Here is a 72,089-nt window from a genome sequence, read left to right as displayed (position 1 = left end):
CTTTATGCCGCGTCGCCTGGCAGCCGAGCCGCTTCCCCCCAAGCCAAGCCGCTTCACCGCCTGCCCACAAGTACAAGCCATGCCGCCTAATTTACAAGCCAAGCCGCGTAAAGTACAAGCCGAGCCGCGACAGTTGCATTTTTTAAAAAATATCAAAATATATAAAAAAACATCAAAAAAATATCAAAAAACATCAAAAAATATAAAAAAAATCCAAAAATATCAAAATACTCTTTCTCTCCATATATTTAATAACTCGGTTGAATATTGTGAATAATGGAATTCATTTTTTATCTCTTTTCTCTTTATTTTTTATCAATTATTAATTTAATAATTTAATATTTTATTAAATTAAATAAACTAATATTTTAATAAATTATTTTCCGCCGCTATGTTAGATCCTTTGATTTGAAACTTTTATTATTATTAATTTGCATGTATCATTATGTTTTTTTAATTAATTTTTTTTTAACAATTACTTAAAAAATGCACAAGAAACTAAGAAATATCGTTTATATAATTTTTTAAATAACTAATCATGATTTATATCGGAAATTTGTATATATTTTTATCGATAAGAGTTGAATTAGAAATAATAAACATTATACTTAAATCAATATTATACAAAACGGGCTTATAAATTCTAAAAATATTACAATATTAAATCCTAAAACATAGAGTGACGATCATAGAACCATTTTTGAACAGATTGACGGAAAAATTCAATAAGTTGGGTTACTGGCAATTTACGATAGTCTTTAGACAAAGCGTTAATTGACTCTGCACTGTTAGATGTCATATAATGATATCGATTGCCGGGACAATGCGCTCTTGCCCACCGTCCAAACCCGATACTTATTAAAGTGTTCCGTATTCTAGGAACTGCAAGACATAGAGTGTGGAAAGACTCATCAAAATCAGACAACCGGTAAGATTTACAGGTCTTCCACCAGAGGCTCTCGTATTCCTTTTTTTTTATTCGACGGTAAACTTAAGTTCACCATTAAATGTCGACAGCAGAGACCATGATAAGCATGTGGAAACACGTTGCTTACAGCTAAATGTATTGAATTGGCCCTATCCGATATGATCGCCATATCTGGAATTTCACCAACACAACCTTTAAGCTTTGAGAGGAACCATGTCCAAGAAGCACCATCCTCTGATTTGCCTATTCCATAGGCAATTGGTAAAATCTGGTTATTTCCGTCCATGCCAACTGCTAAAAACAAGGTTCCTTTAAATTCACCCTTCAAATGGGCAGCGTCTATAATAATAACAGGTCTTAAATTACGCATAAAACTACGAACCTGAAAAAAAAAATCAGTGAATGACCATCATATTTTAAGATAAAAAAAATATTATTAAGGTCCATGCCGACTTACCGCTGCACCAATAGCCACAAATACCATTTCAAACCGACTCTCGTCGTCAACCCAAATGTGAGTCACGGTTCCCGGATTCGCCCGCTCCAAATTGTAACAATAGATTGGGAGTTCGGCAAAAGAATCTCTGCTTGTACCTTGCAAGAGTTCTAAAGCATGACATTTTCCACGCCATGCTTGCATGTAACTAATATCAATTCCTAAATTTTGTTTAAAATCGGACTTTATCTCGTTTCCGCGATAAATTCGACCACCGTCTTTTAATTGAGGCACTAAATAATGACCCACAACTTGGGGGTTTGCCTGACGAAAATGTGGGTGTGTGAGCGTCTTTGAACAAGTGTGTTTATCGTTAAAATATTTAACGTAAAATGCGCTATCACCAGCAAAGCTGTATGCCCTAAAACGCCACTCACAACCATCAACACAACATGACACTTCGTACCGTGATTTAGACGATCTATCAACTTTAAACTCAAATCGTTCTATCAAACATTTTTTACCCAATTCAAGTTTCATTTCCTCTTTGCTATTAAAAATGTGGCCTGGCTCAAACACAATAGAAGATATGCCTTGGGTATTACTCGGTAAATATAATTGGGTACAGTTTTCATTAATTTTTTTATCACTATCATCAAAAGATAAATTCAAATCAGGAACTTTGAAATTGTTTAAAAATGCGCAATCAGAAGACTCAACACCGGGTTCTTGAATGACATATAACTGAAATAATTCAAATGGTTTACTATTAGCCAAATTAAAGAAAAAAACAACATCATTATCATTCATTATATCTATCGGATCTGTAAACGAAGACATCCGGTAGGATATCCGAGTAATATTTTGAATATCACACATCTTTCGAATATAACTTAAAAAAGTGATGTAGGAAAAAGTAGTTTCAACTTCTAAACCACGTCTAGTAATACAATCGTGACCGGCAACATACTCGATGTTCCCGTTAACAACCTCCCACTTACCCCCGGCGTATATCACACACTTAACACCCATGAGTTATACTAAACGTGACCAAACAATGTATTACTACAAAGATAACGAGAAGACAAAACACAGATGTGTGTAAAAGACAAAAAACAGATGTATATTTATACATACGAAATTATAAATAAAAAAACATGTCTAGCGGCTTGGAATTGGAATGAAACGGCTTGACCAAGGTGAAACGGCTTGGCGGGAAGCTGAAGCGGCTCGTTTGCAGGGTGTAGCGGCTTGGAAGTTTGATGAAGCGGCTTGGAACAGGTTATAGCGGCTTGGAGGTGTAGCGGCTTGGAAGTCTGATGAAGCGGCTTGGAATGGGGTAAAGCGGCTCGGCTTTAACATGAAGCGGCTCGGCGAGGCAGTCCTCATAGCGGCATAAATCAGGTGTTCTGCGAAGCGGCTTGGCTTGGGGGGGAAGCGGCTCGGCTGCCAGGCGACGCGGCATAAAGCCGGTTCAGGCTTCAGGGACACGTGTCGGCTAGCTGGTGGTTGGATTGAAGGTGCATAAATATGGGAGTTCACTTTGATGGGAGGGTGCATTATGCCCGGTCAAATGGCTATTTTGGAAAATGGCTTGGTCAAACGGCCACTTTGGTAATTTTCCCAATAATAAACGTAGGGTAATGATTAATACTAACCACAGAGAATGAGGAATTAAGGATTACGAAGTAATCAGGTCGCCGTCGCTTAGATGATAAGCCCTAGGGTTTGAGAGTTTTCTTTTGTAACCGTTTATGTGCACCTCCTAAATTAATATAATCACGTACAAGGGTTGGGCCTATGTTGGGCTTGGCGAATCAGATGGGCCAGCGAATCTAATCTATTTCGTCAAGGTTAGGCTTGGCGAAACACACTTGTGTTTTGTCGAGTCATTATTGGCGCATCACAACCCTGATTCGTCGAGTTGGTTTGATGGTGAATAAGTCTAAGCGTTTTATATCAATCCATGTTATATATATACAACAACAACAAATCGCATAAGTGCACAATCGCATCACGTTTCATTAAACATAACATGTACAGTTACAGGTCAACAAGTCAAACAGTCAAAGTCAATGGTCAAAGTCAACGTGCATTCAAAGCCGAAAGGTCGAGTTGTCACACAACCTACCGATGATCCAGTCAGCGATCCTCGAGAGGAAGGGATTAACCCTTCTTGACGAGATCAGTGAGTTAACCCTGCCCGGTTATCCATTGTTTCATCAACTATGTTCGCTAGTTTTCATCAGTTCCTTGGATCAACAGTAGATGATTCAATCTTTGACCAAGCCCGTAGGCTTGTTAGCATCCAAATATCTCCTGAAGCACCTACCCCGGTGAATGTTGAACATGAGCCATCTTCGTTCTCTTTCAGTACCCCTTCAAACCCAGTGACTCAAATCAAGGAAAACGGTAATATACCCATGTCAAACATTGTTATTTTTTTAATTTTTTTTTGTTATGGCCGTCCATAAACCCTAGATGGTGAACATGGGTAAACAGATCTTTTACTCGCGAAACTTGTCATGTTTTTTGTGTCATCTGTGTTGTAACCCCCCCCCCCCTCCCCCCTAGATAACTTAGGTTAATAGTTCTACTCGCTAATGTTGATGTGTGTTTTTGTACTGCTGGAGTTTGCTTTTTCAGATTGTTTTTAAGGTTTGCATTTTGTCAACCATTCTGTCTTAGTTCAGCTTCTCCAAACTAAATTTAAATTATGTATTTTGCCTTTTTTTTGTCTCTGAGTTTACATTTTAAAACTATACCTTGTTGTGTTTGCAATTGGAATGCAATTTGAATGCATTTTTGTCACTTTTTAGTTGATACAAAGCTACTTGTCATTCTAAAGTTATAATGATCTGTATGTTTTTTTGGGTTTTTTTTTGACATGTAGAGCGTAGCCAGCAATGCGAAGAGGAATGCCCTTCGTTGTTCACCCCCAACGGCACGCATTACTGGATGCCGTATTGCTCACCCCACCTTAGGCCACAACTGACTGCCGTGTTCTAGAAATGGCATGACGTAGTTGAGATGTATGATAAGTATGCTAAGAAGTTCGGGTTTTCGATTAGGATCGGTTCCGTTAAGAGGAAGCATGGAGCCATCACGCATCGTTACCTTTTGTGCGTGAACCATGGAAAACCCCAACTGAAAAGGAAGTTTGACGCGTTGGATGACACTTCTTTAAAGATTAGGCAGTCCACGTTCCGTGTTTGCGATTGCAAAGCTTGTATCCGTGTCAAGTTTCTTCAGCCCTTGCAAACATGGGTGTTGTACCACTTTGAAGAGCATCACAATCATCCGATGGTTCCCTGCTATAATAGAGATATCACAAAAAAGGACGGAGACTAGACTTCATCCACCGTGTTAGTCTTAACAAGGTGGGACCATCGGTGGCCCACAAACTGCAAGTAAGTTTGAAGGGCGGTCATCACAATGTTAAGGGCACGGCAGGAGATTACAAGAATTTTTCGCGGAGTCTTCGCATGTTTATCGGCGACAGGGATGCGCAACTAGTCATTGACAAGATGGCATTTGCCTAATTACACTTTCAAATACAACGTGGAGAATGGGGAGCTACGCCACATGTTCTAGGCGGACGACATTTCTAAGCTAAACTACCAAGCATTTGGTGATGTTATTGCGTTCGTCGCCACATACCGAACAAACACGTAACTATAATCGCGTTTATTATAGTATTTCAGCATTTTATCGCCGCTGCATTTTTTTTAATTTTGTTAAAAAATCTGTTTTGTTTTTTATGGTTTTAAGTGGTAAAAAAAAAATTAAAAAATGACCCGTAAATTTATGCGTATGATATAGGTACAATCTTATTTTCGTCCCCTTTATCGGAGTGGACAACAACAAAAGGTGCGTGACATTTTGAGCGGGGCTTTTGTTTTGCGAGACCATAGAGGCTTACACTTGGTTGCTTACGGCATTCCTTGAAGTGCACCACAATCATCCTACTCTTGTCTTAACTGACCAAGACCCGGCTATGGGCAAGCTGTCAGTGTTGTTTTCCCGGGTTCACTTCATCGACTGTGCATGTGTCACATAACGAAGAAGCTGCCCTCAAAGGTATTTTCTCTCTTCCGAAAACGTGACATCTATCCAAGTATGCGTTGTAATTGTTCCCCCTTGCCTAACTCATAAATGCCTTTGCATATTCTCTGTGTGGAACATTTACATCAGCTTGTTTTCGAACGTTTATTTTTTTCATAGACTTGAAGGTTGTTTTTATATTCAGATTGCAGGTGATGTCGAAGACAACACCGAAGTCAGAGCAGCCTTGCATAAACTTGTGTGGAACATTTACATAAAACCTGAAACATTCGAGCGTAGGTGGGCGAAGCTTTTAGAAAAGTACGGCCTAGAAAATCACGATTGGCTGAGAGATATGTTCAACATTAAGGAGATGTGGGTTCCAGCATACTTCAGATAAATCTCGATGTCATGCCTCATGAAAACTACTTCCCGCTGCGAGAGTTCTAACGCTATGTTCAAGGTTAATTCTTCCTGGGTGAATACGTTAGTCCAGTTTCTGTTGTGTTACGATGCAACTGTCGAATCACAGGCATACAATCAGAGGGTTGCCGACCGTGTACACAAATTGAAAAGGGGTCTGGAAATAGAGAAGCAATGCGCAATGTTGTATTCCCCCTAGCTTTCTCGTGGTCCGTAAGGAGATATACAAGGGAATGACGTTCTGCTACATCACAACAGTTGAAGAAGATGATGCCATCAAGACCTACACTGTAACCCACCTGGATAAGCTGACCGAAGTCGTGAACAATTTTACGGTAATGTACCTACTTTTTATTAATTTATTCTGCTTTCCTTCTTTTTTAAATGCGCATGGGTTTTGATCCCCCTCCCCCCCCCCCCCCCCCCATGCAAGTGAAAGCTGACGCAAGGGAGGAGTCCACAACATGTTCTGATAACTTGTGGACCCGTATTGGATATCTGTGCCGTCACATATTCTGTGTTTTTAGTCACACGCAGGTGGATGAAGTACCGACGAAGTACATGGTCATTCGTTGGGGCCGTCATGTGCTTCCAAAATCAGTTTTCTGTGTTGAACACAGGTTTGGGGTCGATCTGTCCCCCCTCGTAGTGAGTAGGAACAAGCTGGTTGAATGTTTCACCACGGCACTGGATGAGATGTTGGGCGACTGATGGAGGTTTTTTTTGGAGAAACCCTAGGCACTAAAGAAAGAAATCATAGATGATTGTCAGGCCAGAGTGACTGTGGACAGGACGGACACCGAAGACATAGCTAGTATGTTGGGAGGTGTCGTCGAAGTTGACGTTTCTTGCTCGAACCCCCGAGGCGTGCCTAATAAAGGATGTGGGACCAACAAGTGTCTCATTGGACCAGGAGAGAAGGCTGTCCAGAATAAAAAGAAGCACCCCTGACTCTGCAACACTTGCTACCAGTATGTAACTGGTCACGACTCGCGAAACTGTCCGCAAAAGTAGAAGCAAGCAGAACCTTAGTGCGGGGTTGATCTGTGTTGGGGGTCGTGGGTTGTTTTTTGTGAGTGCATATGTCTATCGCTTCCGTCAATCACGTATCATAGCAAACAGATGAGACAAGACAAGGTTAAGAAGTGTTTAAACATTTACAAGCTAATCCGCACGAACCCATGCATGCTTGGTCCGCACGGATGGACATGCATGTTAATCCGCACGAATGTGAGTGAAACTAGGGTTTGTGGCATTTGTTGATCCGCGCAATCCAGTTCTGCACCTAGCTAGTCCATCCGCATATAGTTGTTGATTCGCGCATAATGTTCATCCGTGATTATATGTTTGGTGCGGATCAAGGGTCTCTATATATAGAAGTGTTACGTCTTGTTCATTGGTACAACTTTGGACTTTGAGTAGAGAAGCTCTATCCAATTGATTTCTTGGTTGTGTACTTTCAAATCGTTAATAGAAATCAGTTTATAATTACTTGTTCTTGTTCAATCCACTCTCGTATTTGGATTCCGCACAAGATACGAGATCTACGCAATCAACGGAGCATTCAAGTACATCGGAATCGATCCTAACACGCACTCTCAAGTGGTATCAAAGCGGGAGATTGATTGCAAGGACTGAAGATACAAGATTCAAGCCTTTCAGATTCAAATCAGAGCAAATTTCATCATATTCTTCTCATTCCTCTTCTACTCATTCTTTTCAAGTTTAAAACGCAAATTCACGACGTTTCGATGGTTAAAAACGGCTAATTTTTAAACATGTTATGCGAAATCAGTTTTTAAACAATCCTTGAAAGTTTTAGATCTAAATTCAAACAAAATTTGCTGAAAAACTTGATAAACATGGCTGGTAGTTACGTGTAAGTGTACGCACGGATCGGTAGAGCTTTTTTGCACGGATCCAGTTTCATTCATTCGTGCAGATCTAATTGTAGTTTGCAGATTTGTGTATTTTTTGAATTCAAGTCAGTTCGCACGGTTCAACAATCCTCATCAGCGCGAACCAACATCTCTTGTTTGCAAGAATCAAGAATCTAGGGTTATGGAAGTCAATTCGCACGAATCAAGACGCACGGACCTACACATTCCACGTTCGCACGAATCAAGTCTTCTTGTTGTTTGAATTTCAAAGTTGTTTAATATTTTGTTGATTGTTTGCAGGTTATTCTCTAATCTCTCAAATCATGGAAGAGGAATTCTACAATGAGTTTTACAATGCTTTCACGTCCGAAACAACATCCACGCCAAAAATTGCATCGAATGTTATCTCCGAAAGTTTAAATATCGAAAATGCATACGGAACCTATCAGAAACCGCCTAAAGTAATGAACATAGAAGATTATAATAGGTGGAAAGATAGATTCGAGATTTGGATCAAAGCTTATGCTTATGATAGTTGGTTTTGGTTAAATTTTGGATACGAAAAACCAAAAAAATGATAAGGGTGAATTAATACCAACTAGAGAATATGATGAGAAGATTACACTGTTGCAACAATATGTTAGGGATGATATACTCTCGTTGCTCCAGCATGACAAAACCTCAAAATCGATGTGGGAAGCGCTACAAGCTAATGCTGCAGGTGGAAAGGAAATCAAGAAAAATAAAGTATCTTTGCTAAGGAAAGAGTTCGACCTGTTCAGCTGCATCAAGGGTGAGAATGTTCGACAGATGATTGAACATTTCTGTCATCTAAAGCTTGAGCTTGAAAGGTTCGAGATATCAGAAAAGACAAAAAATAAATCATCAACAAACTTATTGACACGTTACCACATGAAAATGATTGGCAAACGTATGTTATGATTATGAAAAATGATGCAAATTTGATGAAATAACCTAAGACACGTTGATTGAAAAACTCAAAGGTTATGAGCTGGAACTTTAAAAGAAAAATAAAACGACCAATTCAAGTTATTAGCAGAATGTAAATCTATAGTATCGTGGAAGCATGCTGAACAATCAACCTTCAAAGATTGGTACTGCTTTTAGTGCTGAAAGTTCAAATAATTTACCAAAAGGCAGTTCATCAAATTATGATTCTGGTTATCATTCATCCTTTGTATCAAATCAATCCAATCCAAATGTGGTTCAATGCAACATTGCCTTGAATCTGAATAACTCTTAGAGCATGAACGCTGACTCAGCCAAACAACATATGGTATTCTTAGCATCTATTCTGGAATCCTACGAAAGTCTAGTGGCGGGTAAAATTGGACACCCGAACATGACCAAGGAAGACTACAATCAGATCGATCCAAAAAAGATGGAGCTTATTAATATCAGATGGTGTATGGCGAGTGTAATCAGGAGAGCACAAAGGTTTATGGAGATTACCAGTAGATCATGTCTTGGAGGTCTTGAAACAAAATTAGGATTTGATAAATCAAAGGTCACTTGTTTCAAGTGCAAGCAAAAAGGACACTTCAAGAGAGAGTGTTTAAACCGGGAGGTGGATGAAAACGTGAACCCATTCCATGATGATTACTACAAGAAAGCAATCTACCATCGCAACCATGAACAACCACCAAAGATGAATCAAAAACAAATCAGTCAAGGTTCGTCGAAAGAAAGAAAACAAGCTTTGGTGGTAACTCAAGAAGACGAGGGCTTCAATTGGAATAAATATATTCCAAAGGAGAAAAGTGCGTTGGTTGTTGAGATTAAATGGACTCGACCGAAGAGCGCGTGAGAGATTGGATGAAGTGTGCGTAACTTTCAGAGAGGCAAAAAGAGGCCAAGAGATGGGATACCGAGAGAGAATACTTCTTAGATCCTCAAGGGAATCCGGCAGTTGATCCAAAAAATGTAGACTTTGATGCACTGGTGGCAGCTATTCCTACTACAGGAGGGTACTACTCAAAGATCAAAGAAGATAAAAATTATCTTGAGAAAGTGGAGAAGCGCATTAAGAAGGTGCTTAATGCGAGTTTAGAAGAAATGAAAGAAAAGAAGAAGAAAGAGGAAGAAAAACTTGAAGAAAATGTTGAAAAGATGGTTGAGAAGCTCAAGAAAATGGCAGAAGAAGCCATTGATGAAAGACAAAATAAGATTGAAGAGAATCTGAAGAAGACGGCAGAAGTAGATGTGATGACAGAAAAACCTGAGGTAAAAACTCAAACTGAATCTTCTGAATTGTCAAACAAAGTTAAATCAATGGATAAAAATGATCAAGTAAATGAAAAATTAGGTGATAAAAAATGAGGTGCAGTGCAGGAAATGCATGGAAACATGCAGTGCCTAATTTGAGAAGGATGAAAACTTAAGATCCAGAGATATTGAATTTACTAAAATAGAAAAGGTTTTTCAAAGAAAAATGTAAAGAAATGTTTGAAAATGAAAAGATTTTGAAAGAAAAAATAGATAAGCTGACACAAAACTGCAAAGGTTATGAAAAAGAAAATGAAGTTTTAAAACAAAAGTGTTCTGCAAGTTGCAACGAATGTTTACAAAAAGATAATATTATTCGAGAGTTGCAAAAAGAATATGATGGGATGAAATATTCTTATCATAGATCAAAAGAAGCATATGAAACTTTGAAAAGTCAAACACAACATCTTCAAGATAAAGTTTCAAAATATACTGATGCAACAAGACTTCTTGAAGCAAAATATAAAGGAAAACAACTGGTTTTAAATCAGTATATTGATGAAGTTGCTGCGCTTAAACGTAAAATGGCTGAAATAGAAAAAGACAATAATAAACTACATAGTTATCATGCTTCTTCATATATTCTTGAACGTATTTTCAACATTAAACCGGATGATATTGATTCTTAAAAGAACAAAAAAGGAATAGGTTCAGAATATCATCAGGCTCCACCACCATTTGAGAAAAATTATACTTTCTATGATGATGAGACGGTGGCAAAAGCTTTCGACATGGTTGATCAATTGCCTGAAAACATTGATGTGACTTACTACAAATCTGATGATGTTGGTGATTCAAAGGTGGTAAGTAAGGTAGTTGAAAGCATTTTGAAAGAAGATTCTACCAAAAATGAGAATACTGAATCACAGGTTGAAGATGAGGAGAGTTTTCATAAAAATTATCTAAAGAATTCAAAATCTGAGATAAATGCGAATGATGATCCAATAATTTTGGCATATTATATGGTTGGATCGGACAAATTATTCTCAGATATTGAGTTTCTGATTTAAAATGTGATTTCGGAAAAGACTGAAAAAGTTTTTAAATTGGTAGAAATCGAAAAATATGGTAAATTTGCCGGTAAAGCGAGCAAGAAATCTTTTTATACCAAACCTAGTTACAAAAGAAAACGCAAAGGTTGGGTTGAGTTATAAAAAGTAACAAAATCAAAAGAAAAGAGCTGAAAAGTCAAATCTTCAAAAAAAAAGACGAACTTTGTTCACGGAACAAGTTTAGAAGAAGAGAAAGAAATCCGATTTAGTCGACCGACTAATGAAGAATTCTATACTCAGAAAAGGAAACAACAACAGGCCAAAGATGTTTCAAAGAAAACATGCTTTAAATGTCAACAAATTGGACATGTTGGTCGCAAATGTCCAAATCTCAAGCATGTTGTTGAAAAGAATAAACAGAAATCTGATGATATGAAACAGAAGTCATCCAAGGTTGAACCAAAACAAACTTGGAAACCAAAAACACCCAAATTTGAATCAAAACAGATTTGGAAACAAAAAGTTGATATGTCAAAATGAAATCAAATTTGGAAACCTAAAAGTGATTTGTCAAAACAAAACATTCAAAATGATCCAAGATTTTATAAAAAAGAATGTTAGGACAAATTTGGGTGGTAAAGAAACACTTCTGTGATTGAGAAAAGGAAAGTCGAGTCAACTAAGAGAGTTGATATCAAGAATGAAAAAGTTTTTTGTAAAAAATGACAAAGATTTTCCGAAATTGAACGAATCTTATTGCATCACAATACCTAAGGTCAAACAGGCCTGGGTTGCATTGTTCAAGTAACTGACTTGATTGAATCTGCAGGTGTTCTAGAGTAACATGAAGATTGGAGCAGCCTGGCACAGGAGGAGGAATCCTATGGTTGAAAACCGGAAGTTTTTGGTTTGTTAATAATAATAATAAATAAATAAAACATAAATAAAAAACAAAAGGAAAAATATAAAAACAGAAAAATGAAAAAATGTTGGTTTTTAAATTGTTAAAATCAAAAGTTCTGAAAAAATGTTGAAGGAATACGCCGAAACCCTCACGGCTGAACAAACATGATAAAACAAGTTTGAAAAACATTTGGTTCAAAATGTTTAAATATCAATGTGTTGTATATCATAGGGTGCTTTATTTTACACAGAGAATGTGAAGTAGAAAACGGATGGCGAGATGAAGCTATCTACATCGGTTTGTCAAATTTTCTTCAAAATGTTTTGGATTGTACGGGGAGTAAAAATTTTGAAAATACAAAAACTTTTGAAAATTTGAAAAAGTCAAAAACATGAAAAAAGGTCAAAAGAGTTTTGTGTAAAAATAGGAAATGATAGTACATCAGTAGACTATCACGACATGCTAAAGAATTGGAAAGTCAAAATGTGATAAATGGTCTCACTGATGATATGCTAGTAGGTTTTTACACATTTAGTAAATTGATTTCGAGATGTAAACCTAAAATCAATAACTTTCTTATCTCGTGGGGAATATCTCTCGGATATATGGACTTAGTACTCTGAAATTTCGTTTAAGAGGTTGCCTGATTCTGAGATACTAGGTCTTTATACTTATTGATATCTGGGGTATTATACCCGGTCTTTTGATTTTGCGTCAGCAATGGACTAGACCTCGTATAATGCTTTTGCGCTTAAAACTTTCCCTCTGCATAAAAATTGAGAAAATATCAAAAGATATATATCAAGTGCGGTTGTAAAGAAGATTCCTAAGTGGAACACACCTTAATCCGAGCCTTCATCTCTTTGACTGAATGAAAGTTCTAACCTGAGCTCTCAAGGCCTCGCACTAACCCAGAGACATATATCATTTTGGTATATTCACCTGTAAGACGTAATCTAGGGAATCTTGATACGTGAGTGTTGGACCCAGTATGGCCTTAACAACTTCTTTTTACGTAATATGGCAAGTGATTTCAGTATATGTGAAAAAAGATGTGCGGAAATGGAAATCAGACTTTCAAGAAACAAGACCTATAGAATTATCAAGTTTATATCACTTTGAAACAAATTAGTTTAACAAGGTGATTGTAAGATTATTATCTAATACAAATGAATCTTGAATTCTGTGGGTGAGAAGAGCAGTGGAGTTTGGGTGTTTGTATGTGAATACTAAGCTTCAAACTCAATTATCTTCTGCCTCTCGAGCCTTCTATTTATAGACGGCGGTGTACATGAATAAACAATTGTTTATTCATGCAATAAGTCCTGCATAAAGTAGCAATTTGACATATTCATTGAATCCATCGTTCAAGTTGCATTTGTAATCATGATAATCAATAATGTCATGCTTCGGTCATTGGTGGCAGGATAGAGTTGTGATTTTAGACAAGTGGGGTCTTCATCAGAATTTCTGATAAACCACTTCATCATAAATTCTGGTGAACAAATCATCAGAAAGTCTGATGATCAGAATCGTCAGAAACTGATGATATTTCATCAGAAATATCATCAGATCCATCAGAAATGACCTTCTCTGATAATCCAAATCAACTCTTGATCAACTTGTGATTCTTTGAAGTAGAGGCTTTGCATTTCAGTTGTCCTATCTGATCTTCTTCTTCTTGTTGTGATCTTCAGGACTGTTACCTTCTTCAGAGATCCAGTTGATTGAGATTTTCTTCAATACTTACAAATAAAGTTTCCTAACAGTGAGTATATTCTGAGGTAGGACACGCGAATAAGATAAGTTCTTAAAACACTAATCTCGTATCTTGAATCAATTGAACTTTGTGTGAAAATTTAAATGGATAAGTATACTACTAATTTAAGTGAATCGTTTAGAACTTAAAGTTTATATAGATCAACGGTGCTAGTGATGTGTCAGAAACTGATATATCCTCTAATACAAACTCAACAAAATATGTCTGTATATATTTCTTTATTGCATTTCATTACAGAAAAATTACAAAAATATTTTCGGAGAGTTTTAGCATAAACTTTGTAAAATACAAAAAAAAAAGATTTTGTTTCACTTTATGTTTCGACGATCGATGTTGGAAAGCTGAGTTTCAAAATCTAAGTATGTTGAACATATCTCAGAAAAATAAACAAGTTCATTAATTTGAAACTTGAGGTTTTTAAATATAAAATCCAAAAATAGTTTGTGAAATCTCCAAGATCATTAATTTGGACTTGGTTGATAATTAGATGAATCAAGGTCATTAAGTTGAACTTGATTATCTGTGAAGGGCTGTGATAATTGGATGCTTAATTGTCAGATATATAGTTATTTGATAGCGGGAGTTGAGCCAGGTGGTTTGGTCCTGGGTTTACAAATTCTTGGATCTTAATGTCAAATGAATCTTGTTGAGTGCTAGGTTCCTGATCCTGAAAATGAAAATAGTTTTTATGAATGTTTTGAATTGTAAAATTTTCAGAGAGCAAGGTTGTAATCCTGGAAGTTCAAAGCAAGGGGGAGCTTGCGGAGAGAAAGAGTCGGATGAAAGGGGGAGCAGATAAATGAGGACGTAAGGAGGAGTCTGTGGTGCTGAATTCGTCAAAGCTTCCTGAAGACTCAGAGTTGATGAAAACTAGCTACAAGATTGACTGCAGCAATGTCCAAGGCCCAAGGGGGAGTCTGTAAGTGCATATGTCTATCGCTTCCGTCAATCATGTATCGTAGCAAACAGATGAGACAAGACAAGGTTAATAAGTATTTAAACATTTACAAGCTAATCCGCACGAACCCACGCATGCCTGGTCCGCACGGATGGACATGCATGTTGATCCGCACGAATGTGCGTGAAACTAGGATTTGTGGCATTTGTTGATCTGCGCAATCCAGGTTCGCACCTATTGCCCAATGGGGAACAACACCAGCAAGTGGGGAGTACCACCCAATAAGGGAACGACACGTCAAGAAAGGAAAACTAAAAATTCGCCACTTTAAAAGTGATTGTTAACTGTCACACTGACGTACCCCTGCAAAAGTGACTGCTACACTCCTGATGCGACAACCACTTCAACCTGCAGTGCTATAGTGACAGGCGTTGCCATCAGTCTCACCAACCACGAACACATGTGCCTAGCAGGAAACTTCACTTAGAAGATACATTGCTCACTATTTCCATGCGCCGATTTGGCGTCTTCTGTACGCCATTTTCCTACGCCGTTTTGCTCACTTCCTTATACCATTTCCATGCGTCATTCTGGCTCACTTCCGTACGCCATGTTCATGCGCCATTTTGGCTCAGTTTCGTATGCCATTTTCATGCGCCGTTCTGGCTCACTTTTGTACGCCATTTTCATGCGCCGTTCTGACTCACTTTTGTACGCCATTTTCATGCGCCGTTCTGGCTCACTTCCATAGGCCATGAATATACGCCGTTTTGGCTCATTCTCGTATGCCGTTCACATATGCTGACCCGAATCACTTGAACATGCACCTTTCAAATATAAGAGTGCCTTATGAGTCCAAAGTCACTCCCAGGCGATAAACTCATCTAGAAGCAACACTGGACTGGGGGGGGGGGGACTTGAAGAGGTATGGTCCCAAACTACGCGCGAGCACGCATTAGTGGGACCACACCACTCCAAAGACACGATTTTACCACACAGGACGATCTAGAAGGTTCTAGAAGAATACACCCGGCGATAGAAAAGATGCTCTTTGCAGACATGAAAGGATGGCAGGTGGCACCAATCGTAAGGCGCCAACACCTGCCACAAGATCCTCGCAGGGCAGCAAGAGACAGGCCAACAGCTGGTACAAAAGGACGCTGAGCTGGAACGAATGTCCATACGCCACGTGACCTCTGGTACAATGTCACGGCCCCCGTACCTGGTTTGACCCGGTCCAAGAGCCGCGGGACAGAAAATCCTGTGGTATTTATGTTTACAGCGGAAGTCTTAACAGGATCGTTTTAATTTTGAAAAATGCCCGAGTATTATTTATTTACACTTTCGGGATACACCCCGTAAATATCATAATTTCTTTATTTTACAAACATGTTTATTTATTTATTTGAGCCACCACTTCAAGCTTGATAGTGCTCCGTAGCACGTGTATTTAATTCAGTAGGTCACCTGAAACATGTTGTAAAAAGGTTTTGTCAGCGGGGAAATACTGAGTGAATCATTCATTTTGATAAAATGACACATAGTTATAAATTACAGCATAAGAGCGATTACTATGGCAGTATCTTAATTAATATCTGGCCTTGCCACCCATGTGACGATGGTCATACCACTATTGGGTCCAGTCACCCAATTAGTGACGTTTTGTCACTGTTAGGTCTTATTAGCCTAACCCCTGTTAGGGCTTATTGCCTAACTGTGAGAATTAGTAATGTGCACAATACCCCACTAGCCAGCGGTTAAGATAACCACGACTTAATCCCTGTAATTATAACATTTTGAAAATGATTTGGAGTATTGTAAAACAGTTGATAAAAAGAGAATGACTCACATTGCAGATTTAGCGGGCAAGGTTTAAGCCTACTGATTAGCCTTGATTAAACCTAATTTGATAATAATGCACACACAACGGGTTAGTAACTTAATACAGCAGTTACGTCAATTCACGAGATTAAACCCTCATAAAGATTAACAAGTGCAATACTTAACAATTCAATCGGATTCACAACGAATAACAGAGCATAGTCCGAATTCGAACAGCACTCAAATATTCAAGTCGAAATCACGACGAATAATCAAAGTAGAAGCTCAATTTGAGCAGCACTCGGACAATCGTTGGATAGTTATAATCGATCGGATGTTGAATCGTAATAGCGATCGAGTTATTACCCTGATTGCGGCAGCACTTCGTGACTCGTGTGTGTTTAATTGTACTACTACTGCTCTAATTCGACGTTCACATGGAATTTGTGCGTCATTTCAACTTCCTCAGGCAAGTCCCAAGGTCCTCTATTTATACCCGAAAAATAGCCTCGCTTACGGACCGTATGCCATTTCCCTTACAGTCCGTAAGGGAAACAGTCTAAATTAAGGCGGCTAAGTTCGGGACTAGGCTTGCTGACTTGAACAATTCCACCAATTAGAGTTAAACAACGAGTTTTGAGGATAATTATTCAACTAGGTTTTGCCCCTCTTGAGTTTTAGGGGCCCTGATCCTGATTCCGATTGTTCTGAAAATTTTAGGGTTTATGCCAAATCACTTGGGTGTCTCAATTAGGGTTTCCTTAATAGATAATTATTATCCTAATTATGGATTTTAGTAAGAGTTGTTACATCCTCCCCACCTTAAGAAAAATCTCGTCCTCGAGATTTACTGGAATAAATGAGGTATTTTCGCTTCATTTCTGATTCCATTTCTCAGATATATTCTGGTCCTCTCTTCGAATTCCATTTGACCTTGACCAGCACTAGTCGTTTGTGTTTGAGAAACTTAACTTTTCTATCTTCAATCTGTAGTGGTTTCTCTACGAATTTAAGCTTTTTGTTTTACCTCTATATCTTGAAGAGGTACTACCTGGGATTCGTTGGATAAACATTTCTTGTGATTGGATACATGAAATACATCATGTACTCCAGCTAGCTCTTCTGGTAGTTGTAGACGATAGGCTACTGGTCCTATATGTTGAATTATCGGAATGGCCCAATGTACCTTGGACTCAGTTTTCCTTTCTTACCGAATCGTACTACTCCTTTCCAAGGAGAAATTTTCAGAAAGTACTTTATCTCCGACTTGGAATTCTAATGGCTCGCGGAGATTGTCTGCCTAGTTTTTCTGGGTAACTTGGTAACAAAATCCATTGTTATGCGTCCCCATTTCTATACAGGGATCTTTTAATTTTTGTAGTAATGCTAAAGGTTTCTGGTTTTTGGCCTTAAATTGTGAACAGGTGAAACACTTAGATACATATTCAACTACATCTTTTTTTTTCATTTCTATCTATCAGGAATTGTTTCTTAAATCTTGGTATATCTTATTGTTTTCAGGGGCATGGTATACCTAGATTTATGGGTTTCCTTTAAAATCTTATTCCTGGTACCCAACTTCTTTTCTTGTGGAATTTCCAAATTCCATCACTTCCTTGTTCCAATTCTTTTGTTCGTCCTTTCATTCCTTCAGCATCATCCTTGATTGCTGTTGTTTGAACATTCTTTAATTATTCTTATTAAATTTAACTGTAGATTTATCCTAAGAGCACGGACTCGTTTTTGCTTTTCATGATACTTACGACTTAAGGCATCCGCAACTACATTTACCCTTCTCTCGTGATATTGAATATCACAATCGTAATTGCTTAGGATTTCCATCCACCTCCTTTACCTCATATTTAACTCTTTTTGCCCAAATATGTACTTTAAGCTTTTAGGATCTGTAGAGACTGTAAACTTATTTCCGTACATATAATGTCTCCAAGTCTTAAGGGCAAAAATTACTGCTCCTAATGCTAAGTCATGAGTCGTATAGTTTTCCTTATGCTTTTTCAATCACCTTAAGGCATATGCAATTACCTTTGCGTTGCATTAGCACTTATCCTAATCCTACTTCTACTTCAAAATTTTCCGTTCCTTCTGGAAGTGCTAATATTAGAACATTGGTAAATTTCTGCTTTAAAATCCTAAAGGCTTCTTCTTGTCTAGATCCCTACTTAAACTTAACTGTTTTACATGTTAGCTTAGTTAAGGGTACGGCTATCTTAGAAAAATCTTTAATAAAACACCTATAATATCCAGCTAACCCTAGATAACTCCTAACTTCGGTTACTGATTGCGGGGTCTTCCATTTGGTGATTGCTTAAATTTTGGAGAAATTTACGTGAATACTTTTGTGATTCACTATGTGTCCTAAGGATTGCACTTCTTGAAACCAAAATTCATATTTTGAGAATTTTGGCATGCAGTTTTTTCTTAACAAGGTTAAGAGTGCATGCAAATGCTTACAATAGTCCTCCTGATTTTGAATAAATAAGTATATCGTTGATGAAACAATTACGAATTTATCCAAATATGGTTTACACATTCTATTCATCAGGTCCATAAATGCAGTGGGGGTCTTTAAAACTCGTAATGTCCATACCTAGTCCTGAAAGCAGTTTTAGATATGTCTTCTTCCGGTACCTTCAGTTGGTGATATCCAGATCTTAAGTTTATCTTAGAAAAATACCTAGCTCCTTGCAATTGATCAAAAAGGTCATCAACCCTAGGTAATGGGTATCGATTCCTAATTGTAACTTTATTTAATTCCCTATAATCGATACACATTCTTATTTATCCGTCCTTCTTCTTTACAAATAATACTGGAGATCCCCACGGGGAGGAACTTGATCGTATAAATCCTTTAATTGTTTCTTTAATTCAAACGTTTCAGTAAGTGCTAATCGATAAGGTGCCTTAGCTATCGGTACAGTTCCTGGAATTAGATAAATTCTAAATTTTATTTCTCTATTGGGTGATAATCATGGTAGGTCCTTGGGGGAAAATATCAGGATATTCCGATACAATCGGAATGTCTTCTATTTTCTTTTCAACAATTATCGATACCATATATGCTATTCCTTGTTTCCTTGAATAATTGGTCAACTTCATTACTGAAATAAAATTTCAGTGACTTTTGTGGTTTATCTCCGGTTATTATTACTAATTCTCTTGCAGTTGTATGGATTTCTAGGGGACTTTTATTATAGAGAATTCAAGCATGGTTGGCTATTAACTAATCTATTCCTAATATAACATCGAACCCGGCTAAATTTATTAGTAACAAGTTTTGCAGAAAATTTATATCCTAATTCTATCTTTGCTTCTAGCAAAATCTTATTTATTCTAACGGAATTCCCATCTGCTGTTTCAATCGTAAAAGTCTGCCTAAGGTTGGTTAAGGGTAATTTTAAGGGCTTGGCAGAATGAAGTATTTATAAAACTTTTGGTTTGCACCAGAGTTTAAATAATACTTGCATAAACGTAACTATGATGTCAGGAATTAGTTCAGCTTCCTGAGTGGTTAATTGAAATGCTCTTGCGTTTTTCTTGGTAGTCCCTTCTGCAGGTTTCGTCTTTTCGTTTGCTGGGTTGCCTAAGTTCGGACAGTTTGTTCTGAAATGTCCGGTTTCTCCACAATTGTAGCAGGTTATTGCCTTCTTTTTCCTGCAATCCTCTTCTCGATGTCCTGGAATTTTGCAGTAATTGCAGCATCCTTTACATTTCCCAAAATGCTATCCCTTGCAGGTATTGCAAAATGGGATAGTGGAAAATCGTCTGGTTCCTCTTTTGCTACTATTACCCACATGAAATTCTTGGGAAATTTTCTGGGCTAACTCCTTCTTCCTATTTTCTTCTCGAGTGCGTACCAGTCCGTCAGTTAGAGTGTTGGCTAACTCTACCGCATCGTCAATCGTGCGGGGTCTCGCAGCTTTGACAATGTCACGAATCTCACTAATCAAACCCCAGATATAGCGAGAGATAAGTACTGGTTCTGGCGAAGCCAGAGTAGGTACAATTCTGGCATACTCAAAGAATTTTGAAGTATACCCTCGACAATCTACATCCACCATTCGGGACTTAAAACTTATTTGCCATTTTCTCTTTCTCATATTCGGGACAGAATTTTCTTTCTATTAATTGCTTAAATTCTTCCCAACTCAGGGCATAGGCCACGTCACTTCCTTTAGCTTGTAACACTGTATTCCACCATTCTAACGCTTCTTCTTTGAAAAAGTGCGAAGCGTACATAACCTCATCTTCCTCCACACATTTACTTATTCTGATCACTGCCTCGGTTTTATCTAACCAACGCAGTGCCGCAGTTGCCCCTTCATTGCCTGCGAACTCTACAGGTTTACAGGCAAGGAACTCCTTGTAAGTGCAACCAAGCGTTGCAGCTTTCCTTTTCTTAGGGAGCGGAGCTTGTTGTGGTTCCTCATCATGATTAACATGATCATTGCCTCCGTTTACGCTATTACTGAAGTTATCTTCAGAAATACGTTTGCTAGGAACGATTTGCTGTGGTTCTACCGGATTTTTAACAGCAGCAATGATTGCTGGAATAGCATTGGCTATCCCTTGAGCAATTATTGTTGGAATAGTGTTGGCTATCCCTTGAGCAACGATATTTTCTATATCCTGTCTAGTCATATATTGATCCCCTGATTGTTGCTCAGATTGATTAACCTCGTTAACTGGTTCATTATTAGCGTTTTCCATCGGATAACTAATTTTATAGATAAATAATTAGTATACTGGAAGTAATCCAATGTTACTTTTAATTGCACATAATTACGTAAACAAACCAAAATTTTTATTATACCATGCTTCTATATACAACCGTTTTATTATTTATTTTACACATACTGATTTTACTCTTACTATTACACATCCAAAATTTCATAAATCCCCTATCCTTTTGTCAGATGATATTCTAGTAACGGTGTTCCCTCTAATCGTATTTCCAGGAGATCTGTTTCCCAATCTCTTGGATCCTATTACCAACATTCCTTAGTTCTTAGTCAAAGTGGCGGAGTCTAGCTATATTCTTGTTACTCATTGGTGGATTTGGTTCTGGATCGAACTGAGGAAAAAGCTTATAGGGATTGTTTTGTAACTGTATTTCATTAGTCAACCATTCGTCTATTTCGAAAGGTCGCGAGTGGATTGAAGGGTTTGGAATAGCTGGTTCTACATTAATTGGTAGTTGTGTTTCATTAACAGACTTGATAGTATTATAATCTATCAACATAAAATCTAACTCTTCCTGAGATGGTAATCCCTCAATTTGCCTAGAGCTTTCCCCAATTTCTATTTTCTTAGGCGTGGGTTTTTCGAAAGGTACAGCGTTGAATTCTATAGGTTCCTCTATGTCTGGTATATATCTATTGAAATCTCTGGAAACTTCTATTCTTACTGGATAGAGATTTAAATTCTGAAGGGCATCAGACAAGTCACTCATGTTGTTTAGCAACATACACACAATTACTAAGTCAGAATTTATAACAAATTTGGTAGAAAACTTTGAAATACTATTTCCAACTGTTTAACTACCGAAACAACTGAAATTTAAAACACCCTAGGTTTTATTTATAAATTTATTTATTTACTGAATAAGGCTTCTAGACTGTGGATAATAAAGGTATTAAAATTTTGGTCTAATTTATTTAAAAATTTGCATTAATTGCTATGTTGGCTAGCATATAAAGATCTGCCCATCCTATACCTAATTAATCAGATAATAAAACATATATTCATAGAATGACAGTTAGAAAATTTAAATACATACTTAATAGGCTTAGATCAGTGGCTCTGATACCACCTTTTTCTGTCACGGCCCCCGTACCTGGTTTGACCCGGTCCAGGAGCCGCGGGACAGAAAATCCTGTGGTATTTATGTTTACAGCGGAAGTCTTAACAGGATCGTTTTAATTTTGAAAAATGCCCGAGTATTATTTATTTACACTTTCGGGATACACCCCGTAAATATCATAATTTCATTATTTTACAAACATGTTTATTTATTTATTTGAGCCACCACTTCAAGCTTGGTAGTGCTCCGTAGCACGTGTACTTAATTCAGTAGGTCACCTGAAACATGTTGTAAAAAGGTTTTGTCAGCGGGGAAATACTGAGTGAATCATTCATTTTGATAAAATGACACATAGTTATAAATTACAGCATAAGAGCGATTACTATGGCAGTATCTTAATTAATATATGGCCTTGCCACCCGTGTGACGATGGTCATACCACTATTGGGTCCAGTCACCCAATTAGTGACGTTTTGTCACTGTTAGGTCTTATTAGCCTAACCCCTGTTAGGGCTTATTGCCTACCTGTGAGAAATTAGTAATGTGCACAATACCCCACTAGCCAGCGGTTAAGATAACCACGACTTAATCCCTGTAATTATAACATTTTGAAAATGATTTGGAGTATTGTAAAACAGTTGATAAAAAGAGAATGACTCACATTGCAGATTTAGCGGGCAAGGTTTAAGCCTACTGATTAGCCTTGATTAAACCTAATTTGATAATAATGCACACACAACGGGTTAGTAACTTAATACAGCAGTTACGTCAATTCACGAGATTAAACCCTCACAACGATTAACAAGTGCAATACTTAACAATTCAATCGGATTCACAACGAATAACAGAGCATAGTCCGAATTCGAACAGCACTCAAATATTCAAGTCGAAATCACGACGAATAATCAAAGTAGAAGCTCAATTTGAGCAGCACTCGGACAATCGTTGGATAGTTATAATCGATCGGATGTTGAATCGTAATAGCGATCGAGTTATTACCCTGATTGCGGCAGCACTTCGTGACCCGTGTGTGTTTAATTGTACTACTACTGCTCTAATTCGACGTTCACAGGGAATTTGTGCGTCGTTTCAACTTCCTCGGGCAAGTCCCAAGGTCCTCTATTTATACCCGAAAAATAGCCTCGCTTACGGACCGTATGCCATTTCCCTTACGGTCCGTAAGGGAAACAGTCTAAATATAAGGCGGCTAAGTTCGGGACTAGGCTTGCTGACTTGAACAATTCCACCAATTAGAGTTAAACAACGAGTTTTGAGGATAATTATTCAACTAGGTTTTGCCCCCCTTGAGTTTTAGGGGCCCTGATCCTGATTTCGATTGTTCTGAAAATTTTAGGGTTTATGCCAAATCACTTGGGTGTCTCAATTAGGGTTTCCTTAATAGATAATTATTATCCTAATTATGGATTTTAGTAAGAGTTGTTACATACAAGACCAGACCTGGTCAAGTCAGTAGGGACAGAATGGATATTCTTCCTGGTCGGACAACTAGCAAACACCCAGTTGCCGTCTCTTCTCCTTCACAAATCTCCGGATATAAATAGAAAGCTCGACCTCCATGTTGAGGGATCCGTTTTATTACTCTCTCACTCTATACACACACTTATATCCTCGAAACGATTACTTATTCTCACGTCGTATGGTGGATACAAGGAGAACCTCCGATATCTCCTCCTTGTAACGAGTTCACCGATGTTGTTCATTTTGCAGGATCGATAGGAATCCAGGCTCATCGTCGAGTGAAGAATAGAGATTGACTGTTTACACGAGAGATTGCCTATTATACACGAGACGAACCGGCTGAGTAGCTTAGTGTTTCTTCAAATGGGGTTGTAAATTGTAATACTTATTCAAAATGAATAAAAGATGAGAAGTGAAATGAAATATATAAATTGTATTTTTTACTAGTTTTAAATCTTCAAAATCATATATTACTAGTTTATGTTATTGTACTTTTTATCACACGGCGCCTCTCAATGAAAACAAAAAGGCTATCGATGATGCATAGCCGATAGCGTTGTAAACCTTCATGGATGCTTAACAACTTTAGAGCATTCATATCCCTTCTTTCAAATTATGTCAAATTATGTGAGACGGTTTTTATTTTATAAAAAGTAGTTGTAAATAGAGAAGAGAGAAAATATTACTGTTCATCTATAAATTTGTTAGGATATTATCCACCCTTTATAATCTTTTAATATATTTTGAAAGTGGTTGTGAGTGGAAGAGAGAGAAAATGTAATGATAAAGATATTAAAAAATATTATTTAATTGAAAAGGAAAAAGAAAAGATAGTGATTTTTAGTGTAATATATGGTAAAAAAATAGGGGGTTGGATGTGAATGCTCTTAGAGCATTTAAATTAATTTTTTTATCCTCGTTTCTATGATTACACCAAAAAAAATAACTATTTTTTTCTTTTCAATTAATGATATTTTTATACTCTTATTATTATATTTTCTCACTTCTCCACTCACAGCCACTTTCAAAAAGATATTTACAAAATTATAGTGTTGAAAAGTGTTTCGGTATATTTACAAATAAACAGTTTCAATTTTTCTCTCCCGCACTCATAATCATTTCTTATATAATATATGTAACTCAATCAAAAATATATAGGGGAATCATTATGAATGCTCTTATACCCACACATGAGTGTGTTAAGAGGGTCTGTATCATCTGAACAAGTATCACACGTAAGTTAAATACTTTTTTAAAGGCGAACTTTTTCTCGTTTACATGCATCATCCGCTTTCTAGAAGATCTTGTTTACTTGCTTTCATGAGAATTGTTTACTTGCTTTCATGAGAAACGTGTGATGATCTTGTTTCGTTATGCCAATCATTAGGGGAGTGGGGTGGTCACTAGTGATAGAATTTCATCACTTACAAGCATCCAATCAATTCCTGCCATGTCATCAGCCACTATTCTATCACTCACAAGCATTTTGTAGTGGCGGTGGTCACTAGTGATAGAATTCCATCACTCACAAATTTTTTTAATTTTCATTTTAAAATTAGAAATTAACAATAAAACACTAAATTATAAATTTCATTAAAATTAAAAAATAAATTACGTAGCAAAATAAAAAACAACTAAACATTGGAAAAAAAACTTAAATTAAACGGGTGGCATCTCCCAACCCCACATTTCGCAAATCTCGCGCTTTTGTTAAATTACAACCGACTTCAATGGTTCGTCGAGATGGGCGTGCGGCTCACACAAGATTTTTAAATCATTTTGTCTTTCTACCGTTTTCAAGTGTCCCACGTATGCCTGCTCGCGTTCAACTTTTACGGACATAATTTTTTCTTTTCTTTGTTTGGCCTCGTTGTATTGCGCCAATTCCGCCTCTTCGATTCTGAAGATCGACTCCGCCACCGCTTCCTTTCCTTTGCTTGACGATTCACCACTTTTCTTGCGGCGTGGCCTTGTAGGTGTATCTTCTTTAACGGGGTCGTCAACAGGTTGATCGGGTTCGTCAAGGGGGTCGTCGTTTAAATTCATTTGGGACAAGTTATCCGACGCGGAAGTCGTGTAGTTCCCCGAATCGGAGGTCTTTGATCTTTTCGGACCTCCTCTTTTTTTTGGAGCCGTAGGCCCAACCACGTCGACCAAATCAACCGGGACCCATTTCGGGTGACGCCTCGCAACCTCCCATGCCGTCACGTGTGGAAAACTCCTCTTTTTGTAGAGTTGGCAATACTCTTCGGTGGCTTGTTGCATGATTGTCGCCTCGCTCGCTCCACTTTGTGTATTGCGGTTCTACAAAAAATATAAAAACTTATGTATTTTTTTTTAAAACATTTTGTTTTCTGTTTTTTATAAAAAATTACTGTTTTCTGTTTTTTTAACAAAAACTGTTTTCTGTTTTTTTTTTTAACTGTTTCTGTTTTTTAAAAATAAAACAGTTTCTGTTTTTAAAAAAATAACAGTTTTCTGATTTTTTTTAAAAAAAACTGTTTTCTGGTTTTTTAAAATAAAACATTTTCTGTTTTTTAAAAAAATAACAGTTTTCTGATTTTTTAAAAAAACTGTTTTCTGGTTTTTAAAAATAAAACAGTTTCTGTTTTAAAAAAAAAAAAAAAACAGTTTTCTGATTTTTTTAAAAAAACTGTTTTCTGTTTTTTAAAATAAAACAGTTTCTGTTTTTTTTTAAATAACAGTTTTCTGTATTTTTTTTAAATAATAGTTTTTTTAAAGATTTAAACTTTATAAAAAAAACATACCTTTTGAATGAAACAACCGTTGAACTTACTAATTTTCCTGTTCAAATCCGTCCATTTCTACGTCATTTGGTCCATGTTTCGTTCCTTTGCACCGGGAAGTTGGCTAAAATGATTAATAACCCGCCTCCAAAACATATCCTTTCTTTGCTCGTTGGAATGTTTCTTGTTCTCGGAGATGTGCAAGTACGCCTTCACCAAGGCCACCTCCTCGCTCGTCCAATGTTTTCAAACGGTTGGGACAATTTCTTGAACGTCGTCATTTTCTTCTTCTTCCTCTTCTTCTTTTTCTTCTTCTTCTTCTTGAACGTAATCATCATTTTCATCGTCGTCGAGACTTGGTTGTGGTTCACGATACGCATTTGCAAATTGACGGATGAGGGTGTTATCTTCTAGTAGTGGGTTGAGTTGGTGGGGTTGGGTTTGAAAGTGTTGAAACGATTGGGGTTGAAATTGGTGAGGTTGAAACGGTGGAACGAACGGTTGGTTTTGATACGTTTGAGATTGAAAGGGTGGATATTGTTGGGGTTGAAAGGGTAGATATTGTTGGGTTTGAAAATGTGGGACTTGCTCTGGTTCGTCTTGCAACCTAAAGCGCGTCGGCTCGCCAAGATTCGCTCGAACCTTGGGTCTTACAGGATTTTTCTTCGTACCCGAACCTCTTTTTTTCGAACCCGCACCTCTCTTGCTTGAACCTTCCATGTGTGTTGTAAAATTATTTAGATTGAGATGTAAAATTTTGGAGTTGAATGGAGAATTTTTGAGTTGAATTGGAGAGTTTTTTTTATTTATTTGAGTGGGGGAATGATTTATATAAAAAAACCTCTCAAAAAATTAAACCCCAAACGGTAATAATTGTGCCAAACGGTCAAAAAATCAAACGATCATCTCATTCTCCATGCGTGATGGTTTCCACGCGTTGAATTGTTCAAGCGTTACATAATGTGGTGGCGGCGGTGTACAAACGATTTCCACGTGTGATGGGGTGGCCATCACGGACCACCCCCAGTTAAGTCAAAATGCAACATTAGAATTTGCCGATATAAATGTGAAGCTATTTAAGTGTGGTCCGATAAGATAATTTCTTTTGTGTGTTTGTGCATCCCTAGTTAAAACACAAGACAAGATCCCCCAGATTTAAGCATTTTCTTCGGGCTATTTGAAAAGGACTATCACATAGCATCCGCAACACATGAGGTTCGTAACACCTCTATGCCCCAATAAACCAACGGCTTCTCTCCTCCCCCTCTCATTGACAACCCTTTCCTCTACCACATATCGTCCATGTACATAGACAGCGCCCTCTTCACTCCATTCCATGCATGCCCTTTCTCTTCGTCCATGTACATGGTCAATCAGGTTACGTCATTGGTTGCCACAGGCTTTGGCGCAGTGGTATAGGGAAAACCCTCTAGGTGTTTAAATAGGATGAGATCATGGGTTCAATACCCGGGGAGTGTAACATTTAGCCATTGGTAGGTTAATGTTTTGATCATTGGTTGTTGATAATATAAAAATGATTTTCAAAAGGATTATATGTTGACGTCGAGGGCAAACGGTTGAAAACATGAATTTGCATGTATAATGTAAGTGATTGATTGACTCGACTCGACTATGGAATTTCACATTTATTCCAAGTATATTTAACAAAAAATAAGTAACACTTTTAAACGCCAAGGTTTAAAACTTTATCCAACAATATATCATCATAGTTTTATCATTCCTCTTTATATACAGTTTTTAAATTCCAGTAATTATAACTCAACATTCCCAAAAAAAAAAAAAAATCTTTTAACAAAAATCTAGGATAAATACACAAATACCTTAAAACTCTCAACCTTTTGGTTGTAGAGCACACCACTTTACCTTCAGGATGTCCCACTACGACACTTATGACTTACCCAACAGATGAAAAGAAAACTTACTAATTCGAATTTTTCAATTTAAAATCCGTAATAGAAGTCGATAACAAAGGTTAAATATACAACCCTAGGTCCTTCAAGAGGTTATGACTGGTAAGCACCTTATTCCTCTGTAGGAGAGGTCTTAGGTCTGAATCTTGTTTCCGCTGGCTTCCTACCATAACCTCTTGAAGCCCGCCTGCGCTATCCCATTGATTGGCAGGATATTGACGGGTCACGGGTCTCATGAGCTTTCCAGTAACCCTTAACACAAATTATAACCATCGGAAAAACAATCATATTGCAAACCAAAAACATTGACTTTAAACCACAATCATAAAAGTTATATGAAGAAAACCTTTGGCTTAAAAATTCTGTAAAAAAAATAACCTCATACATGTTCCAGTCTAAGATATTGCTATGAAATATATACAATCGATCATTCATTCATTTAAAAACCGAATAATTTCCATTCCAAGTACACATATCAAGATCAGTAGTACCTCTATTATCAGCTGCAATCGTATATCCTACGCTTGTTAATCTTTATAGATTAGCTGCTACCCTCAACATACTTGTACAGTGTCTTTGAATTAATCACCCTGGAAAACAGATGAAAGTGTCATCAGAAGTTAAATTTAGAAAAACATACTAAAAGGAAACAGCCACAACATGTCAAAAGTGTAAATAAATAACTTGATATCCGTACGTGTTATTTATAGTGGAAAGAAAACATAAACAAACAAAGAGTGTTTCAAGTCAACCAGGCCAGCCCGTTATGCCATCTTTATATATCATCAATAATGTTTGGATGTCTTACATAATTGAGAAAACGGTGTCTTTGATTGTTGTCGTTGTCGCCTACCATTAGTCAGATTGCTGTCACTGAAACTGCCTTTTTCCACATCATCAATGTGAGGAAAGTCATTGGTCCAGGAATTCAAAGGAATGAGATGACTATCGTCTTTCGGACCTCTTCTTCTATCCTCGTGTCGTTTTACATTTTCCGATATCTCATGAAAAGTTCTGTTTATCTTTGCTAGTCCCCTTTCTACTGGCTCTACAACATGAGAAACTGTATACTTCATGTCGTCCACAATCTGCATCACAAGTATTATTAAGTGTCGACTCGGGTTAACCGGCTCAAATTACTGGTAATGGATCAAGAACTGACAATTTCACCACTTCCAAAGACGACATCACGAACACTCTGATGTAACCTGGGACGGTGTGGTCTGTCCTCATGTCGAGCAAGATTTAGTCTAGGTGTTTTCTCACAGTCTCGAACCTCTTCCGGATCGGGTGGAGCTCCTAATGATGCATAGTCGGTCATCACAGACACGTCACGTACACATCGCTCTCCACGTTTGTAAGGTACTGCTGGAAAAACATATAGGTGAACCACAGCAGCCACACTCATCTGCTTGACAACAAATTCAACTTTGAGTTTGTTGCTAACAAGCCCTTCAACATTATTCTATATTACACAATGTTGACCCTAGACTTTAAGCAATCAAAATGCACCTCAATACAGATGATATAATCTTGTATACGGGTTTTTAGCTCCTGGGCCAAAGATCCTTTCAGTGCACCCATAGAGAAAAGGAAGGCTACAGCAACACCTTGCCACCAAGTCAGGAATACGATTGACTTAAAAGTCAAGAACTTGGCCAACGGTTTGATCGGTGCTAGCTTATCCTTGGTTACCGAATAAAACTGCACCAGGCAATATAAAGCCCACGTCTGGCTGAAGTTAAGAACAACTGCCAAGTATGGGTACCTGCATACACGCATCTCATTACCGAAAGTAACCAAGCCTTATGCTATACCAGTTGCGAAAAAGGTGATAAAGAGAACACCAAATACATATATAGACACACACACACACATACATTGTTCAATACATAATCAATTTTAAGTAGAAAACCATGGGAACCGCATAAGCACTTGTACGTAATGCTTTGAAGAGAAAGAGAGGCAGCTAGGCGGTTACATAGCCACCTTATGTATCACTGTTAAAGCAATATGTACAAGTGTTTATGCGGTTCTCGCAGTTCTCTACTTGAAATTGATTCTGTCGTGAACGACCCTACCTACACACACACACACACCTCTTAGCACTGCAGAAAGAGTGAAACAACTTGCAAACACAATCTTTTCGCCATTTGGTCTACATGGCACACAATATGATTTTTTTAATGAAAGTTGTAATTAGGTTTGGGGGTGGGTTTTGAAAGCGATCATATAATAATAATCTATAAACAGAATCACATAATCAGCTGTACTTAACAGATGTTATGAATGTTTGACAAATCTGCTTAAGAATTAACAGAATGACAAAAGCTTCATGTACGATAGAAATATCTTACGCATATCCCCATTCGAATTTCCCTTCCCCATAAACACCAAGAACTTGAAAAATCATTGCTAACGGCGCACAGACCAGCTTCAGTATCATCTGAAATAAAGAAGTTTTGATCAGATTGAGATATGGATCAATGAGGAAGCATATTATAAAAAAATATATAGAAAGTAATTCATACATATTGCACAATGCCAATTTTTACAGCCTGGTAAAATTCAGGACCAAGATACCATTCCCTAAGGAAGCAACTGAGTGGGAAAGGGTGTTCGACGATTCCGTAAGTGTATGATTCTTCTATTAGAGGTATGCTGTGGCTAATAACACTATTACTTTCCATGAACTCAATAGTACTATCCTCTCCACCTTCAATAACCATATACTTATTTAAAATCCAGAAAAGATAATAATAATAAGCAAGAATGCTACAGAGAAATGCATATATGTTTAATGGCCAACTAAGTAGTTAGAGGAAAATACGATTTTTGTAATAAAGATATTTAAATTGAGTAAACTTAGATACGCTAGATGATCTACTTTATCATACAAAAAAGACATGATTGGGAATTTCGGATCAAAAACATTAATAATCCTAAACAGAACACCAACATCCTCATGAGGGTCTTTTAGGAACATACCTAGGCAGGCTATAAGATATCTCCCAAAGCAATATAAGGCAAAAGCTTCATACCAGTCCCTGATTATTTCATAGTTGAATGCAGCATCTGCATCCAATAGTGACAAAAACTGCACAATTTGGATAAGTGAAAGTTAGGCATGATTACATACAAAATCAGCTGCAAACAAATTCAAAAGGAATAAACATAACGGAAAATAGTTTGTAAGCCGAATCAAAGTATTAAAAGAGTAACCATCAACCACAATTAAAAGACAAACAAAGATAAGCTCATGGATAGAAGAACCTTAATTATTTCTTAGTATAAAGTACGTCTGAAGTCGAAACAAAGTAACATGTCATATAAACTTCTTCATAATGGGTCAAATTTATCTCTTGTGATTCTAATGTTACATTCGTAAATCACTGATTCATGCCATATGTTGCACTGAACAATGTGATGACAGGTTTTTTAATACAATGAAAGAAGATCATTTTCTCTTTAGATTAATCATATAGGATCATTATACATAACTCATTCCACTAAGATTCCTCAAGCTCTCACTGACCAAAATACAGAAAAATGAAATAGAATAATATCAATCACATGAATTCCAATCAAATAGAAATCATTAGCGCACTCATTCATATTACTCAATAGCAGAAGGTAGATTTTGGAAAGATAATGACCCGTCCCATCCTTTGCTTTATTATGTTACCATAAATATCACAAGCAGGCTTTTAGTTATAAAATATTAATGTTTACTTATAACTTCTGTAAATGAAATCAAACAGCACATGCCAGCATATATCGATATAAGAATTTTATTCCTTTACACGAGCACCTTGGTTTTAAAAAGCAAGAGGCGCACAAAAGCAACGAGGTCTAAAACTAAGGCGTGAAGCGCAAAACACAAAAGCAGTGGGCTTGAGGTGCTGAGGCCTGCGTCTCACACCTAGGCGCGCCTCAGGGGTGCTTTTTAAAACCCATACAAGAACTGCAACGAAAACAGAAAATACAGCATGAGATCCCCTTACCGACTCCAATGAATAAACAGGAACCATCAGAACGAGCCCAATCAAGAACTTCTGTTCCTGCAAACAAATTAATTCTCACAACCATCAGTTACAGACGATAACAAACAGCAAGATCATTTTAACGTGACTAGCATGATAAAAAGAAAAAAAAAAAAAATTATTACTGGATGTAAGTGATTGCAAGTTGTCATCATTTTGGACAAAGTAAAAACTACCAATGTAAAAGACAAAACTCAAAATTTGTAGGGATATATGTAATATCAAACCTCAGGTTGATTGTAAGCAGCTAAATGCTCAAAGATAAGATATGTGGAAAGAAAAAGAGCAACAAGTACACAAATGCTTGCGCTGAATATTGTCCCGGTGAAAAGCGATGAATGTACACCACCAAGGTTGCTTGACCAAATTGACCACGGTCCGCTTGAGGACTCTGCCAAAGTCAGAATAAGAGATAGAAAAAGTAATACTCTCTTCCATCTAACCAGAAACATCTGTTCAATGTCACAACTGTTTCAATGAAGCATTAACAAATATAGTAGACCAGGTATTGTAATATTGGATTGAGTACAATTATGCTGAACTTTAATCTTGTATAATACATTAATCAAGAACACATCAAAACTGTAATAACTAGCAGGTCCACTTCATGTTTTTAAGGACTTCAACCAATCTTTGTTAACCAATAAGATGAGGAACCAGCAACACCAAGACAAGGAAACCTGAAAAGATTTCACATTTGTTAAAACTTAAAACACTGATGACAACTAAGGTTCGGTCATGTAGGAATTTGCAATACTAGGTAAGTTATGCAAAAATGAGATTAACCTGTTCAATTTTTTCTTATCAAGATTTATTGCTTTCTTAAGAGCAGGATTCAAGGGAAACAGAAACATGGTTTCATGTCAAAACTACAAAATTAAAAAACTTTTAATCATAATAGACAAAGACGCCCCAAGCACACGCCTAAACGTCTTGCAGCCATCAAGGCGCTCCGGCCAGATTCTACTTATTCCGGCCAAAACAGGTCTGAGCAACTAAAACTGGTCTGAAACATCCAAAGATGGCCTGAAACCAGCCTACAACATGTCTAAAAACCCTAACTATGGCCTTGCGCCTTGAGTGCACCTTCTTAGACATAGATTTGATTCATTCTTCAACAAAAACTATCCGTTAATCTGTTTCACTCCCAACATTCAACACATGACCACATTTTACATCACCGAATAGAAAACTCCTCAATCTACAATCCAAGCAAAAACATAAAAAAAAAAAAAAACAAAACAAAAGAAAACAGAATCCAATTCATAACAACCATTCTAACAAATACAAATCCTTCAAAACACATATGATTAATTTTCACCAACAAACAATCTCTAAACGACAACAAATATCTACCACAATGAACGTAAACCAACTGCATTACAAATTAATAAACAAAACCCTACATATTGACGATTTTACTCACACGTAACAACTCTCGATGGTTGCGCAAACGGCGAAAGTTATGCAGTAAACGGAGAGGAATCTAGCCGGAAAATGGGGAAAGTTTATGACGGAATAATAATAATATTTGCAGAGAGAGAGAAAGCTCCGATTACGATTTGTTGCCTTGGCAGTTGGGAAAGAGAAGGAGGGTTGGTGGGGCTTTGCAATATCTAATGGGATTCTCGGGTCACAGGGGTTGTCTCATTTTTATTTGATTGGTTTCTTATGTTGATGACGTGGATACGTATGTGTCTTTGGAGAGTGTCATTAGTGGATAATTTTTTAAGGCTAGTGGTTATGGTGAGGGTCATCTCCAAGGGGATGGGTTGTCACGTAACGTTATTCGAAGTGAAGATGAGCCTAAAGGGGATGGACGAAAGGGTTGGAAGATGTGAGCTCACACTATTTATAAAAACGATTAAAAAATATTAAATTGATTTGATTTGAAAGAGAGATGAGAGAGAAAAATGCAAGAGAGAGAAGAAGCAGGGCCGGCGAGATCGTCGTCCAGCCGACGGAGATGACGCGACGGAGGGAAGGGGGCGGTGTGGGGGTGCGGCGCCGGGGCTCGCCGGGGCAGGGCCGGCCCCCATACCCACTAGTCTAAGAAAATAGCCTTTTACCGGTTAAAATATAAAAAAATAGCCATTTGACACCCAATAAAATGGGATTTTACGAATTCGCAGGCGGCTCAAGCCGTTTCAGCACATTGTTGCATACATCAACTGCAAAATCACTCACCTTTTGCCACGTGGCAAAAAAAAATTTGGAACTGTGCACCATCTTCTCCATGCTCCTTTTCTTGAAAGCTTCGGTATTAGGATTTTAGGCCGGAGGGTATGGAGGGCGCCATGGGTTGTCCGTCACCATGGTAACGAGGAAGAAGTTGTGTTCAGGTGGGGCCCACATGCATTTCATCCAATAAAATATTTTTTTTATTTGTTTAATAGGGGGCGTTATCCCACACCATCTGACTGACGTGGCGCTGATGTGTCCTGATAAAGCCCCTAGGGGCTTCATCGCACACCCCATAGCCTTAGAACACAATTTCTTTAAGAAAATAGACATATCTCTATAAAATCGACATTACCTCTCTGTGCACTTCAAAAGCCACTCAACCATCTATGTCTTCCTTTACATATCTCTATTTCCGGTAGTCATTTTACCATTTCCGATCAGCCCCTCTTATAGCACCAAATACAAAACCAAGCCACCTTGGTTCTACTCGAAACCCAGCAATCGTAGTCAACCCTTAGAAGCATAGCAAGAACTGTCACCCGTCGCGGTAGATGTTTCCAGCGCCATCTATTGCCGCATGCCATAGACACCACCAAGCACAGACAATTTCGTAGGTAGCCCGCAACCCTCCCAAATCTGTATAAATTACATGTACCGATTGATTCTAGTTGAATTCGGCTTGTTTCATTTCGTTTGTGTGCTTAAATATTCAAACCATGAAAGAAACTAAACCAGTGGTGCTTGTAAGGTCCTTAACTAAAATTTTAAAGATGATGCAACTAGGGCTGTAAACGAACCGAACGTTCAGCGAACAGTTCATGAACCGTTCGGCGGGAAATTCGTTTATGTTCGTTCATTTAATAAACGAACGAACATGAACAAGAAATTCCATTCGATTAGTTAAATGAACGAACATGAACAACGGTCTCGTTCGTTCAATTGTGTTCGTGAACGTTCGGTAAGGTGTTCATGAACATTTGTTCATTTGCGTTCGTTTATGTTCGTGTTTTAACTAAAAATTTTTATACTTTCATACATTTTATCTATACTTTTTATACTATTAAACTTTTATTTATATCATTACCCTAACAATTAAACTAGGAAACCCTTTTTCACCTTGTTTATGCACCATTTCCATTTCTTTTCTCATTATTTACATTGACAAATATGATCTACCTCCATTCCACAATAAGGGATTCAAGTTCTAGTGCTACTCTCTGGGCCATCCACCTTTATCCTTCATCGCCATCGCCAAATTTATTTCTATTCGCTTGTGTTCGTGAACCGTTCATGAACACGCTCATTTCCTTAATGAACGAACACGAACATAAAATCTCGTTCGGTAAGTGTTCATGAACCGTTCGTGAACACATTTATTTCCTTAACGAACGAACACGAACAAGGTCTCGTTCGTGTTCGTTCGGTTCGTTTACAGCCCTAGATGCAACTGTTATTGTACCAAAAATAATAATTAGAACAAGTCATCATTTTTTTTTTTTTTTTTGCAAAGGACATGGTCATGTCCTTGCATGCATTGACTTTGTACCAAAAATAATTAAAAGCTTGAGAAAAAGTTGTATGATAATCTCTCTACAAAGGAAAAAAATAATAATTGTACGGTATCAATTTTTTTTTTCACGTGACAAAAGGTGAGTGGTTGCTAAGGAAAGTTCGAGATTTTTAACTTGAGCCGTGTCGGAATTCGTGAAATCTCATTTTATGAGGTGTCAAATGGCTATTTTTGATATTTTGACTAGTCAAAAGCTATTTTGGATATTTCGCCTAATTTTTTTTTTGAAAACGTATTAAATTAAATGGATATACGAGTTAAGTTCATGTACAAACAGTCTTATCATACAAAACGTACGAAAGACATGAAAAAACAAAAAAACGCTGCGCCATTTTTGTAATTATTTGCTCGTAGGGTAATTATCAAAATTACCCTACAAATAATCTTGTAGGGTAATTTTGTAAAATGCTCTATAAGTAAATAATTACGAAAAATGTCACCGCGTTTTTTTTAACTTTTCACCCTATTCGGATGTTTTATATGATAAGGGTATTTGTATTTGATCTTTTGTCTATAAATGTTATCAAAGAAGATAAATTTAACCTTTAAAATATATAGTTAATTACGTTTTTCGTCCTTTAGGTTTGTCAAAAATCGCTACTTCAATCTATTGGTTTAAAAATTGCCAAAACAGTCCCTGTGGTTTCACTTTCGTAACTATTATAGTCCACCCACACTAACACCATCCAATTATTCTGTTAGTTTCTTTGAAATGACCATAATGCCCCTGTTATTAAAATAAAGAGTAAACTTCCGTTTTGCTCCCTGTGGTTTGGTCGTTTTAATGGTTATGCCCCAATCCTTTATAAATAGCCATTTTATGTGACAACCGGCAAAATTTCATGATAATTCCATACAACTTAATCGCAAATTATACAATTTAATTGCGTTCTTTTGACTTAATTTATAAATAATTGAGTCGTACAAAGTCTAGCAGTGATAGGACATGTTAAAACATTACAATTCATATTACCGATTCGCTGTGTCGCGAAAACAAACAACTATGTCCTAAAATGTTGGTAGCAAAATGCTGAAAACACTATTCACCTGAACACACTATTCATGCTAGCAAGTTCTGAAAACTGGCCGAAACGATCAACGAACGATATGAAAGCATATCGTCATGGAATTATGGCTAAAAACCCTAATTAGGGGTATAAATTTGCTAATATACTATAACTTTCTGGGAAATGCCCAAAATAATAAATTGTCCGATCCGAATTATAAATTACCAAATACAAGTTGTTCGCTACCAAAAATTCAGCATTTCTAATATCCGCAAGGCTTATAAATAATGCATGTTGCTTTAAACAAGCTTGATAGTATATTTATTAAACCCATCGCTTCCGGTATTACGATGCACCTTTCGTATTTTAACCGAAAATGAACCGACAATCGAACTAGTGGTGTTTTTACCATCCAAAACTAATACCAACTAGTCTAGTAAACTAGTTAATATCACTTAGCATCATAAACCATTAATTACACCCTAATTTACCTAGTAAACATAATTACCAAAATAACTACACTTAACATTATATGTATATATATATGTGTGTGTGTAAAGTTTATATAAAAAATTTACATTTTACCCTCCCCCACCTCCATATTTTCGGTCAACAAAGGGGCCCACAAGCCCTCCCTATATGGTACGATATGATGGTGAAAATGTGAGAGCATGGCCTAGAAGATTTGTGTTTGACAAATGAGAGATCTTACAAATTATAAAAGAAATCACCGCCATACTTCCTTATCACTTTCTCAAATTCAAAACACCACAACCCCTCACCACTCTTTCTCTACTCACGGCTCACACACACTCACCTCATCTTCACTTTTCTTCAACTTAAAACCACTAAATTCAAGTGTTCATGGCCTGTTGGATCTAGTGGACCCCACAAAAGAACAGATGATTGGAAAGCCAAAATAGTCTACAACCTCTTATTACAAATAACGGTGCTTTGAAGATCTGCTCCTCCCAAAGGCAAAGACTCAACATCTACTTCTCCAAAGTCTACCAAAGCCAAAGGTCTGCTAAAGAGAACCTCTAATGATGAAGACAAAGTCTGTTGAACCAAAGGTCTGATCATCCTATGCTAAGAAGACTAAAGTCTGATGAAGCTAAGGTCTACTGTAGATCAAAAGATGATGAAGTCCAAAAGAGGATCTTCAACAGATGATGATCAACAGAGTTTACTTGTATTATTAATGTAACAGTGCTTAGGCTCTAGTAGATGTTAGGAGTTTGTTAGGCTGTTAGATGTCGTTGTCTAGGTGACGTCAACTTAGATGCTTCAGATGTTTCATTTATACTATAAATAGAATAGTGCCTGTACTGTTCTATTTATCAGTTTCACCTTGACATTTTTGTACGAACAAACAAGGAGTGATCAGGCTGAGAGGGAGTTGTATTCTTCATGCATATGTAAACTTGTGATTACAAATTTATAAAAGCATGTTGATGAAAGCAATATCTTCATTGTTGTGATTGAAAAGTTAATTATTCCGCTCAATCATCTCCTCCGGTGGACTACCATCACCACCACCACCTCCGGACCCCGTGAAGACCTTGACCTTGACTCAACCGAGGTCACCTGATTTAACACAGGCAACTTCTCTGGTTCATCATGTCCGATCATCTTCAGAAGATTCTAGACTTCCCAAAAACGGGAATACGTTGCCTGAATCCGGAGATCACAGTCTGGAGTCATGTGGGCAGTCATCGGATGTTTGCAGGATTAATGAGAAGTCAACAGTGGGTCATCAGAGAACGGTTTCAACTTCCATCATGCATTCCGATACAAGTTTATCACAAGAGCTATCTCATGAAGCAAACAGTTTGTCTGAAACACATGTGGCAACATCCTCCAGCAGTGATGTTTCAAGAGAGGCGGCATCTGACCCCCAGCCTGCCTCGATTTCCACAACTACTCCGGCAACCCTGCTAATCTCACCTCGGTTTGAGACCCGACCTCGAAATCCGCTATGGTGCAGGCCATCGGAACGATACGGACTGAAAATAGTCTCGTCTCCAACCGCTGAAATGAAGTCGGCGGAGGTGGTGGTGGTGATGGTAGTCCACCGGAGGAGATGGTGTGTAGAAAACCCTAGCCGCGAATTCTGGCGACGAAGGCTAGGGTTCCGGTGGGAATCGATGGTGGTTGTAAAGAGAAGACAAATTTATATTTTTCAATATAAAAAAAGAATGGATCAAGATGGCAATTTGAAAGATTTAAATTGAAAATCCCCAAAATACCTCTTGTTAAAAATGAGGTTTTTGGATTGAGTTAGGCAATGTGATCAAAATAACAACAAAAAGGGAAAAGTCAGGGACCCAGAGGAGAAAAAAAAAAACTATTTAGACTAAAATTGAAAATGTCACATAAATGTAACAAACTTTGTTAAATGTTTCAACTAAATCATCCAAACTTTTTTTGTCTCACTAAAATAACTAAACTTTATTAAAGTGTTCTAAAACTATGTAATTACTAGGTCACTAGCTTACCATTGTTTCTTGATTTCGGTCGATTAAACCAGTGTTTCTTCAATAGTAATATTATAAAATTTGGAATTTACAACAAATACCTATGTGTATAACAACTACCACATTTACATTATAAATACTCATTTCTCTTATAATTTTTTGAGTTAAATGTCATTTTAGTCCCTGTGATTTGGGTCATTTTGTCAGTTTAGTTCAAAGGTTTCATTTTTCACTTGTGGGTCCAAAAAGGTTTCACCGTTGCCATTTTAGTCCACTGGGTTAACTTCATTCATTTTTTCTGTTAACGAGAAGATCAATTCGGTCATTTTATATGGCCTAATTGTCCTTCTAGTTAACAGAATTACGTATAAACTGACCGAATTGGCTTTCTTATTAACAGAAAAAATGGATAAAGTTAACTCAGTGGACTAAAATGGCAACGGTGAAACCTTTTTGGACCCACAGGTAAAAAATGAAACATTTGGACTAAACTGACAAAATGACTCAAACCACAAGGACTAAAATGGCATTTAACTCTATTTTTTTAACATAAAATGCCCAATTGATTTAAGTTATAACATAAAATGCATTTGTTAAGAAAATTATAAAATAAATGGTCCGTACATCTTTAGATATATTGACCCAAACGTGTTCACAGGTTTTGAGCAAGTTGTTTACAGTATAAGGGTGGAGGGTATCGTTCAATCAATTAGAGTGTTTGACTTATTCTCTAGCTAATAATATAATGTCATGTTAAGTCCTCATTTCACTCTCTATTTTGCACTTAATCACTGGCAATGGTTCAAACACATGGAGAGTGGTAAAGAATTTAAAAAAAATTGTGATTGGTTGAAAGGGATTGGGACCCACCATTAAACCCGCCTCTCTCTTCCTTCCCTCCTCTTCCCGCATCGGTGAGTATACACCGAAGAAACCTCTCCCCGCTCACCGATCCACCACCGGCATCCATTCACCGCTCGGCAAACACACTCCCCGAAGCCTCTCCCTGAGATGATACCGAGTACCCAAACAAAACCAACTAATTTCATGTTACATTTGTGTTGTGGAATGTGTAAAAAGTTACAACTTAGATCAAACCCAATGCAATTTGAGGTACATTTATGACATAGATGATGAGTTGTATGAGAGAGAAAGTAGAGAGATTGTAAAAAAGTTGTTGTATAAGGGCAGGCGGGGCAGTAGAAAAAGGTTTTGTGATGAAAAGTATCACGCGTGAAAACACCACCGCCACCACCGACTATCACTCGTCGATTTTGTAACGCGTGAGAATTACCACGCTGTGAAGAATGGTAGGTGTTGTTTGATTTGTTGGGTTGTGAGAGTTTATTGTTGGGTGTTGTGAGTGATGACTATTTCCCCTAAAAAAAGTTGTGAGTGATGGAATAATGGTTGATGACATAACGAAACTTGATTAAATGTTGTGAGTGTTGAGTGATCACCACCCCCTCCGTCTAAGTGCATTCATTTGTGGAGAGAGAATGAGTTTTGTGAGTAGTAAAGTCTTAAAATAAAGAAAAGGATCTTTTACACAAATATTGATTGGAGATGTCGAGAATATAAATTTGTCGTTCAGTTGTACCCAACTTGACTCATAATACATAAAGGCTAGCACATTTTGCCACATTCAAGGCAACCCAATCCTATTAATACTTGTCGTCCATTCGTTGTGACCCAGACTTCATTGGCCCTGATCGACCGCGGCCAAGCAACAAAACCAACCAATCAAAATTCGAAAATAATATCCCAAACAGATAATATGGTCTAAGTTTTATACACACCATGCACTCCCCAATAACCGGTGTACAGCATGGCAGAAAACAAGAGATACGAAGGCACTGTTAAGTGGTTCAATGGACAAAAGGGTTTCGGGTTCATTGATCCTGAAGATGATAGCGGCAATGATCTCTTTGTTCACCAGTCGGAGATCAAGGTAGAGGGTTTTAGGTTCCTTAGAGATGGACAAAGGGTGGAGTTTTCTGTGGATTCTGGTGATGATGGGCGGAAGAAGGCGGTGGATGTGGTTGGGCTTGGTAGGACTAGAGGATATCAACCGGGTAGGGGTCGTGGGAGAAGGGGTGGTCAAGGAGATGGCATGAGAGGTGGGAGGTTTGGACCGGGTGGCCGTGGTGGTGGTGATGGTGATGGTGAAGTCGGTGGCCCACAGTGTTACAACTGTGGGCGTTTTGGTCATTTGGCAAGGAATTGTTACCACGGTAATGATTATGGTGGTGGTGATCAAGGCTATGACAATGGTCGTGGTCGTGGCCGTGGTGGTCGTGGTCGCGGTCGCGGTCGCGGTGGCCGAAGTGGAACATGTTACCGATGTGGGGAGGAAGGACATTTTGCAAGAGATTGCCCTAATGAACAAGTTTAGTATTTTGATTTTAGATTGATGTTGATTACATTTTATGTTTACACGAATTTGCCTTTCTTTCTTTGTTTTGGTGCATTTTATGCCAAAGAAAAATGTATTTTTAAATATAATTTTACACATCATTAAGAATCAAGCCTAATTCATACTGTATCAGTGATGTGATGAATTGTATACGTGACAATATCCAACCAAATAATTTAGTTTGGATTAGTTTCACCGTTGATAAAATAATACATCACTTTATAAGGGGACCCGGGGCGGTCCGTGATGGATGCCGAGCACGCGTGATCGGGAAAAATACACCGCCACCGCCCTTGTTTATAACACGTCGATTTCACAACGCGTCAAGTTTATCACGCGTGAAGAACTTGATTTGAATTCAGTTTTGTTTTGTTTTTTAATGATTTGATAGTGTGTGGTGAGTGCTGGGCATTTCCACTAAAATCCATCACTAGTTATGGAATAATACTCGATGACATGGCGGAAATTGATTGGATGTTGTGAATGATGAGCGAGTGGTGAGTGATGGGCGCTCCTACCCCTAATAAAGTAAGTTCGTTGAAATTATGTAATCGCCCCTAGCTATCATAAATTACAGATATCATCCACAAATCAACACGTTTTTCATTCGTGTTCGTGGTATAAATGTTCCTTACTATTGGACACAATTTTTTCGAAAATGACAATTTTACCCCTCTTTTATAAAAAAAAAACAAAAAACAAAAAATTAAAGAAAATATAAAAATTACCAAAACATCCACCCTCGCCAACTTTTTCTCTGGCTGGTGGTGTACAGTGATGGAGGAGAGAAACGGTAAGATGAAAACGAACGGCTCGTGGTAGTGTTTTTTTTCATCTAATGTTTCCGATGAATTACTAAAGACTTTCTACTGGTAATTGCCAATGGATTAGTGATGACTCCTTAACAGTAACAATTTTCTTTTTGTCTTAGTGGGCTTGGCCATGTGTTAGTTGATTAATTTAGCTTACATGTGCCATAAAAAGTCATTTTGGTGTTAAAAACTTGATTGATGACTAGTCTACTTTTGGGGTTTGTAAAGTGTGAGTGGGTTCCTTTAGCTTACCAAAAAGTCACATTAGTGTGAGTGGGTTCCTTTAGTTTACCAAAAAGTCACATTAGGTTATAAAAAAAAATTCCGGCGTTAGATATATGTCTTTGTTTAATGGTACATTTTTGAGCCTTAATGGGCCATGTAATATGTTAGTCGGTTGGTTTTGGTTGCGCATGTATCTTTTTAATGTTAGAAACATGTTTATGATGACTAGTACACTTTTTGGTTTAACCATGTGTTGATGTGTTCGGGGATCTGGGTGATACAAAGCCATTATAAAAAAGCCATTAAATTAGGGGGGTGTTTGGCCTAGCTTTTTTATCTAAGCTTATAGCTTTTTTAGCTTATTTTTATAAAATAAGCACTAATGAATGTTTGGTTTAGCTTTTTAAGCTTATGCTTATTAGCTTATATAAGCTAATTCCAAAAAGCTTATGGGAACATGGTTTTTTAGCTTATTTGAATAAGCTTATTTGAAGAAGATGGTTTTTTTACTCATTACACACAATGATATTATACCCCTTCCCATAATACAAAATAACTTAACAAACAACTAAAGATTAATTATTAATTATCAACTTGTAGAATATAAGCTAATCCAAACACTTAAAAATAGCTTATCAAATGAAAGAAAATAAGCATAAGCTAGTTTAAAATATAAGAATAAGCCAAAAAATAAAAGCTAGACCAAACACCCCCTAGGTCATAACAAGTGACACTATATATAAAGTATATTACACTCCAAATCTTATATACATATAACATTATATTTCTAGATTTTATAGATAAACCACATTACATTTTCAGTTTTGTTTTTACATTTTCACATTTTCAAATAAATTACGTTACATTTCCAAATATTACGGGTTAAGAAAAATATAAAATGTTAGTGTAGAGTTAGGCGGATGCGTGTGTCAACCGACAACGCCAACCATTACTATTACTATTTATATTAAATAACATTTCCACCATAGTGTAACCCAGATTATGTGACCCACCCATGACCATGTTTGTTTACAAGCTTGTGCATCGAAAAACCTATCCATTACTGTAAAACTCAATCACTCAGTTTTATTGAATACTAAGGTGGTGTTTGTTTTTTAGAAAAAGTACTTCCCAACCTCTTTTATCTTCTCCACGCAGACCAGGCGCAGACGTAGAGGTCTGTAGCCTGTTTGTTTTTTGGAAGAGGTTTCATTAAAAAACCTCTTCCCCACCACTTCCTCGTGCAGACAAGGCCCAACATCTTCATTCCTCTTCTGCAATCCTCCCTCTTTCAAACCACTGAACCCTAGCACCCATCTCCTCCTCCGCCACCCCTTCCACCTCCGCCGCCCTGCACCTCCGTCACCCCCTCCACCTTCGTCGCCTCCTCCTCCTCCAGCCGACACCCACCTCCGTCGCCTTCCTCCTCCAGCCGACACCCACCTCCGTCGCTCCTCCTTCTCCAGCCGACACCCACCTCCGTCGCCCTCTTCCTCCAGGTATGTATTGTGTATATATTGTAAATGAGGGTAGCCTTTAACAAAACCGATGTATTGTGTATATATTGTAAATGGTTCTGAAATAAACCCACTACATGGTTTGAAATTGACCGACGTTCAACTCGTTCAACTTGAAATTGGCCAACACAGTTTGAGAAATGTTGAATTATGTTTGTTTTTTTAGTGTTATTTTGGCTGATTTAAAACCTGTATGTTACAGGTGTTTGAAGCTCGATTGTTTGAATTGGTCGCCGGTGAGATAGTGTCGGAACTGGTCGCCGGCAGTGATAATGGCGATATCGTTCCCGGAGGAGGTGTTGGAGCATGTATTCTCGTTCATAACGTCGCATACAGACCGGAATGTTCTATTTCTTTGAATGGTTGATTTCGAAGTCGTTGGTAACGCATTTATCTATCTTGTTGTTTTTGTCCTCATTTTCCGGTTGAACGAGCTTAAAAACATTTGCTTTAAGTTTTTAACATTTCTTCATAGTTTATAATTCATGTGTGTGTGATGGTATGATGTTATCCAACTATTGAACTGATTGTTTGAAACAATTTGATGTTGCTACTCCTTGTGACAAAAAACTTGCTTTACAATGCAGGAATCTAAGAGAATTGGATTTGTGTTCGTTTTTAATTTAATGAATGGAGATTGCACAGCAGGTGTTTGTTTTTTGTGTGATATTTATGTCTTTGTTTTTAATGAATGGAGATTGCGTAGTTGCTTGCTAAATGGTTAGGTTGTTGATTAGTAGAGTTTGAATGTTAAAAAACTCTTTTAAGTTCAATATTTCAGTTTATTTCACCAGCTTGCAGAAGTTAAAAAAACAAACAGTCTTCTTCTTGCAGACTGCAGAGGTGTGGTCCACCTCTTCAGCTGCAGATGTCTGCAGATGTGGTCCGCAGACTGCAGACGTTTTACCTCTGAAAAAACAAACAGCACCTAAGATGTACAATATATGACCTACCATAGATGAATACATGGAAACTAAATATTACATTTTAAATTAGAGTAAAATGCACGGATAGTCTCTGTAGTTTGGTGAAATTCCATCCGCTTTGGGGACTATCCGAGTAACAACTTGTCAAACCACAGAGACTAAGAGTGTAATTTTGAAAAGTTGGGGACTAAAGGTGAAATTTCACCAAACCACAGAGACTATCTGTGCATTTTACTCTTTAAATTACAATAACTACACATAAAAGACGGACATGATTACACAAATCATTTAAATGATTTACGTAATGCTATTATCCCCCGTCAATCAAATAAGTGGGGGACCAACACGAAGTAATCCCCGAAACTTCTCAAAGAGGGGGACGTGAGAGACTTTTGGTGAAAATGTCCGCAACCTGGAGATTGAATGGAACAAACTTTGTGTATAGGCAACCGAACGAGAAGAGTTCTCGTACAAAGTGATAATCAATGTCAATGTGCTTGGCCCGTTTATAAGAAACTGGATTTTGGGTGAGAAAGATGGCGCTTTTGCTGTCACAGAGTAAAGTAGGACGGGCCGCAGGAAGAGCATGTAACTCACGAAGGAGATGTGTTAGCCAAATAATTTCTGCTACTGTATTAGCCATAGCACGATACACAGATTCACAACTGGATCTAGAGAAAGTAGGTTGCTTCTTTGCACTCCAAGAGACGAGATTTCCGCCCAAATAAATTGAGTAGCCATAACTGGAACGTCTAGTTTCAATACAGCGAGCCCAATCTGCATTAGAGTAACCAACAATAGTTGCGGAAGTTGGTTTCGAAAAAGTTAACCCAAATGTGATTGTGCCTTTAACATACCGAAGAATTCTTTTAACCAACTGAAAATGGGATGTGGTGGGGGCCTGTAGGTGTTGACTTGCTTGATTTACGGCATACGAGATATCTGGTCTAGTGATTGTCAGATACTGAAGGGCCCCAACTAAAGACCTGTAAAGAGTAGGATCATGAAACGAGACACCTTTGCTAAGAAAAGTATCAGTGGTAGCCAGTAGTGTGGCAACAGGTTTTGAATTTAACATCCCAGCACGAGCCAAAATGTTATGTGCATATTTTGCCTGACTGAGAAAGAGACCTGTATTAGAGTGAGAAACCTCAAGTCCCAAAAAATAACCAAGCAGGCCCAAGTCTTTAATGGAGAATTCCTTGTGCAGCCTAGTAACAAATGATTTAATAAGGGAAGAATCACTCCCGATGATGATGATATCGTCAACGTACACAAAGAGATAAGTAATGGATTTTGTTGTTTTAAAATAAAGTGATTGATCTGCTTGACTGCAAAGAAAACCATTTGATGTTAAGAACGTGCTAGGCGTTCAAACCAAGCTCTAGGTGCCTGTTTGAGACCATAGAGAGCATTCTGAAGACGACAAACATGTGTAGGAAATCTAGCATCAATAAAACCTGTAGCTTGTTCCATGTATACAGTTTCAGTAAGATTTCCATTTAGAAAGGCATTCCGAACATCAAGTTGACAGAGTGACCATCTATAAATAGTAGCAAGAGACAACACAACACGAACTGTAGAAGCTTTGACTATAGGACTGAAAGTATGAGAAAAATCAAGTCCTGGGACTTGAGTGAAACCCTGAGCAACTAAACAAGCCTTGTAACGATCTATGGAACCATCTGATTTTTATTTTGTCCTGAAAATCCACTTGGATCCAACAATGTTTGCACCTGAAGGACGTGGAACAAGAACCCACGTGTTGTTTGATTTTAGTGCCTGAAACTCGTCTTCCATAGCCTTGACCCATTTTGATTGTTTTGCGGCTGACTTGTAACCACGGGGATCATGAGCTGCCAGCAAAGCATGTGTATTTCCGTAAATGATTTACGTAATTCTATTAATTACCATGTGTGTTTCCCAACTTTGTTTCACTCTAGCTATAAAAACATCATGCCAATGACGTGCACAACTTCTAAACAAGCCTAACAGAAGTTGGGTGACCCCAAACATATAAAGATTCCAGGACCAACCTTGATATATTTTAACTTTGAGACCACCACTTACATAACATTAACAATGAGGCTTATAACATATGTAGTCATAACATGGTCGGGAGACCAAGAAACCTGACTGTGGTTATATGTATCAAACAAAAACCCAATTTTCGGTTACATTTTATAGGTTTGAAATGACTAATGTCAGGTTACCATTTATGTTAAACATTTGTTGCTATTTATAGAGAATATAAATAACGAAGTTAGCAACAATACACACGTCGCAACTGGACTGCACCGACAAACTACTGAAAAGTCTGGTCGAGCGAAAATCTTATTCTCAAATTCACGGCGAATCACCGACAAATCTTCCTTCGGAAATTGGGCCCCCACTGAAAAGGACTAAAACATGTAGGAAATTTATCCAACATCATATCCTCAATTAGCGACAGATCATGTCACACCCCAAAATCCACACGCGGAGTATCACCGCCTGGAGACGTGACATGACCAGGATCAAGCCACCAATCATATTGAACAATGTAAATAGTAAATGTAATTCAACCAACAATATGAAAGGTGTTCAAAACAAAAGTATAGTATCAATGTTTAGCGGAAGCATAAATGTAAAACCCAACATAAGTAATAAGTTTGAAATGTCATAAACGTTTAACATGGCATCCACGATCCATGTCCCACAACGACTGCTCCTCCCTGTGCAAGCTCCATGAGTACCTAACGACCTGCAAGGCATGTAACAACGAGTCAACAACAAAGTTGAGCGAGTTCACAGTTGGTTGTTTAGTTATAGTATTCGTTTCGTAATTCGTATATTCGTTTTGTAAACCATGTATCGTATTATATCATATCGCGGTCTCCCAGACATGTTTGCGAAGATTAGTGGAGGGTTCCCATGTATCCTAGACTAGTTGTATTTGTATTTGTATCGCGGTCTCCCAGACATGTATGCGAAGATTAGTATTCGTATCTTGGCCTCCTAGGCATGTGTGCGAAGATTAATGTTTGTATCGCGGCCTCCTAGGCATGTGTGCGAAGATTAGTGGGGGCTTCCCGTGTTTTACTAGTCTAGCTGTATCTATAGGTGTCCTACACCTAACGAGGTCAGTGGTACGTATTTCCGTAGTGATGTAAGTACAAGTAATCATTCAATCCCATTCCCAACCCCGGAAATCCCATGCCTTGGTAAGAGTGTGAACTCACCTTGGTTTGCTCGGTATGCTAAGCTATGTGCTCACAAGTAATCAGTCAAGTCCTATGGGATGCACGTATACATAATCAGTTTAAGTTCGTAACGATTCACATGCAATCTATGTCACAGAGTGTGTTTGGCAGTTAACATCATGCATCAGGTAAGCAGTTAATCATTTCCATGCAATTCATGCTCCACATAATTGTCCTTCACAGTTTATACTAACAGGATTAACATATATATCAGGAATAATAAGCTAACAGTGTTAGTTAACTAACCGAGTTAACAAACTAATAGAGTTATATACTTAACAGAGTGGCATACATAATTTAACAGAGTTAATAAAATTAACAGAGTAAATAAGCTTAACGTAGTTAGTAAACTAACTGGGTTTACATTCGTAACATGCATAATAGAGTTAACATACTTAACAGAGTTATCACACTAACGGAGTTAACATACTAACTGAGTTATCACACTAACGGAGTTAACATACTAACTGAGTTATCACACTAACGGAGTTAACATACTAACTGAGTTATCACACTAACGATATTAACATACTAACTACTGATACTTATAAGCTTTGCGAGGAACCTTAAAGTATTACAGGTTCACAGGAACCTTAAGTATTACAGGTTCACGAGGAACCTTAACCTTCCCCACTGAAGAACCTTAACCTTCCTCACTGAAGAACCTTAACCTTCCTCATGAGGAACCTTAACCTTCCTCATGAGGAACCTTAACCTTCCTCACTGAAGGTTCCCAAGGTAATCATCAACCTGTTACCACATAGAACCCTATTCTGCTAAATGATGAACTGCTCGTTCTGCAATTCCACAAACATTCACATCCGTTATCATACCAATGTCATATCAAGATTGTTACATAACCAGATTATCACTACATATGAAACCCTAATATTTCATGTATGACTAAACTATTATTATCCCCAAACATAAATCTCATCACAGTTGTATCAATGAATCACGATTAAACAATCATAAGTGACAAATCAACAAAACAATAGATCGGTGTCAGGATTTGCAATGAGTCAAGAAATCAAATGATCGCACGTATCACAGTCAAGAACATGTCTGAACCTCATAATCATATGCTAAGCATTTAAGTCAACTGAACATGTAGATTACTAACCGAAAATCAAACAAGAGAAATTTGGCTTCAAATGAGAGGAGGGCTGCCGTCGGGTGCGCAGGAGAGGAACGTGTGTTAGGGTTTATGTGATTCACGCAACAGTCGGTTTTAATATCAGGAAACGAGTTGGGCCAAAGCCCGTGCCCGACAAAGGTTACAACCTTCTTCGGAATGATAAGTGTGGCGAAGGTTTAAAGCTTGTGGGTGGCGAAGGTTTCAGCTTCGTGTGTCTTCAGTTGCGAGGAAGGTTAACCTTCCTCGAGTGGTTGTTGTGGTGAAGCTTTCAAGCTTCGTCATGTGTGTGTGGGTGGTGAAGGTTAATAATTTCTATCACATATTCAAATTTTATTTATTAACTAACACACAACACATAGTTCACAATTCAATATTTAAAATAATCACATCCACATATGCCAAACATGAGCAAGTTGTAGTGCAAAGAATTATAAAACCAAATCACGAAATGAGTAATGTGTCAAGTAAAGACCTTGGAAACTCTGTTGTCACATTATCCCCAACTTGAAAGAAATTTCGTCCCGAAATTTAGCATGTGGTTACTGAGGAAGCTAGTTGTGTTGTGTAGTTTACTGGTTTTCCTGGGGTGTCACATCATCCCCCCGTTGATTTGGAATTTCGTCCTGAAATTCCGCAGTAGCTTCAGTCTCAGTAGTGGTTGCACTGTTTCCGAACAACTAGGGATACTTGAGTTTCATTTGATCTTCTCGTTCCCAGGTAAACTCTGGGCCACGACTGGAGTTCCAACGAACTCGAACAAGAGGTATTCTGGTGTGCTTGTTACACCCCGATTCCCACGTGTTTCACCGGTGGGCCCGGTGGGGGATTACCGTGACGTAGTTGGCAACAATATAGTCAAACCACACAATATTTAAATGCACAGCGGAAGCATAAAGATAGATTATATTTCAACCATCGATTGTAATATCCAAGTATCACGAATAGTCGAAATGAATCCACAGGGGATCAAAATAAAAAAATATAAATATTGTTCAACAGATATGGCATCCCAAGCTTGCGAGACTCTAACGATGCTTAAGGAGTGGCCAGCCTAGTTCGTGTAGATCCTGCATTTAATCTTTTGGGGAAAATACGTCAGTTTACACTGGTAAATACATTCAACCGACACTTTTGTAAAATGTTTAATAAAAATTGATTTGAATGCACAAGGCACAAACTCTTTATAACTTGGGATAATTTATCAATTAAATCTTGTAAAAGAATTACATGTTCACTATGCGTTCGGTCGCCCGGGTCGTGCCGGGTTTAAGGTTAATAGACACGCCACAAAGCATAAAGCCGTGGCGGGAAAACCAACGGTTATACCTTTATAATATAGACACATTGTCGGGTGTACGCCTACACCCGTGTGTCGAGGTCGTGGCCATTTCATAAAATGATGCCAAGGATATCCGGGACATGATCATTAAGCTCCCAAAGGCGTAAAGCCAACAAAACCAATTTTTAAACGGGTCACATTGATAATACCCAACTACTAATGAGTTGGGGTCAATTGCCCGACCAAGCGGTATTTCAAATACCGTAACCCAAGCCCGTATAACGGAAAATAAGTTAAAAGTATTTACTTGAGCAAGTAATAACCTCAATCAAACAAATGCAAGTATCTTCTACTGGTCTCCTATTCTGGAACGAAGGTTTATAACAACCTATTAGAATCCTAACGGGTCTTTAATTTAGCCTTAGCTTAGACCGGTCAGTTTCAAAGGATAATTACGGTTTAATCGCGTGAAAGGCGAAAACCAGGAATGGAATGTGGTTTGGGCCCAACAAGTTTGAAGACTTGTTTTATATGGGTATAATAACCACACTCTGGAGTTTGAAGTAAAAACGATAAGGTTTGACCCGTTTCGGCTAGTTTATGTAAACTAGTTACATAAATCGAACCGTGCGCGCAAAAGGCGTAACGGGTAACCGTAGGAGTCCTACACAGGTTTCCTAAGTTAATATGCTCTAAAGAGGTTGTGGTATCAGTAGGATACCTTCCATAATACCCGTAACGAGTTTTATTCCATTATACGCCCCGTAGGGGTATTTTGGTCATTTTAAAGATTATAAAAGAGGTTTCCGAGTTCTACAGGAAATATGAGTTTTCCGAACCGTTTATGAAGTCCAAAATACTTTATCTATTATTTAAAATCAGTATCAACTGGAATCGGGTCAAACTACCATGTAGAACTCAAGTTATGTCCGAAAAGGGTACATTCGGTAATTACCGAATCGATGCCATAACCGCAGGTTATGACCAGGTTAAAAATAATTAAAAATCTTTAAAAATCCCAAAATATTATTTTATATTATTTTACATCAGTGTGTAAAAGGTTTGGTGTCGAAATTTGGGTTTAGATAGGCTTTATGCTAATTGTGCCGTTTAATTACTAAGGTTTCCGTAATTGTGCTATTTAGCATAACTCCTATTCTAGACCTCGGATTGACGTGAAATTTTAGGGACATGCTTAGAAATCAGTAACTAAGGTTATTGTCCTTTCACATATCCAAAATTCTCGTTTTAAAGTAAAAAGGGCGTTATGGTCAACTTTTAGGCGTTTAACGGAAATGTGCAAAAGACTTGGACAAACAACGAACCGGTCACAGAGGGTTATACCATCATGTAACCTGGTTCTAAGAGAGTCCTAAGGCATATCTAAATCATACCATAACGGGTCAGAACTGAAGTCAAAGAAAAAGTCAAAGTTTTGCGACTTTCGGTTCTGAACCGGGTCAAAACAGTAAGTGGTCGGATCAAACAAGCTTAGACTAGTTAATATACTTATTATCATGTTATATGAGTGTTAAAACAGGTTACACGCTATCTACATTACTGATTATGCATAAAATCGCAAATTAGCATTCTGTTGACTTTTTCTAAGCAAGTTTGACTCGACATTCGGACTAGTTAGATTGGGAATTAGAGAGTGCCCTATTAGGGGTTTAATGCTCACATGATTACCAACATATAACTACCTTTGATTCAGCAAACCACTGGACCATTTGTGATTTATCGTTAAGTCAATCGTTAATTACGACGGATTGACTTTTAGGCTATATCTAAGCAAAACTTAACCAAGAAAGGGTGGAGCATACTTACAAGAGTCCTATGCACGACCAGGGATGAGCAAAGAAGGCACTTGAGCTCCAGAAATGATCAAGAAGGCAGATTGGAGGTGTGAAGAACTTGTTGCAACAATGTGGCTGATGTATTGTAAAATACATCCTTTATTCGTGTATAGTTTGTATAAATTATCATTATTTATAGTTTAGTTTTATTTAGAACTACGTGCTATTGATTATATTCGCGTTTTCCAGGTCTCGATGCATAAAGTTGATGAAAATGGAGTGAAAACAAGCTACAATGATGAAACACTAAGTCTTGGAACAAGTAAAAAAGAGTTAGAATAATTTTTGGAATTTTTGGGATGTTGAAGCTTGTGAAAATTCGTAACTTTCTGTGAAAATGAGGCCTAGGTGCTACACCTCCCCCTCAAGCAAGGAGCTACATGCAACACCTAGACCCATGGGAAGGATTTGCTGAGTTTTGGGGCTAGGTGTAGCATGGAGGATATGCTGAAGACCCCGTCGCGTGACACCTAGGGGTAATTTCCGGAAAAAGTTGATTTTTGTTGCTGGATCTTCATTCCAAACATATATATACTTCATAAACTTCCACAAAAACCCTAGTTACGAATCAAGAACCCCTAGGCGACCTTTTGGAGCAGATTTTAAGGTTTTCGGAGTGTTTTGGCTAGCGGGAATCATCCGGTTGAAGCTTGGAGCGTGGAAGTGAAGATTGTTCGGGTTTTATCTCCCGGTTTTCTTTAATTTCGTGTTTTCGATCTTTTCCAATGAATTCTTGTTTTGAACTTGATTTGTTAGTATTAGACATCATGTTTCTTGGCTAAACCCTAAATACTACCTAGACAAGATGATGGTTTAATTCATGTTTGGATCTTTTAATGGTTTTTATTGATTGATTATGGATTGATTTCTGAAAGTAAAGTGTTCTAGATTTTCTGATTTGGTGCGTGTGTGTATTTACTTTTGATTGTGGATTGTTTACTGTTTCACATAGATTTTGGTGGATGTCTTTCACATAATAGATCTGTGTTGATTATTTGCATCCTTGCGGGTTCGGGTGATCTTTGGGTAAATTGGCCGATAGCCTTAGAAACAGTAATTAAAATATAATTAGAAGTAAGTATTCTGCTTAACTTGTCGCTGAGAGGCTCGAGTTAGTTATTAGGTCTTGGTGCAGTATATAGCTAAATTAGATTTTGAGAGAAGTCGACGTTAGTTCCCTAATTGCATTTGTGTCTAGTAAACCAAATCAGAACCTAGAATTGCCTTAGATTGTCGCGCTGAGAGGTAGATAGTCATATTAGGGCACTTTTAGAATCGTTAGAAGACTAAGAGGAAATCTAACAGTCGGTATTCATAACAGCCTTGTAGGGTTTCCTAGGTTTCTTCCTGAGAAGGGTCGGGAAGTCTTAGCATTGAAATACCTTAAGGTTTAGTATTTTACGATCCTGGCTCCATACAACAATAAAACCGTTAGAAGTCCATTCATAGTTAAACTGGATTCAAGTCTAGGTAGTCCTTAATCTCATCTGAAGTAAAACCCTAGTCTTCGTTCGTACTTTAGTTTAATTTTATTTTAAGTGCAATTTTAGGATTTTAGTAAAAACCCCCCTTAAAACACAACAATTATTAAGTCGTGTCAGTGTCTAGTCTAAATAGAGTCGTTAATGTAATTCATTAGAGTCCTTGTGGGTTCGACATCCGGACTTACTTTTCTGTGCTAGAGTCGACCGGTACACTTGCCGGTGAGTAGTTTAGTCAAGTTAAAGAGTCTAGATTTTTATTACCTGAGTCTTAATTTAGGGTAATTTTAGTTTAATTAGTTGAACTACTTTTTCCACATCAGTGGCCTTTTATAGCAATCATAAGCCCTTAGATCATTGACAACAAGTGCTACAAGTATTCTTGGATGATCACCAAGTGTCCCTGAGTGCTAGGGGTCGTTTTCTTGGATGATCACCAAGTGTCCCTGAGTGCTAGGGGTCGTTTAAGGGGCGCCCATGCTCTCATAATTGGCTCTAAGGTCGGTTAAAACACTCAACAGTGCTTCTGTCCACATTTTCTGCGTCTGGCGCATTGACGTGGCCCGCGTTAGTGATATCTCAACTCTTACGCGGGTCGCCTGAATCCTAATGTCAGAGCCCGCATCTACACTGCCCGCGTGGCCCGCGTAAGCTCCTTAGTTTCTTCGACGCGGCCCGCCTGAGGCCTGTTTTTCAAGATTTTCAAATCTTTTGTAATTATTGCCCTGGCCTTTCGGTTTCGAAGGGGTAACTTTGCGTTTTGGGCCTCGTTAATTTGCGTATAAGGGCCCCGTGGCTTTTACCCAACTTATTAACCCTTGGTTAATTTATTATTACCCGAAAAGTCATAACTTTCAAAGTTTGACGCTTTTAACCCTTTTTAACGAATTCGATCATAACTTTCTCGTTTTAAAACGGAACTTCGCGAAATTTAAGTCACGCATTCTAGTGAGTATAATTTACTATTACAAAGCCTCGGGTATGCCCAAAGGTCACTCAGAGGTATAACTTAAACATGTTGACACATTTGGCCCCTGTAGTTTGTAATTCCTCACTTTCTTCCACAATTCGTTCCGTACGATCCATGATTCATTCGTTTGAAGGTACGAGCATCATTTAGGGTTACTGTACAGTATATTTACCCCTCGTTGACATTTTTAACCCTCAAATTTACATACTTTCAATGTTTGTCAACTTTAGTCCTTTATTTAGTATTTAACACCACGTGTAAACCTAAGACACGTGTCAATACATTATTGGATGCAAAATTTCGAGGTGTTACAGTGCTTGAGGACCTTAACATCTCGGTCCGTGATTTCAACTGGTTCCTCGACGAATCGCAACTGATCGTCGATAGTGAGCTTCTTCAAAGGAACTATGAGGGTCTCATCTGACAGACACTTCTTCAGATTCGACACGTGAAAAACGTTGTGAACTCCACCGAGTTCTGCTGGTAGGTCCAGTTTGTAGGCCACCTTGCCTATTTCTCGATGATTTCGAACGGTCCGACATATCGCGGATTGAGTTTGCCTCGCTTACCAAAGCGAACTACACCCTTACAGGGTGAGACTTTAAGTAGAACTCGGTCCCCGAACTGAAATTCCAAAGGTTTCCTACGCTTATCAGCGTAGCTTTTCTAACGGTCACGAGCTGCCCCCATGCGTTGTCGTATCTGCGCAATCTTTTCCGTCATGTCTACTATAAGTTCTGGACCCGTGATCTGACTATCACCCACCTCTGCCCAACAAAGAGGTGATCGGCATTTACGCCCGTACAATGCCTCAAATGGAGCGGCTTGGATGCTGGTGTGGTAACTGTTATTATACAAAAACTCCACCAAAGGGAGATGTTTTTCCCAGCTGTTGCCAAAATCGATTACACATGCCCGTAGCATGTCTTCTAGAGTTTGAATAGTACGCTCAGACTGCCCATCCGTCTGAGGGTGATAAGCTGTGCTCATGTTTAATCGTGAGCCAAAAGATTTGTGCATCGCTTGCCACAGTTCTGAAGTAAATCGTGCATCACGATCAGAAATAATGGAGGTTGGCACCCCGTGCCTCGAAACAACTTCTTTTAAGTAAATGTCTGCTAAAGTAGAGAACTTGTCTGTTTCTTTGATAGCCAAGAAGTGAGCAGACTTTGTGAGTCGATCCACGATCACCCAAATAGTATCATTCCCACGCTGCGATCTAGGCAGGCCAGTAACAAAATCCATGGAAATTTCCTCCCATTTCCATTGTGGTATCTTTGGTTGCTAGAGCAGGCCTGATGGTTTCTGATATTCGACCTTGACTCTCGCACAAGTCAAACACTTGCTGACGTAAGTTGCTATGTGGGCTTTCATGCTAGGCCACCAATACGTAGTTCTGAGATGGTGGTACATTTTATCTGAACCTGGATGTACCGAGTAGCGAGACTTATGTGCTTCATCCATTACAAGTTCGCGTAAGTTGCCATAAAGTGGGACCCAGATACGCCCCGTTACATAGTAGGCGCCGTCTTCCTTTTGTTCTAACCGTTGCCTTGAGCCACGTAAGGCTTCAGCCCTGACGTTTTCTGGTTTCAATGCTTCTACCTGAGCATCTCGTATCTGTGCTGGAAGACTAGACTGAATAGTGAGTTGCAACGCTCGTACACGCCTAGGTGTAGTATCTTTTCGACTGAGGGCGTCGGCCACGACATTAGCCTTGCCCGGATGGTACTTGATGGCACACTCATAATCATTCAATAATTCGACCCATCGACGTTGTCGCATGTTCAGTTCCATTTGCTTGAAGATATGCTCGAGACTCCTGTGATCGGTGTAGATGGTGCACTTGGTACCGTACAGGTAATGTCGCCATATCTTAAGTGCGAAAATAACAGCTCCCAGCTCTAATTCGTGCGTAGTATAATTCCTTTCGTGAATCTTAAGTTGACGTGAGGCGTAGGCAATGACTTTATCCCGTTGCATCAATACACAACCAAGTCCCTGAATTGATGCGTCACAATAAACCACAAAGTCGTTTGTGCCCTCTGGCAATGAAAGAATAGGTGCACTGCAAAGTCTATCCTTTAAATGTTGAAATGCTGATTCCTGAGTATTACCCCATCGGTAAGTAACGCCCTTCTGCATTAGTGAGGTGAGAGGTTGCGCGATCTTAGAAAAATCCTTGATAAACCTTCTGTAGTAACCTGCCAAACCCAAGAATTGGCGAATTTCCATTGGTGTGCGAGGCGCAGGCCAGTTCTTAATCGAGTCTACCTTGGATGGATCTACATGAATCCCATCCTTGTTTACCACGTGGCCTAGAAAGTGGACTTCACGAAGCCAGAAGTCGCATTTCGAAAACTTGGCATATAACTGTTCTGTTCGAAGGAGTTCCAAGATGAGTCGCAAATGCTGCTCGTGCTCTTCCTGACTCTTAGAATAGATCAGGATGTCGCCGATGAAGACAATAACAAATTTGTCTAGGTAGGGCTTGCATACTCTGTTCATAAGATCCATGAAGACTGCAGGCGCGTTTGTTAACCCGAATGGCATGACCAGAAACTCGTAGTGGCCGTAGCGTGTTCTGAATGCTGTTTTGGAGACGCCCTCATCCCGGACTCTCAGTTGATGGTAGCCTGACCTCAGATCGATCTTTGAATAGTAGCTCGACCCTTGCAATTGATCGAACAAGTCATCTATACGTGGAAGAGGATAGCGGTTCTTCACGGTCACCTTGTTTAATTCGCAGTAATCTATACACATCCTGAAGGTACCGTCTTTCTTTTTCACAAATAACACTGGAGCTCCCCAAGGTGAAGAGCTAGGACGAATAAAGCCCTTATCCAAGAGCTCTTGTAGTTGTGCGGATAGTTCTTCCAATTCTGATGGGGCTAAGCGATACGGTGCACGAGCTATTGGCGCTGCTCCAGGAGCTAGCTCGATTTGGAATTCGACCTGGCGATGAGGCGGTAGCCCAGGTAGATCTTCAGGAAACACCTGAGGAAAATCACGTACTACTGGAATATCCTCTAATCTCTTTTCTTTCGTTGATGCGTCAGTAACAAGCGCTAAAATAGCGGTGTGGCCCTTTCGCAGACACTTCTGGGCATTTAGGAAGGAGATGATGCCCACCACGGCACCACTCTTGTCGCCGTGAAATTCGAGAGGTTCTTTGCCAGAACGGGGAATACGAACAATCTTCTCTTTGCATAGGATCTCTACTTGCTGTTGGGATAACCAATCCATCCCAATGACGATGTCGAAACTACCCAGAACTATAGGAATGAGGTCGATAGAGAAGGTCTGACCAGCGAGGATAAGATTACGACCCTGAACTATTTGCGTGGCCTCTAAACTTTTACCATTGGCTAACTCTACGACATGTTTGGTGTTTAAAGGAGTTGGTGTACGCTTTAACATTTGACTAACTGATGTGTGGTAAAATATACATATTTGTCCCGTGTAGATTGTATAATTTTTGTATAGATTTTATTTCTTTTTAGTTAGTTTTAGTATTATATCATATTATATTGTGTTTTGGCAGGTCCTGGTGCAAATGGAGCGAAAAAGAGTAATAATTAAATGACCAGCCAGTTGAGTAGGTAGACCGCTAATGACCGAAGGAAATTCGCCGCCATTTTCTGTCATGGTGCAAATGAAGCAAAAACGATTAATAAAGAAATAACCAGCCAGTTGAGTGGAGTAGACCGTTAAAGGGTTTAAGGCTAGCAATGTTATGAATTTAGTGATGTTGGAAGCAAATAAAAAAAAAGAGGATTGCTATTATTATTATTTTCAAAAACAAGCCAGTGGACGAATAACATACATCAAGTTTGGACTTGAATTCTAAACGTGTACTGGGCCGCCAAAAAGCAAAGGAATACCCAGCCATGCACATTGTCACGAGATCAGTTTGGGAAATTATTTTTCTTTTGGGCTTGTGAAAACAAATGAGTGGATGACAAAAGAAAAAAAAACCTAATGGAAAAGCCAATATATATTGACGTACAGGAGTGGAAGGAGAGACGGAATATATTTGGTGGGGGGATCCTGTTATTATCAGGCATATCAGACGGCAGTAAAGGGAGCGCACGGACGTAAGATCAGACGATCAAGAGGCAAGGGACGAAATCTGAAGCTTGTTTTGCGGGAATCATCGGCATCAAGCGGGAAGCTTGGAGAGCAAGGGATTAACGGGTTTTACTACTCAGTTTCTCTTATTTTCTAGTTTCTTTGTTTTCATTCGATGAATTCTTGTTCTAAATCTTGTTTGATTATTTTTAAGACTATGGTTCTTGGCTAAAACTTTTCTAACTACCTAGGCATGACAATAGTTTAACAAAGTTTGGATTTTTATTTGATTTTTGACGTGGTTGTGGATATTTCTTGTACTGTAAAAGCTATGGGAATTTAACTTGGTGCATATGCGTGCTTGTGATTGTTTGATTATTGCTTATTGCTTCGTTCGATTCTTGGTGACGGTCTTTATCACGGAATAGAGTCGGACTAGGGTTTTAGGCTTTGGTGAGTGTCTACATCACATAATAAATCTCTAATCCTTTAGGGTGAAAATCACGTGAAGTAACCTTAGAAGTAATATCCGGTAATTTAATAAAATCAAGAGTGCTGCTAAACTTGTCGCCGAGAGGCTCAAGGGTATTAATAGGTCTCGGTTTAGTTATAAGTCCTTAACATTCCATTGTCTATTAAACCAAGATTAAAACCGGTAGCTGCTTTAGACGTTCGCGCTGTAAGGTAGAGCGCCTTATATAGGCACTTTCAAGAAACTAGAGGACTGAGAGGAAATCTAGAAAACCGGTGAGCGTAACAGCCTAGGTAGTGCCACAAGAATCGCCTTGAGAGTGTTTGAAGGGCTTAGTGGTGTCTTAATAGGTTTAGCACTTACAGATCCCAGTTCCATACCACAAAATCATCGAATAGAAACCCATTCTGAGTTTAGCTTGCGTCTAGCCTAGGTAGTTCCTTCATCATCCTTGAGTTCAATCGTCGTTTGAGATCGTGTTTAGTTCGTCTAGTTTATTTAGTATTATTTTAATATTTTTATTTAGGTTATTTAGAAACCCCCCCCCCCAATCAATAAACAATTAGTTAAGTCGTGTCAGTCTAGGTCTAGATAGAGTCATTAGCGTAATTAGTAGAGTCTCTTGGGTTCGATACTCGGACTTCCTTAGGCTATACTACACCGATCGGTACACTTGCCGGTCGTGTGGTTTAGGGTTTAGAGAGTCTTAGTTTTATAAATTTAAAACTTAGAGAGTCTAGTTTAGGGTAATTTTAGTTGTTTTTAATTAACCTACTTTTAGCACATCACTAACTTTTAGAGACATATAACTGGTATTCGCACCCGAATCAAATAATACAGTAACATAAAAGTCGTCGAGAAGAAACTTACCCATCACCACGTTAGGATCATTCCTTGCATCACCCTGACCCAGCACAAATGCACGACCCCTGGCGCCATTATTTCCATCATTGTTTCCCCCGTTGTTGTTCTCATTGCCCTGATTATGGTTGTTGTTATTCTGATTCTGGTTTAACTGGGGGCAGTCACGTTTGAAGTGGCCTTCAGCACCACACTGAAAGCATCCCCTATTGCCTCGCTGCTGTTGCTGTTGCTGCTGGCTTCGTGGAGCAGGTGGTTGTTGTTGCTGATTCTGGTTCGCAGGTCGTGAGCTCCTACAATCTTTAGCCTCATGACCCATCTTGAGACACCGCTGACAACGACCCTTGTTGCACTAGCCATTGTGGTGCTTGTTGCAAGTATTGCACCTTGGAAGGTTTCCTCGATATCCACCCTGTCTTTGACTACCAGAAAATTGTTTACCAGGGCTCTGGTAGTTATCAGTCTTTCGCTGCTGTGCCTGAGACTGAGCTGTAGCTGAACCCTTACTGGAATCCTCATCCCATTTCCGCTTGTTGTCACTGGGAGTAGCGGAAGTAGTAGCATTAGTAGCACTGATACGTTTTGGCAGCTTGTTCTGTTCCACTGCCTGATCTGTGAGGCGATGAGCAAGACGAGTAATATCCTGAATAGTAGCAAGGTTGGCCGATGTCTCATGACTTTGAATTTCTGGTACTAACCATTTGAGATACAACTCAATACGCTTGATAGGAGGGTCCACCATAGTTGGACACAAGATGGCCAGCTCGTTTGACCTTTTCGTATACGCCTCAATCTTTGACCCCGTCATTTTCAAATTAAAGAACTCCACTTCTAACTTGTGGATGTCATCACGTGTGCAGTATTCCCGCTTGATTAGTTCCTTGAAATCATTCCAAGGGGTGGCGTTAGCAGCTGCCAACCCTAACATCTGAACTTGCGCATTCCACCAAGTCAGCGCAATGCCTTCGAGAGTACCAGTGGCGTACTTCACCCTGCGAGCCTCAGGGCATTCACACATCTCAAAAACGGACTCGAGCTTTTCAAACCAATGGAGGAGTCCAATCGCTCCTTCAATGCCACTGAATGTGCTAGGACGACAGTCCATGAAAGTCTTGAAGGTGCAAACAGGTTGCTGAGCGTGTTGACCTGTTGTGTATAAGAACAGGACAAGGTTAAACACAAGAGTTGGTTTAGAGGTGTAGGATCTAAAGATCCTAGTGTGAGTTACGACTGCAGGGTATACCTCCTACTTGTGTGGCTGCAAGTGCCGCAGCAACTTGTTCGTTAAACAGAGCCGTCAACTGGGCTTGTGTCATGTTAATGCGTCCAGCCATGATCTTCATATCAAAGGCAACATAAGTGAGAGAGGTTCGCGAAAAATGCGATGACAGAAGAGAGTAAGCACACAAGTGTTCTCAAGCAATAGTTGTTACGTTTATCTAAGCATACCATGAGCAAAGTTCTATGTAATCTAACAAGTAGGCAATGTAAACATGAATAGTAGTACCTATAGTGTTGAGTCTTGCACGTGGAGCGAAGCGTCGTTGTGGATCGTTGAGCACTGTACAGGTTATAGTCTGGTTTTAATAAAAACTTTTTCCCCTTATTAAAACCAAGTTCGCTATAACCAATGGCTCTGATACCAATCTGTCACACCCCCAAAATCCACACGCGGAGTATCACCGCCTGGAGGCGTGACATGACCAGGATCAAGCCACCAATCATATTGAACAATGTAAATAGTAAATGTCATTCAACCAACAATATGAAAGGTGTTCAAAACAAAAGTATAGTATCAATGTTTAGCGGAAGCATAAATGTAAAACCCAACATAAGTAATAGGTTTGAAATGTCATAAACGTTTAACATGGCATCCACGATCCATGTCCCACAACGACTGCTCCTCCCTGTGCAAGCTCCATGAGTACCTAACGACCTGCAAGGCATGTAACAACGAGTCAACAACAAAGTTGAGCGAGTTGACAGTTGGTTGTTTAGTTATAGTATTCGTTTCGTAATTCGTATATTCGTTTTGTAAACCATGTATCGTATTATATCGTATCGCGGTCTCCCAGACATGTTTGCGAAGATTAGTAGGGGGTTCCCATGTATCCTAGACTAGTTGTATTTGTATTTGTATTTGTATCGCGGTCTCCCAGACATGTATGCGAAGATTAGTATTCGTATCGCGGCCTCCTAGGCATGTGTGCGAAGATTAATGTTTGTATCGCGGCCTCCTAGGCATGTGTGCGAAGATTAGTGGGGGCTTCCCGTGTTTTACTAGTCTAGCTGTATCTATAGGTGTCCTACACCTAACGAGGTCAGTGGTACGTATTTCCGTAGTGATGTAAGTACAAGTAATCATTCAATCCCATTCCCAACCCCGGGAATCCCATGCCTTGGTAAGAGTGTGAACTCACCTTGGTTTGCTCGGTATGCTAAGCTATGTGCTCACAAGTAATCAGTCAAGTCCTATGGGATGCATGTATACATAATGAGTTTAAGTTCGTAACGATTCACATGCAATCTATGTCACAGAATGTGTTTGGTAGTTAACATCATCCATCAGGTAAGCAGTTAATCATTTCCTTGCAATTGATGCTCCACATAATTGTCCTTCACAGTTTATACTAACATGGTTATTCTTTAACATACTTGACAAGGTTAACAAACTTAACAGGATTAACAAATATATATATATATATATATATATATATATATCAGGAATAATAAGCTAACAGTGTTAGTTAACTAACCGAGTTATCAAACTAATAGAGTTATATACTTAACAGAGTGGCATACATAATTTAACAGAGTTAATAAAATTAACAGAGTAAATAAGCTTAACGCAGTTAGTAAACTAACTGGGTTTACATTCGTAACATGCAAAATAGAGTTAACATACTTAACATAGTTATCACATTAACGGAGTTAACATACTAACTGAGTTATCACACTAACGGAGTTCACATACTAACTGAGTTATCACACTAACGGAGTTAACATACTAACTGAGTTATCACACTAACGGAGTTAACATACTAACTGAGTTATCACACTAACGATATTAACATACTAACTACTGATACTTATAAGCTTTGCGAGGAACCTTAAAGTATTACAGGTTCACGATGAACCTGTAGTATTACAGGTTCACGAGGAACCTTAACCTTCCCTACTGAAGAACCTTAACCTTCCTCATGAGGAACCTTAACCTTCCTCATGAGGAACCTTAACCTTCCTCACTAAAGGTTCCCCAGGTAATCATCAACCTGTTACCACATAGAACCCTATTCTGCTAAATGATGAACTGTCTGCAATTCCACAAACATTCACATCCGTTATCATACCAATGTCATATCAAGATTGTTACATAACCAGATTATCACTACATATGAAACCCTAATATTTCATGTATGACTAAACTATTATTATCCCCAAACATAAATCTCATCACAGTTGTATCAATGAATCACGATTAAACAATCATAAGTGACAAATCAACAAAACAATAGATCGGTGTCAGGATTTGCAATGAGTCAAGAAATCAAATGATCGCACGTATCACAGTCAAGAACATGTCTGAACCTCATAATCATATGCTAAGCATTTAAGTCAACTGAACATGTAGATTACTAACCGAAAATCAAACAAGAGAGATTTGGCTTCAAATGAGAGGAGGGTTGCCGTCGGGTGCGCAGGAGAGGAACGTATGTTAGGGTTTGTGTGATTCACGCAATAGTCGGTTTTAATATCAGGAAACGAGTTGGGCCAAAGCCCGTGCCCGTGCCCGACGAAGGTTACAACCTTCTTCGGAATGATAAGTGTGGCGAAGGTTTAAAGCTTGTGGGTGGCGAAGGTTTCAGCTTCGTATGTCTTCAGTTGCGAGGAAGGTTAACCTTCCTCGAGTGGTTGTTGTGGTGAAGCTTTCAAGCTTCGTCTGTGTGTGTGGGTGGTGAAGGTTAATAATTTCTATCACATATTCAAATTTTATCTATTAACTAACACACAACACATAGTTCACAATTCAATATTTAAAATAATCACATCCACATATGCCAAACATGAGCAAGTTGTAGTGCAAAGAATTACAAAACCAAATCACGAAACGAGTAATGTGTCAAGTAAAGACCTTGGAAACTCGGGTTGTCACAGATCACAAACAGATCTTCTGCGGGAACATAGTTCCAAGTTTCCAACAAAAGACAACCGAATCCTAACTTACGCGTCTCAGGTTTTCATTCATAATTCATTAGCGATAGTGGATTTTTTCTAAGTTATGCTTGTGACAACCGGTAATTTACGCCCTTAATTACGTGATTACAAGGTGATTACGCAATAATAAATAGTGTTTACGACACTAATTAACTTAATTTAGGCCCTTGGTGTGCCCAGGAACGTTTGTTCAGCTATACAGTGCGCGTGTGGTGGTTTACAGAGAAACCTGCTGAATATTACGCGACAACGAACTGATACCGTACAAGATACGGACAACGTCACTATTATACACCTTTTAATTTTAAAAATTTTATTCTATAAAGTTTGGGTTACGATATCGGGTCTCGTAGGAATTACGGGCCACTAACACACGAGATGGGCTTGTGGGCCCTGGGCCCAAGCTCAAAACCCACAAGCCTAAACCTGCACGTAATATATTAGATATTTTCAAACCTCTACAAGATTTGAAAATCCTTACAAAATATATACTAAATCTTATAAAGTCTTACACAAGATTTGCACAATCTAAACAAATTGCTACAAAAGATCATGTCTCTAAAGTTTGGAGCATAAGAACTTAAGGATAATAAATTGTTGGAAAATAATGATATTAACTACTAAACAAAAACCATATTCAAGTTTATAAATAGGGATCCACATCCCCTCAATTGTGCAAACCATTCACAGTGTGTCTTCACACACTTAAAACTTCACACAAACAACTTTCCTCACCAAACAAAACCCAACCCAACCCAGCCGACCACCCCTACCCCTCTCGGTCTATCTCTCCTCTCGTTCTATACATTCAAACACACAGAAATCAGCTCCCAACCCACATGTTTTACCCCCTATTAATCGGACCAACCACCACCATCTTTTGGTGGTGGCAGACTGCAACAGCAACACTACCACCACCACAGGCGGCGGCGCTGTGGTGGTTGGTGCCGGACGATGCAGAAAGCAGAGATAGAGAGAGAGCTGAAGAGATTCGGGGAAGAGAGGGAGAACCGGCGGTCAAAAGCTCGGACCGCCGGTCGGTTCATTATTCCGGTGGTCAGCCGGTTTATCTGGCGTGGTTTCACGGCGAAGAGAGAGAGAGAGAGACGAAGAGGAGAGAGAGGGCGACGGAGATGAGCAGCGCCGCCGCTCACGGCGGCGGCAGTGGCAGCGTGACGGTGGTTGTGTCTCGATCCACGAGATTTCCGGTAAGGACCAAACCCCCTCCGATCTTCTTCATTTCTTTTCTGAATATTGACTGATGATGTTTAGATTGGTCGTTGTTCACGTCTCGGGTCAAAAGCAGACATTAACAGTTGGGGTTCGGGTTAGATGTTGAGCTTCGGGTTTTCGGGTGCAGGTCAGTGTTGTGGTACAGCTTGTTGCGGTTCACACGGGTCAGCAGGTTTAATTTTCGGGTCAACTGGTTAACGGGTTGACTCGGTCAAACTGAGTCAACTCAGTCAACAAGTCAAAGCTGGTCAACATCGAGTCATTGCTCGGGCTTGGTCAACTCGGGTCAGATTAGGAAGCGGTTCGGTCGACTCGGTCAAACCCGGTCAACAGTGAGTTGACTCGGTCAACTCAGCCAGCTCACTCGACATTTCGTCACGAAGACTCGGTAAAGAATTTAGGACACAAACATTTATTTCGTTCATTATTCCGTATTTTATTAACGTGAACGAGCTCGAACCATTTTGTTTATGATTTAGTTTATATTTTGAAATGCTTGACGAGATATATCTAATTACATTGCGTTAGTTATTGGTTGAATTTTGAAAAATATAGCAACACTTAGATGTCGGGGGCGTCTAAAAACAGAGGAAACTCTGTCCGTTTTTCGAGAAAATCCGTAAAATGAAACATGTTTTAAAGCAAACCAAAACGGGTCAAGTGACCTTTATAAAATAACTACAAATGTATGTTATTTCCGCCGACATTTTATAACTTGCCAAAAACGACAATTTGGATATTACTTCGACAATGCTTTTATGAAATAAAACGTGAAATGATCTTTTCAATTCTCTTATTTCTTTTGACAATTCCTTCGAATATCAAACAATACGAAATCGTTTCGTAAAAATAAATATAGTTTATATTTATTTCAAAAATCGAACAATACGAGATTGTTTCATAAAACAAATATAGTTATATATTTGTTTCAAATAGCATACTACACGACCTCTTTCTATAAAAATAAATATAGATTATATTTATTTTCAAACGACAAACAACACGAGTTCTTTTGTAAAAATAAATATAGTTATATATTTATTTTCAAATACAACTTGAGGATTCTTTTGTAGAATGAGTATAACTCTTTTATATTTATGTCAAACGCCTAAACGGCATATGCACATATTTTGATAATTTTCAAAACGCGATATATAATACAAGTCTATTATATATTACTTTCATACGAATATTCCTATATATCAACATACGACTTCACAAAACGAAGCTAAACGAATATAACTTATTCATTTTCATTAAGTTGTTGTTACGTCAAATCGTTCAGTTAACGATTCGGTAGAGCTCGGTAACACGTAGTGTAGTTACCGCAATTATTTAGAAACTTATAAGATATTCCGTTTTAGGAATATTGTAGAACGCACGCTAGCAAGTCAAGTCTTGGAAACGACATCACAAAGTCGTATATAGCTAGCTTTGCACATGAATATTCAGGTGAGTTCATAACTCCACTTTTTCACTGTTTTACATTTTTCTAAATGTTTTCGGGGTGGAAAGGCATGCATATTTTGCAAAGCGTACAAGAATTACATATTTCTAAACCATTTTACAAGCAAATTTTAACTGACACAAATGGTTTACAAAAAGCGTATGTTTTATACCAGTTTTTCAAACAAGCGTATTTTTCGAAATATGCCTACACACGAATTCTAGTTTTCTAAACTACGGGAAAATACAAGTACAAAGAGATACGAGAATTGAGAAATGATACAAGAATTGAGAAATGATACTAGAATTGAGGAATGATACGAGAAATCGTGTCACGAATAGGGTACCATAAGCACCATTAATCGTGTACATACTAAGACCGCAGAACAAAAGGTTAGATCTAACGGGTGTCAGGGCAGCCCCACTCTTGGTGAGAACGAGTACCAAGCAGTGTTTTTGTGTCTCAGTCGTGAATCGACTACAGAAAAATGCCTATGGTTTGGTGACTTCCTATGTCGTGTCACATGTTAATGGCCTTGCAACCCATTAACAACAAGATACCGACAAGAATACATAATCCAAACAAGAAAACATGATACATACAAGAATACTTGATTTATACAAAGTTTCCATATAACTTGACAAGAAAATGATTTTAAATTCGTTTTCTCAACAACACAACAAAAACCGGTTATTCAAAAAGATTTATTTCAAATCTTTTACAAACAAACTATGAACTCGCTCAACTTTATGTTGATTTTTCGCATGTTTCTTTCTCAGGTTACTTTTCAAACAATGGCACGGTTGGAATAGGAGAACCATGAGGAGTCGAGTACTTAGTGGGCGTTCAAGTTCTAGAAGACCTAGATTATTTGCTTCCGCTGTGCAATGAAGATACCAGTCCAGTCACGCCAATGCTCTGATATTTCGGGGTGTGACAATGCTATCCATTGGTCAACAAGTATGAGTGTTCTCAATATTACTTTTCTAGATTTTTTTTGTAGTTAAAAAGATTCCGTCGTTGATGATTCCTGAAGTATATGCATGTGATGATAGTCATGTATGCAGAAGTAAAATATAGCTAGGTAGGTTGTGTGAGAGGTGAAGCATTTTTGCACCAAGGTAAAAGATAAAATGTAGCCATGTAGGTGTTGCTTCTAACAAACCATTAACTAATGGCTTGAGTTTATTAGGGTCTTAAACCATGTCTTTGTTAACCCTTGTAAGTTTGAGGAATGCTAAAAGAAATTGGTCATGTCATATTTTAATTACACTGAATTGGATCTTTTGACACCCAACATACGCCTAGTCTATGCATATACGAGTCATATATGATTTGTCGGGTCAGATGTCTATATAAGACTCGTATATTACATATAATAAAAGGATATAACTTGTATATTTGTATACGAGTCGTATAGTTCATGTAAAAAATGATATACGAGTCGTATATACTTATACGACTCGTATACCTGTTAGGGTGTCAAAATATCCATAGGGGGAGTGTCTGAGCCTTTTACAATTTTCTCGAATTTGTATAAACCCAAAATAAATACATACTCGATTTACCTAATAAAAATGTTTATATAAAGCTAACCGTGATAAAAAAAAAAGTTGAACACTCCCGTAAAACTACAACTAAAGACTTTTAACACAGTTCTAGCTCGATTCCGTGTGGGGCAAAATAACAAAATTAGGCTCAGTAAAAATCAGAACTTGCTATATAAAAATTCAATGCAATTCAAACTTAGATTACAAAATAAGTGACTTAAATTATACTCTTCCTTGCACCTAAACTGATAATAACATCAACAATATTCTTTTGTAGTAAATATATAAACGAATTAAGTGTCATTTGGTTCGTCAGGAATTATTAAGGGAATTAAATGTAAGTCAGAATTATTAAGGGAATTCATGTAATGGTAAAGCATCATATACAAGACATAAGATTTGTAGGAAGTGTAGGCGACCAAGGGAGGAGGACAAGTATCCTTGCCTTGAAGGGTAATTTAGTCATTTCTCACTTAAACAACTTTCTCCCTTAATTTTCAAATAGCTATAACTCTTTCATATTTTAATATTTTTAAAAAATTACACCGTATTAACGAGCATTTTATTCTCTTTAATTCGAGCACCCCATTGCTATAGTTTCCTTAAAAAAAATTAAAGGTTTTGAATACCTGTTAGTTCATTATGTGATTATGTGATTTTGAATACCCAGCACATATGACTACGTGATTTTGAATACTTATTATGTGATTACACGTTCAACATAAACCATTACGTCATTACACATTCAGTATAAATCCATTACGTGATTACACATTCAATAATAAGAACTTAATTGTTTATGCTTTTATTATGTGATTAAATCTCTAATATACGACATTCTGTGGTTATTATAGGTTGATTTGGCTATTGTTTTGTATATAATTTATCCTTAATACGTGATTGGACCTGATATATTTGGTATTTCAAATAAAATATTATGGATTACATGTTTTTGTTTATACGTAATTATATAATCACTCAGTGTGGTATCACATAAAATATTATAATGAAATCAAGTAATCATGAATGATTATTCAAAATCACGTAGTCATGTAATAATACATAGTCAGCTATTGTTACGTAATTATGTAATCACTTAGTGGGGTTTCACATACTATAATGAAATCATGTAATCACGTAATGGGTATTCAGAAATCCCCTTTGATGCCCTTAAGGACGATGATGGCGGTAGTGGAGTTAGTACTGAGGGTCGACTGAAGAAGAAGACCACGGAGAACAACGACAAGCAGGATTCGGATGATGAGGAGGTTGAGGAAGTCTATAATGAAACAAGTGAATTTATGACCTCAGGCACCCATCCTTCGTCGTCTAGAGCAAGGCCTAGCACCTCTTCCACAAATTTCTCAAATGGATAGACATTGCTTGGTTCGTGTGAAGGGGCTGCCAGTTTTGTGGTAGTTTCATTTTTGATGATGGAGGATAAATGTTTTTTGTTTTTTGGTATGTTTTGTCGTGTCTACTGGATTGATGTCGTAGACTAGGTGATGCGTTGTAATTGGTTCTTGTTTGTTTGGTTTACATATATAGGGCATGTCCTGTATATGAACTAGTGTGGAATTTTCCCCACTACTTGTACTTAATTGCGGTTGTTTTAATAGAATCACCGGGGTAACCCTTTACCCAAAAAAATCATGTAAAAAAATTAAGAAAATTATAGCAATAAACTACTCGAATTAAAGAGGATGAAATGCTCGTTAATATGTTGTAATTTTTTTTTAAATATTAATGTTTAAAAAAGTTATAGTCGTTTGAAAATCAAGGAGGAAGGAGTTCAAGTGAGAAAGGACCATAATACCCTTTTGTTGTTTGTTTTTTCAATTGTTTGAATCCCATATTTACGAAAATGCCACTGGATTACTTTGAGCCATTGATCTTGAAAGATCAATGGCTCAAATACTCACGTATGCTTCGTACAAAACTCTTGTCTTGTACAGAAGCCAGCCTCTTCATGTAATATGTGTATGTGTAATTCATTTCTAGTTTGTAGAATTCAATATAATTGTTATTTGAATTCAAAAGATATCATGTTTAACTTTAAGAGATAACATATTTGGTTGTATAATTAAACAAACTAGTTTCATTACACCACATGCGTTGCGGCACGCTAAATCTAATAAATTTTTAGTGTGATACTAAATCAATCTTGATACAATAACATATACGTTTTACATTACAACTCATAACACAATCGTTCTAAACCGAATAATTAAATATAATATTTTAATACAAATGAATACATTCAAAACCAAATTTATTATCTCGTAAATATCATTCATCTAAATTAACTTTTAACTAAGGCACATTGTACAATATTACTTTCATATCTTACTAATATAATAAAAGAAACTATATATGGTACACGTGTCACATGTTTAATGCATCTATTTTCTATTCTTCCCGCTCACATTTCCGGATTGTAATTTGGGTCACAAATTCGGTGCTTTTTTTGATTATAAAGATTAAAAAAATCTTAACTATATCCTATTTTAGTGGAGTATTAGATGGCTTTCAATATCCCCCGGTTCATATCTATCTCTGGCCTAAAATTCCGGTCCCTAATCACCTGATCACTAAATACCAAATTGCAGTTTGTTATGTGTTTTAATTTTAGATTCAAATCGTTCTTATCTGTATCTAACAACTATTGCCTTCTATCCCGTACATGGATCGATTTATAAAGCTTTTATGTTATGGATTTGTGTTCAA

At 38.1% G+C, this 72,089-nt stretch overlaps 3 protein-coding genes and 1 long non-coding RNA gene across 5 annotated transcripts; 2 read left to right on the top strand and 2 right to left on the bottom strand.

Moving 5' to 3' along the window:
- The first annotated feature begins 3,540 nt into the window (after positions 1-3,540).
- Positions 3,541-7,322, top strand: LOC118489056. The gene is made up of 5 exons (XR_004886021.1): positions 3,541-3,776; positions 4,258-5,035; positions 5,187-5,444; positions 5,614-6,166; positions 6,359-7,322. It is a non-coding gene; the product is annotated as an uncharacterized LOC118489056 (long non-coding RNA).
- A 21,379-nt stretch (positions 7,323-28,701) lies between these two features.
- On the bottom strand, positions 28,702-34,049 carry LOC110872366 (protein LAZ1 homolog 1). Of its 2 annotated transcripts, none has more exons than XM_022121143.2 (10): positions 33,840-34,049; positions 32,641-33,093; positions 32,375-32,431; positions 31,359-31,467; positions 30,902-31,086; positions 30,728-30,816; positions 29,883-30,138; positions 29,533-29,778; positions 29,179-29,458; positions 28,702-28,960 (listed from the first exon to the last, which is right to left on the bottom strand). In XM_022121143.2, the coding sequence occupies exons 2-10, from the start codon at positions 32,863-32,865 to the stop codon at positions 28,956-28,958; spliced, it is 1,452 nt and encodes a 483-aa protein (XP_021976835.1). In that variant the 5' UTR covers positions 32,866-33,093; positions 33,840-34,049; the 3' UTR covers positions 28,702-28,955. The 2 variants fall into 2 exon arrangements, with proteins under 2 accessions (XP_021976835.1, XP_021976836.1); XM_022121144.2 differs by having other exon boundaries at positions 32,710-33,093.
- Positions 34,050-41,323: 7,274 nt separating this feature from the next.
- On the top strand, positions 41,324-42,196 carry LOC110872367 (cold shock protein 2). Its single transcript, XM_022121145.2, has one exon. The coding sequence runs from the start codon at positions 41,480-41,482 to the stop codon at positions 42,044-42,046; it is 567 nt and encodes a 188-aa protein (XP_021976837.1). The 5' UTR covers positions 41,324-41,479; the 3' UTR covers positions 42,047-42,196.
- A 3,718-nt stretch (positions 42,197-45,914) lies between these two features.
- LOC118485467 (uncharacterized mitochondrial protein AtMg00810-like) lies at positions 45,915-47,347 on the bottom strand. The gene is made up of 3 exons (XM_035981592.1): positions 47,262-47,347; positions 46,926-47,147; positions 45,915-46,878 (listed from the first exon to the last, which is right to left on the bottom strand). Exons 1-3 carry the CDS (start codon positions 47,345-47,347, stop codon positions 45,915-45,917), a joined length of 1,272 nt encoding a protein of 423 aa, XP_035837485.1.
- Positions 47,348-72,089: the final 24,742 nt, after the last annotated feature.

This window comes from Helianthus annuus, chromosome 2 (genome assembly GCF_002127325.2).
Source record: "Helianthus annuus cultivar XRQ/B chromosome 2, HanXRQr2.0-SUNRISE, whole genome shotgun sequence".
Classification (NCBI taxonomy): domain Eukaryota; kingdom Viridiplantae; phylum Streptophyta; class Magnoliopsida; order Asterales; family Asteraceae; genus Helianthus; species Helianthus annuus.
This window is presented reverse-complemented; position numbering and strand designations above follow the sequence as displayed.

Bases quoted from the DNA above. Each gene is read 5' to 3' on its own strand.
- LOC110872366 (XM_022121143.2), bottom strand. From the start codon at position 32,865: ATGTTTCTGGTTAGATGGAAGAGAGTATTACTTTTTCTATCTCTTATT. The intron at 32,432-32,640 runs GTTTGATATTAC...ATTTGTTTGCAG, and splicing joins CTGCTTACAATCAACCTGAG to GAACAGAAGTTCTTGATTGG. The intron at 29,459-29,532 runs GTCAGTTCTTGA...CTTGTGATGCAG, and splicing joins TCTTTGGAAGTGGTGAAATT to ATTGTGGACGACATGAAGTA.
- LOC110872367 (XM_022121145.2), top strand. From the start codon at position 41,480: ATGGCAGAAAACAAGAGATACGAAGGCACTGTTAAGTGGTTCAATGGA.
- LOC118485467 (XM_035981592.1), bottom strand. From the start codon at position 47,347: ATGGAAGACGAGTTTCAGGCACTAAAATCAAACAACACGTGGGTTCTT. The intron at 47,148-47,261 runs GTGGATTTTCAG...TCATACTTTCAG, and splicing joins GCAAACATTGTTGGATCCAA to TCCTATAGTCAAAGCTTCTA. The intron at 46,879-46,925 runs GTTTGAACGCCT...TTTTCTTTGCAG, and splicing joins AAACAGGCACCTAGAGCTTG to TCAAGCAGATCAATCACTTT.